Here is a 72,089-nt window from a genome sequence, read left to right as displayed (position 1 = left end):
CAGACCCACTCCAGTACAATAACTGAACATCATATGAAACCGTTAGCATCTAACTGATCATTTTGAAGCTACCTGATGTTTTTCTGATGTCCTTTGTTAACAGCTCTTCTTACTTCCTAGGTACAGTGAAGGTTAACAGACTAGAGGCCTACAGGATTCTGTTTTTTGTAGATGAAAGACCAGCACTTGGTATAAAATCTAATTACATTCAGATATGCCAAAATGACTTTTTAAACAGTAACAGTTTGTGTATCCATTCAGTAACACACATTCCATAAATGCGTTGTGCGTCTATTTAAGTTAAGAGTCAATATCTGGGACCAGAAGGTTGCTGGTTCCGTGGCCAATATAGTAATTATATCACTACTGGTGCCTTGAATAAGGGCCTTAACCCCAGATAAATGGCTGAATATATATATTTGTGTCTCATTGGAGAGCAAGGTGGGATATGGGAGGACATTAGGTCTCATTCACCAATATTTTCTTAAGAATTCTCTTAAAATTGTTCCTGCGAAATTTGTTTATTACAACCTACGTCGGATTCATGACGTGTTCTTAAGTAGCAGAATTGTTCGCACCTTTGTTCTTAAAAATGGTGAATCCCACGTCTTCGTAACTGAAAGTGTGTGCCAGTTTGTCCTAATTAGCATAGGGAAACACCCTGCAATTTCCAATAAAAGGGCATGAGACTGTAGGACCGTGTGCAAGGAATGGCGAAGAGGCGCGCAGGCTGCTTGGCACAAAGAGGAAAAAAAAGTAATGTTGAAGTAGAAGTATTAATACAGTAAAATCCAGTTATAGTGGACTCGCTTATAACGGAATCTCATCTATAACGGAAGAGGTCCGCTGGTCCCGGTGTTCTGTCATAAAATCCTGCTAATCGAGACGTGCTATCGAGCCTTTCTGCGTATGTGCAGTCCCACCGTCTTGGGATTAGGGTTAGGGTTAGGTTTTAGGGGTTAGGGTAAGAGTTTTAGGGTGTTTTGGGGGGTTAGGGTTAGGGTATAAGAGTTTGGGTTAGGGCTATCGATTAGCACTACGGTAGCATTTTTCGACAAGGCAGCATTAATCGACAGAACATTGGCCGTGCGCCTTTAAGAACATGCAGAAAAAGTATCAGATATAGCGGACTCGCATTTAACGGAGTTTCGCTTATAACGGACAAACAATTTAGTCCCCAGCGCCGCTTTTAGCTGTAGTTTTGTTCGGTTATAACGGACATGCAGCTCCGGCCGACAAGGCGCAAGACGTGCCGGTGATATCCAGTGCAGATACGTAGTCGGGATTATTAATAGTCACGCATCTGCTGAGGTAAAGTTGGATTACTACATGTACAATATAATAATTTAATGGGGTGTGGCATGAGTAAATGGTGTCCTGTAGTTGTGTTCTGGGCATACAGCAACTCTGCATATAACGGACTTTGGATATAACGGACTGTTTTGCCAGGTCCCTTGAAGTCCGTTACAACTGGATTTTACTGTACAGGAGGTAAATGCAAATACACACATGTTATTTAGTAGCGTAACCAGTGGATATAAAGCCCCAAAGAAAGCTGATACATGGAAAGATATCAGCTTCTCTGTGAACGCTGTGTGCCAAATAAATCTAAATGATCTTCAAACATGCGTTCCCTTCTCAGAGCACGACTGGCAAGCTCTTCAAGAAGTAACAGAAATGCCATTTTGATAGCAAGGCCAATGCGCAGAAACAGACCTATTTATAATCCGCATGATCGCCGTTACTAACATGAAAATAATTTTTACACTTTAAAATTATTTTTTATATTTTACTTTTATAAATTATTCAAATACTTTCATTTTTTGAATTGTAGAATGAACAAAACTGCTATAACCGATTATTTTTAACAAACTTTCATTACTCAAATGTTCGTACAAATGGTCTTGAGTGTGCGTAGATTCTGTTCTTAGCTAAGAACAAATTAAGATAAGAAAACATTGGTGAATGTCAGAATCTTCGTAAAAAAAAATGTGTACGAGGGGTTTAAGAACAAATTTGTTTGTAAGAACGGTTGGTGAATGAGGCCCATTGTACTTACTATCGGTAAAGTGGCATTCTGCATGAATTTTTAAAAAGAAATTTAAACCATCAACTGATGCCTCATAGTAATTATATTTTAGTCTTGAATTTTGTTCCTGCAGCTAAAATAACCGGTGATTCATTTTGCTCCACACGGCCACCACAAGCAAAACAGCAGTAAATAGCCAGGTAACACTAAATCAACACCAAATCCGGCAAAAAGCTTTAACGGCAAATCTGTCTTACGCCCCAGTCTTTTCTTCCCTATTTCCCACCTTTGACACTGCATCATGTTCTTATTCTCAGCATCATGATAATCATTATTCTGCAGCTAGACTTTTGTTTCTTCCAATATCTTTTGGCAAATAACTTGCATGCCTCCTGCTTCCACTTAAAAAAAATCTCTTTTAGTTTATAACAATGCCTATTCCAATTCTCACCTCACTATGCCGGCACAAGGAAAATAAACAGCAATGCAAGCTAATAATACATCTAAAAATAATAATTAAGCGGAAAGAGTTTCAGAATAATTGCCTTTCACAGTTCCGTCATCAGAACAGCAATTTGAAGCAGTTTGCGGACTTGAATGAACCCACTATTTCGATACATATTCCAAACGGTGCAGTAGGTGATATGATTTTCTACTTCGACAGGCTACATTAATGTCCACTAACACTGCAGCTTCAATATCCTGCAATTTCACAATCCTAAGCTGGTACTTAGGCACCATAATGATTTCATAACATCATCTTAGACGACATTTGCTTTTTGCATGTTAAACGACCAGGATTTTTCTGTTTCGGTTTTATTATATCACTACTTTTCCTACACTGCTGCGACATATTCATGTCTTCAAATGAGTCTGTGGCTGATTAATTCAGCAGCCAGTGAAGAACATACAACTCAGATGGATCCTATTACACACCGAGCCAAGAAAGCTTGCATGAAGTTTAATGCATTGAAGTTGTGCAGTGGCTCCATTCATGCCAGCAAACTATACACAGTCACTTGACATGACCTTGTATATAATTAGCATAGTCATAATGCCTAATTAAACCTGTCAGCGACATTTAAAAACATATATATCATCAAACTTTATTAATGAAAGAGCCTGGCGATGAAGACAACAGATGTGTTAAATAAAATCACATTCGATTTTTTTTTTTCAGTCATGCAAATAAAAAACTACATTATTAACACTATTTAAAGCAAATTATATACTGTTTTCCTTAAACTTTTTGTTTCTCATATATTCTTTTTAGCAGGTTATTCCTACTGTTAATGCTTTGTAAGCTTTGCAATTACACAGACCTAGTTTTGGAGAGTTTGCAAAAATTCAAACTGTAGGAATTTGCATGGTAGCACATGAACACAAACACTATTGATTTGTCCATTGGAATTTGGGGTACATTGCATATGTATTTACATACATATGTAGACACATTAGGGATGGAGGATTATAATAGTAAGTTGTTCTCAGTCTCTTGAGGCAACAACGGCTGCAGAATCCGCTGAGGAAGGAGACTACACAACTGGAAAGGGCATTTCCTGAAGAAAATGTGTCATTGCTGTGCATTAAAGCTCAAAAGTATTCAGCCAATTCTCATACATTTAACCGTCCTTCATCCCTTCTTTTTAATCCCTATATTTTCTATTTTTAATTGGGAAAAATGTGACAGAAACAGGGATGAATAAGAGGGCTGTGGGTGCAATATCAGGCACACGTCTCCTCAATGTGTGGCACATTTAGGAGGTGGAACAGAGTTTCTAGGTGAAAAACTGTAGGAGGAGATAGCTGCCGAAGTTTTGGGAAGAAGAAAAAAAGTCAAATAATAATAATAAATATCTGAGAGAGCATAGCAATCACAATTATGATGAGAATTCCCGTACAGTAGTGTAAAACTGTTGAGCAAATGTAAAATTCTGTGATCAGAATTTCTTTTAAGGATAGATAGTTCATAGTTAGTACCATGACCGTATTGTTTCCCAGATATCCATCCAAAAAAGCTATTTTGTTTGATCCTGTCATCTTTTGTATATTGTATAATATAATTAAACTCCATCACCTTCATTAAAGCACATTGCATTCAAATGACCTGCTACTACAAAACCTATTACCGACTGTGTTAAACAGGCTTGACCAAAGGCACTAAGGGACTTCTCCACTACAGAGCATAAGTTATAGAATGACCCGTCCATTTCCTTCTGATTATACAAGACTGATGACTCACAAATGCTTTTTAGAAAATAGTTCCTCAAAGTGCACCCTGGGTCACACACATAAGGGATGAACTTTTGTATAAGGTGCTTTTTACATGCTAGCTAAACACGTGAACGATATTTTCTTTACCAGAATTAACTTTAGCAAATGTGAGTACATGCAATAGATAAGAATGTAATTCAGTTTGGTTATGGTAGGTGCCTGGAAGAGAAAGAATTGAAGATGAATATTTTTGCATGTTTTGCTAAGAATTGCTTCCTTTAATTTTGATTTGATGGAGGTAAAAACTGCAGCTACAAGCAGAGCTGTCTGTATATTCACAAAGATAGACCAGGCTATTGATACTCAAACACCAATTGGAAAAATGTGCTCTGCAGTTTGGAAGCTTGTCGTCCATAAAGACACGTACAATGGAAAATGATTGTACACCATCAGGCGCAAATGGTTACTCATTAATGTGTCAATGATACATCAACTCTCAGCTAATGGAATGAGTACACAAAGAACCAAAGAAATTCAGTGCTACAACATCATCCAACCATCCATCTTCCAACCATTTATCCTGAACTTAGGTGAGGTTGGGCTTGGAGCCTATTTCAAGCAGCTGAATTCTGGGGTATATCATGGATAGGATGCCTACAACATTATAGGGCAGGCACTTAGGAATAGGTGCTCAAATAGGTAAGACCTTTGGATGATATGGGTGAACATCCACAGATTGAAGACATGGTGAGGGAATGCTGAGAGGGCTACTTTCCCTGCACCAACAAGTTTGGAAAGAAGCATTGCACGAGACGATGTGAGTGGTTTCTTTATAGCAATGACACGGCCACCTTGTGTTTTTCACTAATGTAACATGCTCACGAACCACAGATAGAGGCGTATACGGTGGTGGAGGTATAGGAACACTGGCCCCAAATGAAAGCTGATTGGCCCCCGGGAGTGCCCCCTCACTGGTCAATCACCAATTCAATACATATCAATAACATCAACACTTTATTTGCCATTTGCACAACTAGAAGTAAGTAGGAATTCTTGTCTTTGCCTACCACGCATTGCGCTCCATAGCTTGGGGGTCACAGTACAGGGTCATCCATCATGTTGCACTCCAGAAGTTAGGGTTTAAGGGCCTTGCCCAAAGGCCCACATATATGTGACTATTCTTCCAAGCCTGTGGGTGGAACTGGCAGTTCTCTAACCCCTGATACAGTATAGAGACCTAGGCCACTGAGCCACTCACCAACCCTTAGTTTTCATTGGATAATGATAAGGTTGCCCCCCCCCCCCCATTCGAATTATAGCCTCTCTTAGCCCCCCCCAAACTTAAAAATTCTGATCACAATTTTTTTTCATTTGCTCAACAGTTTCCCGCAATCCTGGGTTTCTCATTGTAGTCTTGTAGTCTCCTTCTGGCCGTTACTGCCTGAGACCATTCCTCAGCAGATTCCTCAGCCGTTGTTGCCCAAGAGGCTGAGAACCACTTATAATTACAATCCTCCACCTTTTCTGCATTCAGGCTGCCACCTCCTGAATGCGCATTGTGCACAGAGCAGGTTCTTCTGTTCTTTTTTATTTTATTCTTCCAATTCTCCATAAGTGCATTTAAAGATTATAATATTTAGCACTTCGCTCAAGAGCATTTTCAGTGGCATATTTCATATCTTCAGTCTTGACTAAAGGAGAAATACTTAATGGGCTGCAGTATTTTTCTGTGTCCATTGTTCATTTAAATTCTTCTTGTTCTTATTGTATGAAATCGTATCATTCTGCATAGAATTATGGGTGTTGCACCAGATCTGCGATGTATAGCTTGTGTCCACCAATGAGGAGCCCTGTAATAAAGAGTTACTGCTGGAAACACATGATAACATTTAGCAAATTCACATTACATTGTCTTTCATAGACGCAAGCTACTTAGCATAACCTTAGTAGTATGTAAGGCACTTGTCCAGCTATAAATAAACTATAGTAGGAACCACTTGAATATCTTTTATCATAATCCGTCTATTAACCATACCTGACTGTGGAAAAATGTTTGAGAGGTGATTATACCTTACAACTTATACATTTAAATGAAAAACTCATTTTAAATTAAAGCAAATTTAGTACATTTCCAAGGATGCTGGATCCAAAGGGGAAATGTCTAAGTATGAAATGTTCACTAGACAAAAGTACTGCATTAAATTACTGGAACTGAATGCTGTTGACTTACAGCTCCGGTTAGTAATGTCTACTTCACCCACAGTATAGTAGATAGGGTGGTGAGCAATGAAGTGCACTTGAAAGCTGATTGATAGGATATATGTTCAAGGGACAGGTAAGGCTTTTGTCCTGTAGTGAAACCAGCTGCCAGTCCCATTTCCCAGACTGCTGCTTGTCTAGCAGGTATTTCTGCATAGATTTCAGATCATCGTGTCTAGCAGGTATTTCTGCATAGATTTCAGATCATTGTGTCTAGCAGGTATTTCTGCATAGATTTCAGATCATCGTGTGCAAAGTCAGCTATTGAAGACCGAGAAATTCAGTCTTCAGAAACCTTCAAGATTCAAGAGGTTTATTCGTCACGTACACAGCTGTGCACGTACAACATGTAGTGAAATGTAACCCTGTTCACTCTGAATAGCTGTGCATGATAAGAGAATAATAAAATATAGAAAAATAATTTAAAATATATGAGTTATTCAGCTGTACATAATTTATACATGAGTGATAAGGTAAAAGTGATTGTGCTGTTTAATATAAGTGCAGTGTGCAAGAGACCTGAGAAATGTACCAACAATTTGGACAGTATGAAAGCAGTACTCATAGGATTATGGGCTCTCGTGCACAGTCAGTGTTACAGTGGCTGAAGAGTCACTGTAGAGTCTAGTGGAAGATCTAGGAGCACTAAGACTTGTCCTGGTTTAAAAGCTCCTCCTTGACCTTTCCGTTCTGGTCATAAGGCTGCGGAAGCGTTTGCCTGAGTTCAGCAGGCAAAACAGAGAGTTATTGGGGTGGGAGGGGTCCTTGAAGATTTTTGTTGCTCTGGTCCTACAGCGGCTGGTGTAAATGTCTTGTAGGGAGGGCAAGGCAGATCTGGTGCAGTGCTCAGCTGCTCTAACCACCCTCTGCAGGGCTTTCCGCACCTGGACAGAGCAGTTACCAAACCACGATGTGATGCTCATGGTCAGTATGCTCTCTACAGCAGCCGATTAGGAGCCCTTTAGGACAGCAGAGACCTTAAACCTCCCCAGCTGCCTTGGATGGTAGAGCTGCTGCCTCGCCTTGCTGACCAGAGCACGTGTGTGTGGACCAGGTTGGTTTTGTTCAACACTGCAGGGCCCGACTTGTTCGGTTCCTGGCAGGCAAAGTCTGATTCTGCTTCTCCATATTCTGCACCTCCATAATATCCAACCACTCCAACCCTTCACATCAAGTCCATTATCGACCTAGCTCTGCAGATTCATTCATATCTCATAAAGTAAAAGACTCAGGGGCCAATGGTCATATTTCACCTGGTCTATTGAATCTCCTTCTTAACTTGACTTCCAGATTACCACACACACTCTCCAGCTAATACACAGTGCTGAGGTGTGAGTTCTTCGGAGCTTGAATGCATGGGTAGACAGCCACTTTATCCACAAGATCTCTTAAATCCCAAACACGTTCCAGTTTGCTATGATCCTCTACATCAGGGTGCCCGACGAGTCCAGGTCTGAAAGGTTGAAAATTAAATTCTCATCCTTGGCCCCTGTGTGGGGGCAGAACTTTCCCCAGGGATGCAGGAGCGCCAAATTTCTTTCGCTATTCATAAAGGAACTCAGAAGTTATTTCTGTAGAGGGACCCCAACCCTGAACTGCTAGCTGCATTTTAATTCCTTTTAACCAATCTTGACTGTACAAAAATGTGTGACTTTCATCTTTTTCATAGCACACTGTGTTTTATTCTCTGTGATTATTTTAGTTTTTTTCCATTTCAGCTTTGAATTTCACATTGTAAGTAGCAATGCTGCACTGGATTAGCCACACTTACTAATTACTGTTTACTTCGTTTTGCTCTCTGCCACAATACACACTACCAGCCAAGCCGCCTACAAAGAAGAGTGATAGAGTGTCGCATCGCATGACCTGGCCTTCTGACCTGAACACAGTAGAAATGGTTTGACCAGAGTGAAGAAAATGCAGCCAATGAGAGCTCAGCATATGTGGTACTCACATTTGAGTGGTACTGTATCTATGTCTTGGTGGCTTAGCAGTGCCTTACACCTCCATCTTGGAGGTTTGACTCCCACCTCTGCTCTGTGTGCGTGTCTGCATGCTCAGCCAGGGTTGTACAGGTTTCCTGCAGGTATTCCTGATTCCTCCCACAGTCTAGGTGACCACTCATCCGGATGTCCTCCTGATTCCTCCCACAGTCTAGATGACCACTCATCCGGATGTCCTCCTGATTCCTCCCACAGTCTAGGTGACCACTCATCCGGATGTCCTCCAGATTCCTCCCACAGTCTAGGTGACCACTCATCCGGATGTCCTCCTGATTCCTCCCACAGTCTAGGTGACCACTCATCTGGATGTCATCCGGATAGTCTGGTTTTCCAGCCCTCTGTCCAGACTGCTGTTGGGTATCCTCCTTTTGACCCCCACGTCCCCCCCCCCCCCACCTGCCGCCCTGTCAACAACTAGTGCCACCCTCCCCCACCCTCAAGCATATAAAAACATGAAAATCCTGCACACACATAGTACAGAAACCGAGAACGGCTGTGCTTGCCATTATTTTTTTATGCAGTAGTCTTGAGATAACAAGATAATCGTCACGATCGATACACTGTTCTCGGCTTTCGTAGTATGGACCTCCTTTTAAAGTCATGCCAGTGGTCACCCAACCCACAGTCCAAACATGCAGTTGGATTAAGTGACAGCTGGCATCCCATCCAAGGGGTCCTCAGCCTTGTGCTTCATGCAGCCTGAGAGTGATAGATGGATATGTATATGCAAGCAATCAATACCATTCTATATATAAATTATTGTACCATTCATTATAAGATTCTTTTATGAAATACAAATTAGCAGGAACAAAAATGCTACAGCATAAACCTAGTGTTCTATTTAATCTAAACAGCTAGAGAAAATATTAGAGTGAATTATGGTACGCTGTGCAGAATTCCCCTTGAGAGAAAACAGGGATCAAGGCTGCATCAGTAATAAAACCATAATAGATTTTTTGCATAGTTTTCTGGTACCTAAAAAGAGAATACTGAAAAGGATGCTAATTATGCCAATTGCGCCAGTTTTTCTAACGGGCACCCACACAAGCAATCTTAGACGCATGATGTCACAGTGAGTTCAGTGTGAACTGGGCTTAAATATCCTAATGAACGAGACATTTTAACATGTACAGGCAGGCATGCATTCCATTCGCCCGTTTGCCTGACAGGTATTGTGGGTAAGGCGTGCACAAAGTTTAAGCATATGGAATGTGCTGGTACTATTCTGTAGTTAGTATTATAAGGCTAGATGAGAAAATACATCAATGTTTGTTGACAGTAAGGTAGAAAGTCATTCCTGGTGGTTCTCTATATACAGTACATTGTTTTCAAAATCAATTAATGACATTGGCACCAATAAAATGACTCTGTCCGCAGGATGTGAACAGCATCTGTCCTACTCCATGAGGAAGGTGTGGAGGATCTTCACTGTGCCAAAAGCGAGCTAAGGGATCACCAGAAAGCACATGAGGAACCAACGGGCAAACAAAAGGATGGTGGAAGCGGAGTGAGGAGTGAAAGGGTGGGACCGTCCTCCAAGTACTTTTGTCTGGAAATGCAGGCGCTTAGAACCAGCACACTACTGTTTCTCCAAAGCCTGTGTTTCTGAAGTCTTATCCATTTCCAGGGGTGTATATAGGGGTGGGGCCACAAGGGCACAGGGCACAGCTGAAAGCTGATTGGCCCCTGTAATGCCCCTCCCCTGCATTCACCAATTCAAAGCATATCATTGGCTGATGATAAGGTTGGCTCCTCTGTATGAATTAGGGACCCTCTTTTACTCCCCCACCGAAAAAAAAAAATCCTAGAATCACCCCCCTGGTTTCCATTAGATAGCTTGGAGACTCACAGTTTGTATTTATTATACCTAGCAGGTCCCAAGGCTGGAGGGAGCAGAAGTGCAGTTAGTGGGGAGATAGCAGTTAGCAGAGGGTTGGGGGTGGGGGCATGGAAAATCTAGGGGTGCGGGTGATATAACCAACATGGGGCATGCTGGGATATGTGCAGAGATGAAATGAGATGGAGGAGAGAGGCCGAGACGACACAAGCAGAGACCCTGCATTTTTCACAGAAAAGCAGATAATTTGCTGATAATTTAACCCAGGACATCATAAGAGCAAAGTGCTTTTTTCAACCATCCGGCATCCCTGAGGTATACAAAAGGATAAATTGATTGTCTAATTTTCTTTCGAAAACATGCGTAATATGATGCATATCAGCATAGCATTCCCATTACTCTTAATGTAAAATACATTTCTTTAACTTTCAGGACAGCAGTTCTGAGAGCGATGGTCCACTTAACATTTTGTTTTAACAGAGAAGAGACAAAAGAGTAATACACTGGTATTTATCAATATATCCCCTTTAATCGAATAAATTTGCATCCTCTTGTAACTTTTCTGGGCTGTTTCCATTTTCCATGAGTTCCCTGTAAAACTTCTATCCAACTGATTTTAACTGATTCCATCCTGCAGGAGACAAACGCTCATTAAGACCGACCACCGAGCATCATTGATATTTTACTGATATTTTAAAAGGGGAACTTGACTTAAAATAAGTTTACAAATTACCATCCAACAGAAAATGCACCAGGAATTCTGTCAAAATAAGTGAAATTTAGCATAATGCTTTGCATCACTCAGAAATGCCAAACCGTCATTAGCCATAGAGATTAGACCACATGCAAGGAACACACAAACACATCTGCTGAACACAGCGTGGATCATTAGACTCTGCTGAACAAGGCGTTTCACCAGGGAACTCGTTTAGGTTAAATCAAAGATTGCAGATGATTTTTGGAGGACTGATCGCCAACAGAGTCATTTCCATCCAAGATGAAGCTCACATACTGTGGTGCCCAAGGCCCAGCTGACAGATGCCAGGGATGCTTCCTGCGCTCGTCTCTTTGGCCAAACTGAGACAAATTGCTTCTTGGCACAACATCTCGCATTTCATTTTTAAGTGGAGCAGGTGTTTACAGACCTGAAGATTCAGACCTCATTTCTTATCTGCAGGGAAGAAAAGCTTGTGTAAGCTGAGCGTTTCAAATTTAGATTAATGAATACAAGGTTAAAAAAAATATGCAAGCATTATTTCATAAAAATTATAGCTTTTTTTTCTTGTCATTATTTTTTTTAATAGATTGTGAGCTGGATATTGTTGGTTAGGAAATGGAATTTCTTTTTGTTCAAAGTTCAGGCAAACTGGTGACTTTTGAGTCCCTTATTGTTGGAGAACGATTGTGTGTATGGCGCCTCATCTAGAAATTACTCTGAATTGCAATTTATGCTTCTTAACATACCCACAACCTTAATTAAAAAAGTTAAACTGAGAAGCTGTTATTGAAAATAGATTAAATACATGTCATGATAAGAATGGTAAATTATGGCTGTAGATTAAACAATCTTCACTATCAAAAAATTACAAAAATACATTAATAATCTTTACTTTCAGTTTTAAGTGAAAAGTAAAGCCGTAACACATTTCTTAATTATTTAATATTAAAATGAATAATGTGAAATATAATGTGTTCTAACCAAGTTTAATGAGGTGGATTTAGTAGTGCTATGTTTTCTTTAGTTTAAGTGTTTGTGTCACTCACAATATGTGTCAATCATTCTAAGCACAAATACATCATCATCATCATCATCATTATTATCATTATTATTATTATTATTATTATTATTATTATTATTATATTTAAGCCAAATACAACACAGTTATTTTACTTATTATTATATTATTGTTGTAGTTGTTGTAATAATAATAATAATAATAATAATAATAATAATATGGAGAAGCTCATTCCCCATCCTTATGTGTGCATTTATTCGCGCTGTTGTGATCATGATGATTTTAACTTCCACTTCATGGTTTCCTGAATAACAAGGGCCGGATCTCAAAGGAAGCCAAAGTGCCCCCCATTGCGGAGATGGAAAGGAGGTCAACTCCATAAATAAGGAGGAAAGCGGAGTTCAGGGAGGGGTAGAGGAGGTACACGGAGAGGACTGCACGAGCCTCCACACACCTGGTCGAGTCCGATTATTCAGATCAGTTTATTTCTATTTAGGACCTTTCACAACAACGCTGTTCCAATCCAACAATGGTAATCCATTATTACATTATTTTTCCAGAAGTCAAGCGACATCATGTGGCTTCTCTTGTTTGACTTCTCCAGTGCATCGTCATTCATCCAACCTTCCCCCTGAAGGACAAGCTCAAGGAAATGCAATCTGAGGACACCACAGTTCCCTGGATCACAGATTACCTCATCATCCAGCCACCTTCGATTCGATTCGATCATCAGGGGAATATAAAGGGGCGGGGCCACAGGGGCACTGGCTACAGATGTAAGCTGATTGGCTGCCAGAATACTCCATCCCCTGTCACTCACCAATTCAAAGCATATCATTGGCTAATCATAAGGTCGGCCATTCTGTATGAATTATGGCCCCTCTCATGCCACATGCCTTAAAAAGAAATCCTCGAATCACCACTGCACGTCCCCTCTCCTGATTACGCTCCACCGCAGACTGGATACAACTCACTCCATCATCAGAAGATTCCAGGCAATTCTCTGATTATGGGATGTATCAGTGAAGGAAGAGGAGGGGAGTACAGAAGTACAGAAGGAGGCGGCACATCCTGTTCAGAGGTTTAAGAAAAACCACCTGCAGCTCAATGTCAGAAAGATTTTAGGCATAGCAGGGTGTCGCTGTCACTGTTCAAGGAGAGAGTGTCGAGAGGGCGCAGTGCCATTAGTGCCTTGGCATTTAAATCGATGACAGGCTGGACTGGCATGACAACACAGAGGAAGTCTAAAAAAGGACGGCGCAGTCTGTTTTTCTTGAGGACACTGAAGACTTTCAGTGCATGCAGCAAACTGCTATACATGTTTTACTAGTCCATTGAAGCCAATGTCATGTTCTTAGCTGCTGTTTCTTTGGGGGGGGGGAGGGGGGTAACATCAAGGTAAAGGACACTGGACAGTCTGGATTCCTAGCAAGCTATGAAGGAGAGAAGAATGTCCAAACTGTACTCTTACTTACAAACTGTAAGCCTGCCTGGCTAAGAGGGCACTATCCCAGCTCCCCACATTATACTTTATCCAAAGCTAGGTGTGTGTGCGTGTGCGTGTGTGTGTGTATGTGTGTGTGTGTGTGTCTATATGAGCACCTGGGGGTTAAGGGCCTTTCTAAGGGGCCCAATGCTGACATCACTCTGCTGACCCTGCGGTTTGAACAAGGGACCATCCAATAACCTGAGCCGCACCCCTCTACAACTCATCACTGTAAAATTCCATCAGTTCCTTGTTTGCATGCATCATTTTCCCCACTTTACTGTATGTTCCGTACTGCACACTTTATTTGTATTGTTTGCGCAACAAAAAATTGTATCATCAAATAATATGTAATATCCTCCAAGTCATAAACCATAGATACTTGGATGAAGACCTGCATCAAAAAATCTTATTCGGTCCAGTGAAGCAGGGACCTCGAAGCTGGTATTCCCCCAGACCACCAAACGATGGGTTGTCTGGGGGAAGAAATTGCTAATTTCCAAAAACTAACTACACATTTTCAAAGCACGCCTCATTTTTTTTTAACAACCCCTGACATGAATCCTGATCGCATCCGGGGGAAAAAAATGCAAATGGTTAAACTGATAAAATCTGGCCCGCCGATCGAGCCTCTCAACCACCCCCCAGCCCCCCAAGCTGACAAGTTATACCGGTCCATGAAATTTTTGCACATCATATGTCAGTCTGCTATCATGAAACGGTTGGCACCCCCTACCAGACTGTCAAGTCAGATGTGTCAGAAAGTCTCACTTTTTGCATAGAACGGAACACAAAAAAAGGTTTAAATAGTACTGTATACAGACGTTCCTCTACTTATGAATGAGCCGTTTGTAACTTGAAATGTTCGTAAGTTGTTATTCAACATCATCTTAAGCGTATCCACAAGTACAAAGAACTGGGATGCTGGGAGTTCGCACGCTGCGCTGCTACACAGCGGGAGTAATGGCCAGAAGTCGTACTAGGCGGAACTGGTATGCAGAAAAAAAAAATTATGTTGCAGACAGGAAACGGGAGCCCTCTTCATTCATATGTCTGAAAGTATGCAAGTTGAAAGTTCATAAGTAGAGGAGCGTCTGTATTATAAATGTCAATTATAAACCGGGACAATTTACAAATGAGACTGTAGCCGAATACCCCAACAGAAAACTTTTCAAGTACTTCTGCAGTAAAAACCAACTTACCTAGTAAGATTATTAACGGGGGGGGGGGGGGGTGAGATGGATGAAGTGGTATTAGATTGCTAATCCACTGCACTCCACGCAAGTTTATGTTTTTGAATGTTACAGTAATTCATTTTGAATGTGACCTTTCATACATAAATAAACTGCAATCACGTGTTGTCAACCTGATAGACTTCATAGTTTCTCCAACCAACTTTAGTCCTGAAGGTCCTACAGTTGTACCGCTTTATAGTCCATCATCACGCGTTACCGGAAGTCTAACCCTAACCCACAGTGCTTTGCAGACCCCCTATTTAGAGAATCCCACCCCTCACATCCACTCAGCCCTGCTCCCTTCCAGCTAGATCTGCAGCATCTCCAACCGGGCAGCAAAAACCAGGCACAATTTGCGAGATAACAGGCCAGTTAGAGATATATACACGGCCAATTACACAGGAGGCCTGAACAATGTATCTTTAATGTAGCATAACACACAAGCTCACTGCACATAATTCCCAAGCCTCGGATATTAAATAACTTCAGCCGGCCCCCGTGACACGCACCTCTCACACCCCTCTCTCCCTCCCACCTGCCCCCCTCCCCCCCGATATGACGATATGACATTCCAACTGACAGTGTTCAGAGATTGAAATGACTATAGGGCGATCTCCTAACAAATCATTACGGGAACCCCCCCCCCCTAATCCTCCTCATCTCAAGCTAGGCAAAATCTACAGCTGGGCACAAGAATGCATTTCATGAAAAAAAAAAAACTGAAGAAATAATTGGGGAAACGCTTTTGCCAGGAGTATTTCCAACTGCCTCTCCAGAAAATCCATAAATTCTTTTGTCTATCTGTGTATGTTCGCTATATTTTAATTCACTTAACTCACAACAGTTGTTCGTTCTGCGTCCTTAACAGTTTAATGTCCTATAATATGACTGTCTGTTAATGAGCATATTAGGTAACTTCCACTTTAAGTCTCTTTAAATACGATAAAAGATTAACACCAGAGCCACTGGAATATAAACAGTAGGCCTGGAAACTGTATGGCGTAAATCACCCGGACTCAACACTAATGTTTACAGCTGTTAAAAATCTGTAAAATATCAGACAGGAATGTTTTATAGTAAATAGGGAACTGCACTACATACAGTATAGTTTCTGGGGATATAATTGTCTTTTCCACCTATTTTTTCTGTAAGAATAATTAGGACCATGGAAAGCAAATTTACGAATAAACCAGACTTTAGTAAAGTTTGCCTTTGTTTACCATTTGTTAAATAAAGTCGACAAAGTAAAGACAATTTACTATTAGTATGCCGATAGTAAGTGTTCCTTAGCTATATCAATTCAATTATTGCAAGAAAAATGCAGACGCCATTAGCTGAATGGTGTAGCAGCTCGTTGGAGACGTTTAATTTGCACACAAAGTTGGCTTTAAACATTTGACTTGAGGTTGTGTTAAATCACATTTTAAATTATCTGAAACTGCATTTGGCATAAAAGCCCAGGCTTGTAGTAGATGCAAAACCAGCCAGCACATCTTTGAAAACTGCAGTTATTAAAATTTAATAATAACAAAAATGGAACGTGGAGAATGGACTTTATTTTAAGTGTCCCGAATCATTTTCATAATGTGAAAAGAGAGGCAGGGACCTATATAGAAATACACATAGAAAACAAAGGCAAGCAAAGATGAGTCAAAGCTGGAAATGAGGGACATTTTATACATATTAATGTTTAGATAAACAACCCTCTGCACTAACTTGCTATATTTCTTACTGTTTTTAAGCTCAGAGATCTCAAAGCCTTGACAAAATATAAAAACTAAAACCAAAAATCTCAGCACCAATTCACTCCATTAATCACCTCTTAACCAAACCCACTTAATAAACTGGCAAAAAGGTGAAGACTGATGCTACATGATGCATATACTCCGTGTGGTAATTAATGAGCACTCCACACATCCTATTTTTAAATGTACACAAGGAGTCTGCTCAAAATCTCACCTAAAATGATGCTCTACTAAGAAATTAACCTACGTTCCTTCAGGAGAAAGAGCAGACAACAGATAATTATAGTATTTTGCATTCTCAGTGCAATACTTTACAGAATATTTCACAACTCTTAAATTCTATTTAGCCTCTTAACAATTATTTATATTAATAGCTGCACAGTTTTAACTAAAACATCTCTGGGGTCTTGAAAACACTGACTGAGATGCTTTTATCCAGATAAATTGCCGCATTATCCATTTACACAGCAGGGTGTTTTACTGGAGTAATTCAGTTTAAGTACATTGGTCAAGGGTACTACAACATACCGTCATACTGGGATTAAGATGGGAAAGTATGTTTTTTGCCTTGTCTGACTAATCTCAGAGTCAGTGTCCTGGATGGGCATGTCTTCAGCCTGTGAAGAGCCATGGGGGGGTGTTATAAATGACGTACCTGCGTAAATTCCAGGTGATCCTAGATGGTGGCCCTATTACAGGCAGATCAGCAATGGGTGAAATTAGAGCTCACTGAGGTGGAGAATCCCACAGTCACTCAGGCACCTTATCTCTTTACTTCGCTTCTCTTATTAAGGCTGTGGCTCCGAGTGGCAGATAGCTCACGTCTATTGAAAACCAGTGGCTCCTCTTTCTCTAATTAGAGCCCTTCTCTGTCCAATATCTGAATTGCCAAAAAAAATCATGTTGGAATAGGTTATATTATCTGTACAAGACAGATATCCATAGCACCCTGTCCAGACAGTGTCAGTGCCGGTGGGGGGGAGGGCTAGCCACCACAAATGATCGCCTGTGCCCCCCAACAATAATCAGGCAAAGGAACTTAAAAAAAAAACAATAAGAATTATCGCGTAAGCACAGGTGATGTGTCTTTTGCTTTCTGTGGTCCTGTCTCCACCCCCCCAGTGGAAACCTTATATAAAATTTTGGGGCCATCAGACTTGGTCTGGTGCCGACACTCTGTCCAGCTTGAATGCCCTAAAGCCCCTGGACCCTGTATTTGATAGAAGATACAAAATATATGCAAAATATATGGCACCTTCTTTTGTCAAAGCAGTGCTTTAGGTACTTAGGGCACCTACTGTACTGTAAGTACAAAACAGACAATTTTTGAATGTCAGACACGTTTCTCTGTTTTCTAAGAATTATTTCATTCCTGGAAAGGCAGTGATTCACATGGAAGTCTCATGCCGCTGCGGAGAGCTGGTAGCGGTTGGATCCGAGGCTATCCCTATACGTACGTATTACCCTCTTTCTTTATGTCTTTGTCTGCTCTGTGTGGGCATCGTTACTCAGTTTATGGATTACATAGTCCCACGGGAAGCAATCAAAATCTGCACAAATACTGGCCAGGCGCGCCCCCTTCCCCGGGCATAACGATGAAAACTGAGTCACGGTCTCATGTACTCAAGTGAAAGGCGGGAATACACTGCATAACCCCAGACAGCTGAAAGGCTGGGCTTCTACGCCATCTTGAGATTAAAGGAACAGCTTGATACAGCAGTCGTGGGGTATTTAAGCCGAAAAAAAAGGATTCCTGAATCGGTGCTCCTTCATCAAATGAACAGTGAGTCACATGCAAATGATTCAGTGTCCAACGAGAAACAGGAAAGTCCTGTCTCAGCCTTAAATCCTGGTCTCTCTCACCTCCCAGTTTGCTCACAAATTTGCAGAACGGACAGTTTTAACCGCCGATACACGTGCATGAAACCGCACACTAATGAATGACCAAGAAGCTTTCAAATAAAGGGAGACTGAAGTCCCAATACACTGATTAGTATCACAGCTTCCCCATAAAACTTTGTCTATAAGATCTGCACCAAAACATTTCTTACCTTAATTTATTTTCATGCTGCTCATCTCAAAGCAGAATAAAGTGCTTATTTTCTAAATGAACTGCGAATATTCTCAGTACAACCCGGTTTCCAAAAAGCTGGGATGCTGTGTAAAATGCGAATAAAACAGAATGCAATGAATCGCGAATCATATAAACCCATATTTAATTGAAAGTCGAACCAGAAATTTGATTGTTTTATGACAAATATATGCTGAGCTTGAATTTGATGTTAGCAACACATTTGTTTACCACTGTGTCGCATCACCTCTTCTTTTAAAAACACTCTGTGGATGTTTGGGAACTGAGGAGACCAGTTGCTGCAGTTTTGAAAGTGAAATGTTGTCCCATTCTTGCCTGATATAGGATTTCAGCTGCTCTCCTTTGAAATGTTTCCAGTGGGTGACAGGTCTGGACTGCAGGCAAGCCCGTGTAGCACCCAGACTCTTCTATATGGAGCCATGCTGTTGCAATACGCACAGAATGCGGTTTGGCATTGTGTTGCTGAAATATACAGTACAAGGCCTTCTCTGAAGGAGACGTCGTGTGGCTGGCAGCATATGTTGCTCCAAAACCTGTATATACCATTCAGCATTAATGGTGCCTCCCCAGATGTGCCAGCTACCCAAGCTAATGCACCCCCACACCATCATAGATGCTGACGTTTGAACTGTCTGCTGATAACAATATGGACGGTCCCTCTCTTCTTTAGCCCAGAGGATGCCGCGTCCTTGATTTCCAAGAAGAATCTGAAATTTTGATTTCATTATTATTGGTTTTTGGCTTTTTCCCTTGCGTACAGAGATTTCTCCGGATTCTCTGAATCTTTTAATCATAATTATGTATTTTATATGTAATTTTTATGTATTTATTATGTAATTTATAGATGAAATTCCGAAATTTGTTGTAATATTACATTGAGGAACATTATTCTTCAATTATTGCACTATTTGCTCACACAGTCTTTCACAGAGTGGTGAACCTCTCCCCATCTTCACTGCACAGAGTAGTGAGCCTCTCCCCATCTTCACTGCACAGAGTAGTGAGCCTCTCCCCATCTTCACTGCACAGAGACTCTGCCTCTCTGGGAGGCTCTTTTCATGCCCAATCATCTTACTGACCTACTGCCAATTAAGCTAATTAGTTGTGAGATATTGAACCAGGTGTTTTGTTGTAGCATTACACAGTATTTCCAGTCTTTTCTTGTCCCTGTCCTAACTTTTTTGAACCATGTTGCAGCCATCAAATTCAATAAAACAATTACATTTCTCGGCTTCAACATTTCATATGTTTTCTTTATTCTATTTCCAATTAAATATGGGTTTTATGATTTTGCAAATCATTGCATTCTGTTTTAATTTACATTTGACACAGTGTCCCAGCTATTTTGGAAATGGGATTGTATGTATTATAAATTATCCAAACTGTATCATTAATATTGTGCAATGAATGAAGACCATAGACAAAACCATTGCATTTATCTGTTACTGCCCTTAAAAAAATCCTTAAGCCTGAATGTGAAATATTTCTCTGGATAAATCACATATTTAAAAAGTCAGTATATCCTAAGCATTTTCTGCCCAACAGCAAGAAAAAATACATACATGTTTATGTTTGTTTTTAATATTAATGTTATGCAATGATCTTCTCAAGAAAACATAATTTAGATCTAAAATCACAACTCAGCAATTACAAAATATAAAACAAGTATATAGAAACATACCTATATTGTTTTCATTATTTAGATCATGTGTAAACAGTGGCACATTCTGAAATTTATAATTTTCCATCCATCCATCCACCCATCCATCCATCCATTCATCTTCGACCTTTATGCCCTATGCAGGGTGTCAGGGGTCTGGAGCCTATCCTGGAAGCTAAAGACTCAAGGCTGGGAATAATGGAGGCTGGGTCGCCAACCAATCCCAGTATTACATAATAATTATTATAAATGCATGATGTCATTTACCTCAAAATTTAAAAAAAAGAAATTCTTCTATGGCCAAGGGCAGCCTTCTGCAAATAATATCCTACACTGACAGGAGCAGACCCAGCTAGATATGTGATGTAACACTTTCCTTTATATAAAGTGTATTGTCATGCAGAAACAGTTCATACTATTTTGAACTAAATCAGAATCAAAGCAGGAACAAAACATTTTGCAAACACTGGAACTTGTTCCTTACAGCGAAGATGAGTCGACTCTTCATATCTGCTCCAATTTGACACAGTGTTGTACCGAATGTCTGAATTCAAATAAAAGTCTCAAAAAAAAAAGTCAAGCTTGTCGTCAGGCTCACCTGAGGTTAAGACTTGGAAAAAAATTGCTTTGATCCCTTCTTTGAGCCAGTACTAAGCTAATGCATGAAATAGTTTTATTTTCTCTGAAGAACATGGATCTAAAATGATTTAAACTCTGACAGCTATGCAGCCTGAATGAGAGGGAAGGTAAACTCCAAAATTGCAGAAATGAGGATTTCTCTCCAGTTCCATATGCCCGGTGCGTAGAAGGGCAGTGGATCAACCCTGTGTTCAGGGTGCCCAAGCTATTCCTGCTGATGATGGAAGCCACAATTGCAGGCAGAGTGACTAAACAGAACTCACAGTCCTGATGTAAGGTTATTTTCATGTGCACAAAATACTATTATATGGTTTTAATTAATCAGAACTCCAGAACCCCTGCGACTTTAATGCATAAATTTTGCACTGCCTTGCATCTATCTAGAACATCTCCAGGCATTTTTTTATCTTCTATTGCAAGATTTCTGTCTTTTCCCTCTCCGGATACTGACATACTCCCTTCTAACACACCAATAACTTTTAAGTACACAGCTGTGTAGTAGTTTTCCATTACAATTGCTCAGTGTGATTTCAGTGCTTAACTACTATAATCAGGATTGTATTATTCAGAAGTTTCACGGCATATCAGTGGCATTTATTTAGTGGCTTGTTTATGCCCATTTAACTGGTGATATGTTTGCGTGTATATTTAACAAAGCAGTGAAAACCAAAGCAAAAGACCTTCCTGGACATCACCTAAACGCCAACGTCTCCAACTCTCAAGTGAGCTCCTGCTTGTATTATATTCTCCGACATATTAATCGTAATGGTCCTTTGTAATGCTACATGTGTTTTTTTTTTTCAGCAGGAGAACCCAACATAAATATTCATGGTCAAGCCATGCTAATAGGAGATTAGTATGCCAGCTTTTGCAAAGAACACATGTAATTATCTCAGTTACACAGTCCTAATGAAGCTAATAGTCTTGTTTCAGAATGTCCCCTTCTTACACCGCTTTCCAGTGCAATGTAGGTGAGCTGTCAATGACCTCATTATCAAGAATCATTAGTATTCTATTTTCCGTCAGTGACCACCAATTTAAAATGTGCTCTAGTCTGGCCCTGATTTCTTTGGTGTCACTCCAAACGCTTTGGCCTGACTTGGTACCCTATGTTATTTCTAAGTGAAACCTGCTGTCCACATGCCGTGGATTCTGGAGCCCAATGCACTTCTAAGTTTGAGCGTGTCTGCACCAGCATAATGAATTTAGCTGTTAAAAATTAGTTTGACTGTGTACAGTAGGCTAAGTGAATTGGATTGTTTTTAATTAGTTTTTAGATTGATTTGTAATAAGTGTGGACAAAAATGCAATAGCATTACAATTAAAAACATATATATTCATGGCCCTGTGTGACATGCAGGGGGTGGAGTAAGGGGGGGGAGTGGGGGGTTGGATAGGTCAATTACATGCCCAAAATTAATTTTTTTTACATAATTGGATTAGTCTGGGTTGGAGGCCCAATATGATATTCTTTCATGGGGCCCAAAATCTCTAGCATTGCTCCTGGTCACATGGTTATGTGTAATTATTCTAATTAATAAAATCACTGCAATTGTTTTTTCCCCCTATGGTCACTTATGATAAAATAGTCCCATTTTATCATTTAATGTGCATCTTTGCATCTCTGGAGAACAGCTGTGAAGGTGTTAAAAGGTTTGATTGTTAAACTCAGGCCCTGCACACCTGAAGCCAGTAAGCTTTGGACTTGTGGATGTCACCCAAAAAAGATACGTTTCGACGTTTGAGGCCTGCAAGCTCCAGACTTTCTGGTCCATGATCCTTTACGCTGTTCACGTTTTACGTTTTCCAGTTTTGGCTCACCCATCTGTGCTATTGCACTTCAACTAAAAAAAAAAAGACTATTCTCTATGCTGCTCTAATTAACAATGAGCAAGTTTATTCAGTTGATGTTCACACCTACTGGCACTGAAAATTAACCATGCCTTTGAAATCCAAAATAAAAGAATACGAAAACAAAGGAAAATCAGTCACACAGCTTTAATCCATATGTGATTTGCTTACAAGAGGCATTTATCCCTGTTAAAGATAACAGCAGTTTAATATTTTGAAAACACCTTCTGGTGTCCCTGGGCGTAACGGTTCATACTCGCTCATATCTGATCCTGTTGCCTCCCAGTATGAATTTCACAGTTTACATACCTCATTTCTGCCGGCTTTGAGTCAAAGCCAGACGAATCCCATTCAAAATTCAACAGCTGTAATAAATACATATATATATTATAAACTGTCACCTAAAAGTGTAACATCCTGTTGCATTCTGTTTTATATTAATGGCAAGTGGAAGTGACACTGCAGGTTCCTTGTTTAGTGCAGTGTATGTCCTTCACGTGAAAATTCACAGCTGTAATTTCACAGGAAAAAACAAGCACTAGTTGGGAAAGAGCACGGCTTTAACGAGGTAGATGAATGAACGATGGAAGTAGGACACGGCCATTATAGGTCCAGTCTGCCTTTAAAATGTCAGATTATTACAATTTTGGTGAAAGATAGACGCCAGTTAAAATGAGGAGTTTTGAATATGACATGAAACAAACTTTTTTGGCCTCTGATTTTGCTTAGTCATTAACAGCATTCATCAAGTGGAACCTAGCATTGCTCCTTAAAGTATACAATCATTATGGCAGGAAATTACGTTTACCTCAGAACAGAAGACTTTCTAAGTAAACATCAGGTTGCCTAGTGAAGGTCGTTGAGGTCCAGAAACCTGCAGGTATAAGTAAGTCAATTTAAAGTAGTGTTTGTTTCACACTTAAAATAGCACATGAGGTAACCCACTGTTCAAAGAATGTTTCTAATATAGCAATTAAGTTAGAGTAAACAAAGATCCATTCAGAATCAGTGTCAGTTCATAACCCCAGATCGACAACATAAAGGACAGCAGCTCCGGGAAGGAACTTATCTGCTTATCAAACCCTGGTGGGTTGTTTACATACAGTTTTTTGCTGCAATCTTCATCATAAATTACTTAATTAGTTCATTTGCTCATGTGTGAATTTCCTACTAAATGTATGTCCCAAATGCAGCAAAATAGTTACACCCTTAAAACTGAATCCAGGGGAAAACAAACAAACAAATGACGGTCAAAAAATGTTCAACTTTTACAATTTTTCTACACTGCTTTGGCATATTTCTCAAAGGGCAATTAGCATTTGCAAAATGAGTGTAATCCCCACACCGTGAAGTCAGTTGTACCAAGCAGAACATAATTTCTCATTGTTTCACACAAATTGCAAATGTTTCAGGCCATGTAGGTAAATGGTGAAGCACAATTATCCTTATTCGGCCTAATTATCAGTTGCTTAAGTTTTGCCGGTCAGAGCGCATTATGTAGTTTCCCAGTGAAATAATTTTACAGTAATAACGACATAGGTACATGCTCATTGTGTAGGACAACACGTGCAAAGCAGTTCCCCAAACTTTCTGAATGATTCAGTTGGTTGTGATATCCTCCTGAGACCCCACCCATTCATTTATGTCCATTGTAATGGACATTTTGTTTTTGCATCTATCTTTTCACTGATGTAAGGAAACATATTTATTCCTGTTGTACACTAAAGAGGACATGCTGTCAAATTAAAAATAAAAATAAATTGTAAGATGTCTTATTTCCTCCAAAGGCAAATATCCTAAAATTGAAGGACACTTTTTTCCTTGGGTCTCAGGAGGATATAGCTGTTTTATGCAGTGCAGTGTGACTTTTTTGTTTGCTAATGTACTGTGTTGTGAGACCATTTCAGCGAAGATAAAAGGAAGTTACAAGTGCATGCGAGTGCTTTTTCTTGACACTGAAGTTTACATACTGTAATTTAGAACCATGTAGTGTTGAAACTGGTGTCTTTGACATGAATAGCAATCAGTTTGCTAAAGAAAAATGATTAATGTCAGTGAGAAAGTGGAGAATGACTGTCATTCAGAATTTGGGGGCTCAGGGTCAATCTTAGAGTGACATTTTGACAATATAGTTAAGAATCTTGACTCTTATGGTTGAAATGGTAATGAAGGCGCTATTCATTTTAGAGCCATGGACTAATTCATTGATAGAATCATTTGCTTTTGAGAAATGTTAATTGCTTTCAGTGAATTTGCAGCTTAATCATACTGTTGTGCTGTATGCATTTTGAGAAATGCTCTTATAGTTGTGAGAATGTTAAGTATGGTTCATGAAATATGTAAAAGCAATTGAGAAAAACTGTAATCAAGCTTGTCAGTGAAGCTGTGAAGTTGGACGAGATCCATGAAATCAACTCCTTGGACCATTCTACAAAAAGTGCAACTGTGATAAATAAGATGCCATGAAACTTTAAATATGTCTTTAATCCCATCATATATTTAAATAGAATTAAAAGGGAAAATATGCCATACAGTCAAATAGTTTCTTTTTCATTTACAGCCCTAATAAAAAATGTCAGCATTCAGGACCATTTTAATTTCTTGGGATTTACTTTTACTATATGGCAGCAAACAGACTCCACCATATTGGCACCATTTGGGGTCAGCGATGAATGGGATCCAGCCTGGTCAATAACAAACATCTAAGTTACTATATCTACATCATTGTGCTCAAGACTTAGTTTCAGGTTTTCTTTCTTCAGATGCTTAATGCCTTGCATCTTTATTGAATATACAATGAGATCTCTCATCATACAGTTGGACATGAAAGCCACTTTCACATATCTAATGATCACACTGTTCACTGGATGAGTTGCACTGTACATGAAGATACAACTTCAGGAAACATGATTGCAAAACCAAAATAAAATGAAATGACTAATGGAGGTAAATTTTGTCATCCTTTCAATAGGTAACAGTGGTGATTTTCTGAGTAGCTAAAGATAATGTGGAACCAAGACAAAACCATTCCTAGGTTCTTAATTATGCTGCACTCAGACTTTTGGGCTTATGCTAAATTTAAAACTGAGGATAATACTGTCCTTTCGTCTTGATTAAAGAACACTTCAAGAAGCTTCACTAACTCAATTCATGTAAATGTGTGTGTAAGTTGTGAGACCCCAAAAACATGGAGAAAAGTCAATAATATTCTGTGAGATGATGAACGTGTCCCCCAATATTACAGTGCAAAATAAGTGAGCAAAGCTTTCACCAACAGACTTCCACAGACTATCGCCAAAATGAGGGATTACATATTGTTTTAAAGGATCATTGTTCACGTTTTGTGTGCAGTTCATCGACAGACATTTGACCAATTTATTAAATGACACATATTTGACATATGATTAAAAAAAGATGTGATATTAAAATGAATAGTGACAGGAGACTGGCACCACAACAAGTGGTTAAAAAACCATATTCTTGGTATCATACCATGTGTTAAACTTGTGACCTCACATCACTGGCTGTGAAGACGCCCGCCCTCGTCAAGAAATATGAGAAATAGTGATTTTTAACAGCTATAGAAATGCAAAGTCTCATCTCCCAGGTACCCCATTACCGATATTCCCTCAATTAACAGTTAAAGGGTCTTAAATATGCATTTGCCTATTACATTAATATAGAATTGATATCTTTTATCATTGTGCCTGTATTCCAATCTCATGCCAGCAATGCTTAGCCATTCTAATATGCAGATTCTTAATAAATCAAAACAATCTTCCACTTATCCAGTTATATTATCCAGTGACGATATTATCCAGTGAGGATGTCACTGCATGACACCTGCTGGACAGCTTGCCACACAGTAGGGCAACTTACACGCAATTGAATAAAGTGTTCAAGCCACTGAGAGGTTTGTACCTTTTGTGTGCCACGCTGAAATCTGAATGGGAGGCTTTTAAGGGCTTTCAGAAACAAATAAAATGCTCATAATTCACTTTCACTATTTCGCTTTTCATCCATGAAGGCAGTACTTGCCAGCAGAGACACGGAAAAAAAAAACAATTTAAAAACAGATGTAGGGATCAACAAATGCACTAGAGCTGGCACTGAGATTAAAAAAACGCAAGCAGGGGATGTATAGTGCACCCAATTCCCCCTGCAATTATGTCAATGCTTGCCAGGGTCGTTTTTCAAAACAAAGAAGTGTATACAATGATACAACTCCAAGACATTTTTTTAAAGAGCAAACACCCAGTGGATCGCACAGACGAGTCGGCTTTTCAAATACCAAATGTCATCTGGATTCATTCCTTTGCGTCGACATTTTTAATCTATATAAAAATCTAAAATCCAACAACAAAAGCAATGCCCCAAGACCAATGATAATTATATTAAAGCACTCAAGAACATGATTGTTGCAATCCAGCAATTATCATAGACAAATCTGCTGTTTAAATGACTCCACAGATTATTCGCTTGCCAGTGAAGGCTATTGCGTTCCCTCCTACATACATACACTCATTCACACACACACACACACACACACAAAAGAGGCAATGAAATTAAGGAATGGATTCAAAGCATGTTTAAAGCTAGAGGGCACTCATGAGAATTGAAAGCAAATGTTCAATAAAATCAGCCTATTATGATAAAACTCAGATATGCATACTTAAAATACAAAAAAAAAAACACGCACACACACACACAGACACACACCCCCGTATTTGAGAGTTTATGTAATAATAAGCATTCCTGCATTCCATCACACATTAAACAATATATCTATATTGGCACCTACAAATGAGTAAAACAGTGCAGAGATCAGAGAGAAAGTTACACCAACAGATATTACTGAGGCAGTCCTTGAATTTTAATTCACATTTCATCAAGGGCGCCTCCAATTGCACGGACTCACGTATTCCATCTCCCAGCCCCGCGCTTCTTTTCAGTCAGCCCTTGCCCTGCAAGTCTCGCCCACCCTGTATGCGTGTGATGGAATGCCGTCGTTTGACAATGACAGTTCCCGCACAATGCCACACTCAAAATAAATAGCACATAAAGATGGAGAGAACGACGGATAATGAATCTCGAAACATATTACCATGATGTGCCTCACATACCAATTAAGTAAATGCACATAGGCGCAAAAAAAATAAACGTGATGACAAAAATAAAAACTTTATCAGATTGGGTATGATGGACACATTGGAGGAGAACATCTTTCTTCTCTACATTGAGTAACAAGTTAGGGAGGATAATACTGTCCTTTCAGGCTTCGGGATGTTTTCACGCTCATTTCGCAAACCATGTCCCTTCCACATTCTGCATATCTGAAGTGACTGTAAGCTTGGAAAAATAAACACTGAAACCATCCATTTGGACGACTCCGACTGAAGCGGTAATGAATTTCGGTTATGAGACGACGACAACATAACTGTTGTTGAGTCAGTTTTGTTTCTGAGCTGCTCCCCCGTTTAGCTCACTCTCGTTATGTATTTTCTTTATTTATATGCATTTATTGTTTTCTTTTTCTTACAGAGGGAATACGAGGAATCCGGAGAAGGTGGAATATTGCCAGCCACCCACCAGGTTCCCTTTCTCCAGCTTTAGATACACCTTGTCCTCTTTATCCAGGTACAGAAGGACGCCATTGGTGGCAGCTTCACGCGTCACGTCTTTATCGCCCGCAAAGGCAGAGATGACTGGCTTCCCGTTCAGCATGAGGTTCACCTGGAAAATGGAGACAGGCCAATGAACAAGGGCCAGCAAGTTAAAATGAAGTAGGAGGGACCGGAGCCAACTGTTGAAGCAAAACTGCTATCTATTTACTCATTAATTGGTGTATTTTAAGTCTGACATGTTTCATAAGTGCAAGAATTGTTGTTAGAAAGTCTTAAGCTAGCAAACATGGAGTCCAATATAGCTGAGTTTAGTTAATGAGGTTTAATAAAAGTCTATCAACAACTAACCCCATTCAACAGTGGGCCAGGTCCCCTTAATCACATGGGTAAGCAGTAATAACTACATAGTTTCCTAAAAAGACATCCTACAATAATGACTGAAGTGAATTGTGGTAAATATATCCTCAGTTTTTCTCTCTGCTTATAAATCAGTCATGTAAAACTAGAGAAAACTAGTTTTCCTTTGCTAAATTATTATGTTATTACTGTTTGACTCGATTCTATAATGAATTCATCTAGTGTTACTTCACTAATTTAACTAATATGGTATTATCTGCAGTTATAAATACTTACAGTGAGAGAACACTGCAGTCTGATATTGCTTTGATTGCACCAGCTCAAATGTCAAATGTGTACCAACTTAAATAGCCAAAATGAAACGTTTGTATAATTCTGATGCGTGATACACATTTCATTAGATATCTCTGCAAACAAACATTTTACCCTTATTTTCCTGACAACGCAAAAAGTTTTGATTGAACAAAAATCTTTTATCTGCCATACAGTACATATTGTTAAAGTACCAACTATATTTTAAAGTTCTGACTATTTGACTGCTGTATTTCTGTTCTGGATACCCCAACAACCTACCTGTATGGTCTGACTCTGATAGACTTTGATGACATGAAAGTTAAAACTGTAGATCCCTTTGCGGGGTGACAAGAACACTGAATCCAAGGTGAAATAGTTGCCAATGTTGACAAGAACCTGAAAGCAGAACATTTGACAGGTTAAAAAAACAGCAGATCAGAGTCAACCGGCTGGAGAACGTAAGTGAGGACAAATTCTTCAGACCAAGACTTAACGTATCCTGTACTTTAAACAGGAGTATGATTTGGAATCAAGGAACCAACTACGGCTAAAATGGAACTATTTGCGAGTAACTGGGATCACTCCAATCTGAATCTGATTACGAAGCCCTGAAGCTCCATGATGAGTTATACTTTCAGAAAGTATTCATCCCGTAATGAACACTAAGACGGCACGCCTGCCACTTCCATAGCTTGACGTCAGTGGCTCTTTAGCTGCAAATGATCTGATGTGTGATGAAGATAATTAACAGACTAGCTGTTCTCCATCATTTCACCTTTTTGTGAAGAACATGTTGATGTCTAATGTACTGAGTATGTCAGACTAAATTAAGTACAGAGTGATAAAATTTTTTAGACTCTCTAGTGTCTAGTCTTTCTGTGACCCTTTACATTATTGTTTATCTTTCGCCTATGGCGCAACTCTATTTAGTATAATTAATTGCTCCAAAAAGATTCATCAAAACAATCTCTCAGGTGTTAAGCTTTTAATTATAAGCAACCTAAGGTTACCCTGAGACACCTCTTTAAGAGGATCCTACAATGAAGTCATATGAAGCCCAAACACAAAGAGGTCTTGAGTTAATCCTACAACATTGCTACAAACTATGGTTCTTGCTATAAAGCATGCACACACGGAAGATTCCCTTGGAACATTTTCACTTCCTGTTTCACACAGTTTGTATTGCGTCTAAGATCCTCACACTGCTGCACATCGAACAGCAGCAAGAATGCAAAGCTAACTAGCTTTGTTTGCTTTGTAATAAAGAAGTGAACTGCTATGTACGAAGCAGCACGAGTGCGCCAAGGAGAGCACAGAGCAATGCAATATGTTACTGCGATTTCCCGGCTCACACCTCCACCTGATCCATAACCAGGCCTGTACTTCTTTGACCTGATTACTTGAGGTCTTCTAGTTAGTAAGTAGAAACCATGGTTTCCTTTCAGACCCGGAGAGAAAGAATCAAACGTTGAAGATTCTTTAAAGAAAAGACCATTTTAGCGATTTATAGAATTTATTTTTTGTCTATATTGCTAGCTTTTTCCCCAAGCATATTTTTCCCCAAGTGTATTTTTTGAGATGACCAAAATAAAATAACCATTTAACGATTTTGTAGGGCTCTAGTAATCTAGAGCTGTTTCCATGTAGCACAGGCCCCTAAACACACATCATTTACATGCTACATTACAGGAAATTATTGTATTGTTCTAAAAATATATATGATTTAGCACCGGTTTTCCTCAGTATAATGATTATCAAGACTCAATATTATTTTTTCTGTCATAACAGATATGCAGGATTAAAATATACAAGAAACAAAATCAAGATTTAACTTATTTAAATTAAGTCCTTTGTTTAAGTTTTATAACCTTCATTCATCAATGGCAGTTCCTTTTTCTTCCTGAACTATGTGTGAAACCCCACGGGGCAGCAAGAAAACAATAAGGATTGTGATAGATTTCCACCTTTGTTGTAATCAAATCACAGTCAAATACAAAACGTGCTTTTTTATTCAGGGAAATTTAACCCTTTCAGATCCATAACACACCAACTTTGGAAAGCCATGCAGACAAATACCAAAGCAATTATAAAGATCTATACTGTTGTTTTGTTAAGAAAGGAATAAGTTCATTGATAGTTCAGCAGTGAATAATCCAACATTCTTCAGTAAACAAATTCAAAATTTACCGGATGAAAATCTGGCACCTAACAACATACTGAACTGAAATTCATGTGATGAGTAATCATTAAGAGGCATTAATCTTTTCAGCATTAGGTGGATAAAATACTTTATAAATCAACACAGCTATCCTCTTTTATAGTGCAAAAAAATCATGCCAATTCCTACAAATGCATATTTTCTGGGAGGTACCATTTTAAAAGCCTTTTTATCGCTGTATTTCTGTAATACTGAAACAGCGGTTTAATGTAGAGCAGTTTAAGTGTATTTACTCTTTATAACATTTTAATATAATAAGTACATTCAAAACCTTAAACCATATCCAGATTAAATAATATTAGGAACATCATTGTGAACCCACCAGATTGTGGATGATGCACTGTGTTGATTTATATGTCTTGGGATGTTAGCGGTGCTGCTGTTAATTAATTAATTAACCTACAGTTGCAAAATGAAATATGGATACTATTATCATCCCAAGCTATTTTTTTCGTCTTAACTTTAGATATACTGAAATTTTAACCGAATTGTGTGTTTGCGCGTATGGCAAGACTGCACTTTTCCTTCATCGAATTCTAACTAGAGAAATTATGAAGAAATGGTGTATATATTTTAATGTTAAATATGCCGTATAAGAGGTGATTCTGGAAGGTCCGCTAATGTCGATTGACATTCTGCAAGTAGCAGGGTAAATCAGGGAACAGGGCTAACTGCATTTTAGCCGAGAGGTAACTCGTAAATAATTTTACGATTGTTTCCTAAACCTTATTGCACATTATGAAATTGCGTTTTCTACGCAGGGTAAAAAAATCTTTCACATGTAACTGGAGAGATGAACCATTTATTTTGTCATTCATATAAATGTGAATTTATATCATCCACAAAAATATTACCTGCACCGTTCCCATCTACTCGTGGTTTAAAATTAAATTAAGGATGTTAAGTTGCCCCGTGGCATTCAGTTCGCGATTGCGTGCAGGCGGCCCTTCTGTCCAATAACGCTTATTTCGGTGAGATTCCATTACAGTTCCGCAAAAAGTCCTCTAAATCTATAATTGTGGATGCAAATGCTGACAGTGAACCATACATAAAATGCAGAAAGCCCCCAGGCTGGGAGAAGCATAATCTATTTCACAAGTTTTCATTCAAAGTACCAGCTTAATCAAAATATTTAATGTTTATGCGTTTATAAACAATCCGACCGAGCCTTGCATACATATTAAGCAAAATGTCGCTTTTTCTACGCTTTTCAGATGTTATTTTCACCCTGTTTAAATGTCACTTTTTATTGCTCTCTTAAATGTATCTCTTTATGGACGATCATTATATATGACAGGTTGGCGTGGCTCCGAGAGGAGCGCACATAAATAAACCGAAAATTTCAGAAGATCCAGCAAAAGACTTTGCAAGTTTATTCCGATTTATTAGTTTTGGCGCTTTGACTGCATCTGACTGCATCAATTATGCAAAAGCACACAACACTGATGGATCCTTTTGAGTAGATAATAAATGCACAAGTCAGTTCATTTGTTTGGTTTTTCACTGCGTTCTGCAGACAAATGCTTCCTGGTCGCATTCGCTTACTGTCATGTGAAAGATCACGTTAAAATCACAACCGATCACGGATCTCGAAGTCGTCCCATTCCAGGGATGAATTACATTTTTAATGAATCATTGGTCCTTTATGGTTAGTTTTCTCTTGACTGGGGGCCACACATGAAGTAGTATGCTACCATTTAAAAGCTGACTGATTTCAGTAGGCACCGTTAATATTCTATTAAGTAGGTGCGCGGGTTCAATAATTCGGGTCTTCAAAGCAAAACGTAAAATTCTGTTTCTTCGTGTTTTTCAATCATGCGATTGAAAAATCATGCGACCAAATGAATGATCAATTTTAGATTAATAACTTTTGCGGGGGTTGTTCGACAGTTCCTAAAATTGTGACAATTATAGTGTTTAGCGTGTTATTTCTTACTCCATCTTAAAACAGTTTTGCTTTAAGTGGGCCATCTTTAACCTTACCTGGTCGAAGTAAATAATTCTTGTTTTATTGCTCATTTCCGACGGTTCGTGATTGTTGCTCCTGACCGCGGAGAAAGCCACCTTGGAGTTGGCTGCGCGCACCGAAATCCCGAGCGGAGAGGACGACCCCTTGGAGTCCATAGCCGGATTAGAGTCACACACCACCAGGCATTTACCCTCCAGGACAATGGGCTCTGTGTCATTCTGAGCCCCGGCGAGCTTCACGAGGGTGTCCACCGCCATCAGAAGTATAAAACACGCGAATATGGTTTTCTTGAGAACCATCATTGCGAGGTTTTGTAAAAACGATTCCCTCTGTACCAAGTTCCAAGTCTTTTTCACCGGTTCCCCCTTTTTCAAAGCTTCTGGTGCGCTTCTCCTATAGGATTCACCAGTACATGAGTGAGGGTAGAAATCTGCGGTCTAGTCTCGACATCTAAAAGCTTATATGTTAATTATTGATGAAAGAGCACGAGAGGTGACAGAAAACATCCGATAATGCCATTTTCGTTAATTTCCTACCAGTTTTTCCAAGCTCGGCAGATTTATTCAGCCTGCGTCAGTCGCGCTGTTATCTGAACGCAATTAGATAGGAAGTGGATGAAAGGGTTACACCACCAGGCAGGTCTGAAGCTCCACGCTTTTCTAGCCCGGCTCACTGCAGCTTGGGATTGTATAGGCGCTGCTCCTTCAGTACGCCCTCAGTACGATCGGAAACTAATCCGTGTTAACTGTCCCGTTAACTGTAATAAAGGGAAAAAAAATCTGAATGCATGAAAATGAAATAAAACATAAGTATTTAAGATCCTGTAGTCGAATTTGAGGATGCATACGCAAGTTGAAGACAAGTGACACGCAGCGCCAGTCCTAACCCAGCGTCTGTAGCCGGGGGATCTGGCGGCGAAAAAGAGCAAATAAACCAAGGGGGTAGCAGGGACTTAGTTTTATAAGCGTGGAACTATCGGAAGAGTCGACGCTGCCGATTCATATAAATCGGGGTAATGCATCAAATTATGCACAATTATGTCACCGAAGTTCAAAATACACCGAGTTAGTTAATATAGTTGGCGGGTGTTACCACCTGCGTCGAAGTTACAGCTCTTCCATTCAGGTTAGCAGTATGAATTGGATTCTCCCCCGTTTTTAAAGACTTTTCACAGTTCATTGTGATAGAAAATTGACCCAAAACACATCACTCAGCAGTGCCAAAGAGGTAAAAATACGCAGCAAGCCAGCGTTATTCGGCTGCCAAGCAGAATGTGAATAAGCTATTGGGCTAGGAATTTATTTATATAATTACTGAATGCGTTTTTAGAATGACAAAAGACTGCAAACTTATCTGTGACATCAGTAGGGTGCAAGGCAGGGTTACACCCTGAATGGGATGGCGATCGCGGGGAACACACACACATAATGGCACCGTTTGCAATTTATGAACACCAGTTAACTTCATTTCGTGCCTTTGGATCACGGGAGGAAACCAGAGTACATGCAGATAACCCATGCAACTGAAGGGGAACACGCAACACTCACATAAATAGCAGAGGAAGGATTCTAACACCAACCCTGCAGCGGGCAATGGGAGCGGTGCTACCCCCTGAGCTGCCCTGTTAAGACACTAACTGAGTGGAAGTTGTAGACCATTTCAACTGGGGGGGGCAGGCTGTGGCCAGTTGTTCTGTTAGGGGGGCCAGATGCATTTGACCTTAATGTCCTCCAACTCTTACATGAGCTACATGACCAGCATTAAGGAGCAAAAGACGATTTTGAAAACCAATAAGATACTTATGCAATACTTTACAGTCGCATTTTACAGCTTTTACAAATGTGTAACTCACTCTAATATCTCCTTTATACCGTCTTGCTTCCACGAGATTGATTATTTTTTCTGTCGTTAACTTCGCTTTTCTCCAGCTGAAGCGACACGACCCCCCCAGCGCATCCGTGTTAATAGACGGTCAAGAAAATGTGCTTACGTTTGTGTTTCGCCTGTTCCCAGCGCACAAAATGTTAGCCCACATATATCAATGCAAATAATAATGATAGTAATAATAATAATAATGTTTATTTTAGACTCAAGTAGCATATGTATTTGGGGGGGGTACAGGGGGGGGGGGGGCATGCATGTTGTCACTGGGGCCCACCCCACCCCCTCCCCGCAGAACTGCCCCTGTATTCACTGACTTTCATTCTGTAAAACATGTAATAAATGAGATGCTTTTGATGCTGTTATAGCAGCTACAATGAAGCTTCTGTCTTTGCATATCTCATCTTGCTCTCCTATGAGACGCACAGACATGCACCAGGGAGAGTAGAGTGAGGGGTCAGAGCACACGATCAGCCGGGGGGGTACAGGGCCTCACTCCAGGGCCAGCAGTGGTAAGATTACTCTGCTGGTCACGGGATTTGAACCAGCAACCTTCCAGACATGGGCACCGACTCCTAAGTCATGACAAGAGCAACAAAAACTTAGCAATATGACATTTGGTACAATCATAATTTTATTTATTTAGCAAATTCTTTTATCCAGAGTGATGTGCAATTGAGAAATCGGGGCCAGAAAGTCCCTGGAGCAATTGTGGGGGGGGGGAGTAAGGACCTCTCTCAGGGGCCCAATGGTGACATCACTCTGCTGACCACAGGATTCAAATCGGTGACCTTCTGACCACAAGCACAGTGACCTAACCCACCAAGCCAAGCCCCACTTCAGTGTTGCATTTCTATAAATCTACTGTAATATACATAATTTTACAGAATAATGTTAACAATGTCTTGTGGTATATCCATAATAATTTTACAGCGCATACTATGCTTAGATAGGTCACGAGTTATGCGATTGGTTGAAATGTTCATGATCATGACAGCTCGTTATGATACGCTAATGTACTGCGGCGTAGGAATCTAGGCCAGCACCTCCTGGTCATCACTGTGTTAGCGTGATAATACTCGCTGCATATGAGTAATGCTACGATGGCGCACACTATTTAACGCTATTTTATGCTAGACGAAGCAGGAGAGCGACAATCGGTGTGCATGTCTGACGCCCATGCGTTCTGTTATCTGGTATGTCATCCATTTGGTTATAACCTCAGCTAGCAATACTGCAGGTCTGCTGGTGTTATTAGGCAGGATCAATAGTTCTGTATAATTGAATTGAGTATTATTAGAATACATTATGTATTGTGAAAAATGAGTATAATTTGATTAATCAATCACCGATTTTGTAACTGCTTATGGTCAAGGTCACAGTGCATGTCTGGAGTATAGGAGGCCAATAATGTGATTACAGCTATATATATATATATATATATATATATATATATTATAGATTATATGAAGGACATGTCTATAAAAAGGAAATCAAGGTATTACAGTACATATTATAAATGATATCAGAGTGATGCATGTTTTGCAATGCAAGTACTTGTATATGATGGTTATGATTATATTAAGAAACTAAAGCGCATTATGGATGTTGATAGGGGCAGAAGAGAGACATTGAGTGCGTAAGCGTGACGTCTGCGTGATCTGTTAAATAAAGCCACAGACGTTCACGCTGTGTCCCTTTGTCACCGCTGACATGGTGCGGAGGATGGCCTCCATCCGGCCTCTCTATACCACTGCTTCTCAGAAGAGGTCACATCCTGACATTGTGCTGGACTTTTTGGGTACCCGATTATTTGGCAGATGCGTGGTTATGCAGTCAATGAGAAAAAGGACTTTCCATTTTTCTTGGTTTACCATTAATTCAATGACTCGCCTGTTAAATTTTAATCGTGTTTAAGGAAAGAAATGTTTAGACCCCTCAAACCTTTCCTGCACGTGAAAAACTGCATTCACATCCCTGGTCTTGATTCAGTCTTGAATCAGCATCTCTGTCCCATTCGATTTCCACCTCTATTTCCCGGCATTATGATATCCCAGCGGGATACCAACAGCCTGAGGTGAGATTCCCTTCAACAGACTCCAGTCCAAACCATATACAAGCTGTTTGCACAAGTTATCGCACACTGCAGCAATGAGAACCTCTGTCTGCAAAAGCTGCTGAAACAGAAATAAATGTCATAACAGCATCACACAACGCTGAAACACAAAGCTATGAAAACAAAATGCCATCCAGTACATAAAACAGTCACTAACAGGTATGCTATGTTAATTATGTTTTGCTTGCGAGTTATATGACTGCTCAGAGAATGCTGTGTGTCCTTCCCCACAATGCCCTGAGGAAAATCTAGGCCAAAAAGTCTATTCCTGGGTGAGGACAAGGCGAGAGGAGTATCCCTCCACACAATGATTCAACTTTCCATGACCTATATGCTGTTCAGTTCATCATCCAAGAGGCCAACTCTAATCTGACCACTTGAAGACTATTCGTTGCCAGAGAGGTCTCACCTGAAAATCACCTAGTGATTTACAGACTGCTTTATACGTGGGGGGGGGGGAATAAATGCAAATATACTGATTTTAGATGAATTAAAAAAAAATTCTCAGAGACAGAGTTAAAGTGTTTCTCAAAATGCATATTGACTCTACTTGTGTTCCCATGTACCCGTTTTATGTCATCATCTATCTTCAGAAGACCAGTTCCAATACTGGAGAGTTCCAAGAACAGGATTGTAAAAATCCCCGCATGTCACTTTGTTCATGGGAGTTTTACTCGCACAACAATGTTCTGAGGGCGGAATGAAATTCAGAGAGATAACCAATCAGATGTCTTGATCTCGCCTCCTCTAGTTACTTGGACCTGCCTCCTCTGCAATATAATTGGTTATCTCTCTGAACGAATCATTTTTCGGTCTGCCCTCAGAACATTTTTAAGTATACAGTAACTCCCACAAGCTGTCACTCTTGCCCTGCCCCAAATTTCAGAGATACATCGATTGCATCCTCGCCAAATGAGACCAATCCCACCATTGCACCACAAGTTTGTTTTTGGGAGGCAAGTACGGAACACTGGTTATGCCAAGAACACAAGAACAATGCATTCTTGGTATTGAGAAAGACCCTTAGTCTTTGATCTTAATTTTATGAGTAAATACACCAGCTCCATTTTGTTAAAACAGTTGCACATAAATAATATATTACAGCGGAGAAATGAAGCTCCAACCAAAGATCATGAATATTACCAACTGACATTCTGTCCTCTTCAGTTCTGATTTGCATTATTAACGGAGCCTGAAGGAATCAGATTGAGAGCCTAATAAGTATATCACTGAGCAGAGACACTGGGAAATTAGAACTAAGTAAACCATGCAATTTTTTCTCGATTACAAAACTAAGTACTGGCATTGATTCGTGAACAGTAGTTATACAAAAATATTTCAATTTAGTTGACAAGGATCTCTATCGGATAACTTGTTACCTGGTGACACTAAAGCCCTTGTCCTTGTAAGAATTTGATGAGCCATCATTGGAGGTGAGCATCATTAAAAAAGTGATGGATAGAGGGGACGTTTACAGGAAGTATTTTGAACCTGGAACCCGCTGGCTGCCTCTCAGACTAACTCATTTTCAGCTGATGCTGAAGCTGGAAATTAATCTAAAGGGTGATGGTTGGAATTAGTCACGATCACAAAGAAGTATTCGCTGTGACAGATGCCTGACAGGTAGCGAGGCAGCCTGCGCTCATGAAGCCGTGGGAGGGACTAACCGCCCGGTGAGACCATTTAATCTCAGCGCAGTGCAACGAGGACAGCCGAGACTCACAGGAAGCCTCGTGTGGCGTCGACATCTAAACGTCGCTGGCTGGTAGGCAGAGGAACCCATCCCTTCTGCAGTTCTTGGTCCTCCGCAGACCTGACAGGGAAATTGGTCAACTGTAAACCATTGAAAAATAGAACACATCTTCAGTTTTGTTATGGAAAGCAGAGAAAATGCATATAGAAATGACCCTGTCCTCCAACGAAATATGGCCCAGACGCATTGTACTTTCATTCGAGGTTACAGCTTGTTTTGTCTGTGGCTCACTCTGCTTGCAGATTAATTTTGTTAATAATAGGTTGTGCATTTAGTTCCTTAGATGACACTTTTGTTCAAAGACGTCCTTCTATAAAGCTGGATATTTTACTTAAATACCATGGTCAAAGGGACTATAGCAGAAATCTTCCCAAGACTTGAACCGACAGCATTCAGCATACAGATTCTTGACCTTAAATATTCTATTTTTTCACCCAATTAAAACTAGAGTAGCTACCATGAATAAAACCTCTTGGAAATTCATTAAGGTCTAGGGCAGTGGGAGATGGGAAGTGTGCCCCTGGTGGCAACAGTGGCATATGCTAGTCAAAATTGCTGATAGTACATTTACACCATATGGACAAACATTACAAATCCCTTATTACCTCATTTATACCCTGTTTCTAGGTAAGAGATCTTACTTAAAGTGGAAACTGGCGGCGCTTTGATGAGTTCATTTGTGGTTCCTCATGTTTGCTGTATTTGAGCTCCACTCCTTTTTCAAAATAATGAGCATCCTCGTGATGATTCTTCTGACAGTACCCAAGTCTGCAAAATCCCAAAATTCCCAGTCAATACATTGTCTGCATTTCCTTTTTTTTAACAGGAAAACTGAGGATTACCAAATGTGGAAAGAACGAGGAGACCCTGTTTTTAAACATGGCGATTGCAGCATGGAGATATAGATTTAACAGGCTTAACACATGGAGTGACAACAGATAACTTTTCTGAGATTTGGCAGGTGTTGATACTGACATCTGACAAACAGTGACTTGCTGGTAGAGCATAAGAATTCTGCAGTCTTTTTATGTCCCATACAAATCAAAGCTCAAATATGGCACGACAACACAGACGGGCAATGTCATCCTTGTGTAAAAAGATTCTCATTTCATGTGGTTTCTAGATGATTGCCCATTGATTACATATATATGACACTATATACATAGAATTTGTGTGTGTGTGTGTGTGTCTGTGTGTGTATTGTAGGTGAAATTCCCATCCATCCACCTATCCATCCATCCATCTATCTATCTATCTATCCCAGTGTTCTAATAGTTTTCATTGTGTTTATTTCATTTCTCCCTGCCACCCTGAATACAGGAACAGCAGGTGTAGAAAATGAATGGATGGAGATTTTAATCTTATACTGTTTTCAATTTTCCTTTTAAATCCAGTTTAATTTTAATTGGTTTTCAGTTTGGCTTTTTGTTAGTTTATAACGAGTCATTATTTGGCCCCTGTCACAGTCTCTCAGATCTTTATCTGTCGCAATTTCTTCTACATTCAACATGGCGGCTAAGAGTATAAAAAAAAAAACAAAAAAAACTAACAGTCGGTCCTTAATAAAGATACTTCACACTGTGATATTAAAGTCTGCAGGCTGTAGTAAACACAACTTTATTAGACAGCGTGTGTTAGATGGATGAAACAGCCTCTGTGAAAACCACCCTCTCCCAGTAACACACATCAGATACAAGGGAACAGGTGAGAACAGGCATGGGCCCAATGAAAGGGGGTCTGTACTTCAGCTCTCCACAGGAGGGCTGCTTTCCCTTTTAGTCCTGCAGCCGTCAAAGAGGATGGCTGGCTTGTTCTCAGACATCGCGGACTGATTAAAACAAATGCTGCCGAAATGTTCCTACACAGACGTGGCTTGGGAGCAGGTTTCGGTAAACGAGACGACTTGTGGCCCGAAATCTCTAACAGCTTTGTCAACATTTGTGACTCATGTTGTCATGAATCCATCATAAACTAGCTGCTTTCTTAACAATAAAAACAAACCCCCAGGTAGAAATATGCCTGTACTGTACCATGCAGTCTTAGATCATTTTTTAACAGTGCAAATTATACATATATTGTTTATATGAACCAGTGGTTTCAAACATTTGGTTCACACCTTACATTATCTGCACCTTCATAATGCCTTTATAATACATTCACAGAACATTCATAAGCAGCATGTCAGTATAGCTTGGCCTCCTAACTTGCCTTAGCAAATTTAATATACATTAAATCAAACATTATACAATTATATGATTATAATGTTTCTTTTTAGTCATATAATGTTAGTTATTAATGTATATTAAGCTATTCAGGTTTGTTAGGATGATAAGGCATTACTGTACATGCTGTTTATACTAAGAATGCATTATAAAGGCATTATGAAGGTGCGATGAATGTTCCATGAATGCATTTTAAATGCATTGTGGAAGTGCAATTAATGTAAAATGTAACCAGACATTTCATCCCAGATAGCAAGCACCAAATTAAGTGACCACTTTGACCTCAAGTATGATGTATTTCCGATTCTGTGCACATCCAGGATGGCCTTATCTCTACGAAAATCATTTCACATGCCACTGTTAAGAGCTTCTGTACTGGACAATGGACCACATGCACAGAATGTCTGGTATGTACTGACTTAACAGTAAGGTGTAAAAAAATGAACAACTACATGCTCCAGGTAATGAAACCCACCCTTTTACGGAAAGAACACCAAAAAAAAATGTGAGCCCATCTGTTCAGATAACGATCATCATAATTTAATTACGATTTGTTTCATACCTTACATGGCATAATAATATAAACATCTAATAATCTACAGAATTAATGCTAAATAACCTGGGAAATGCATGTGGCATGCTTGATTAAAAATAATTTTAATTCTGCACCACAGATTATTTTTTATAAGTAGAAAGATTTCATCAAAACTACGTCTTGTTTGTGCAGATGTATAAGCAGGTCTCAGTGTAAAGAAAAAAAAAATCTAAGCATGTTTTCTAGGATCATTATGCCACCCCTTCAAACTAAAGCAAGGCTTTTTTCAGACCTTTAATTAAAATGTCAGACACAGAAGGGTTCTCTCTTCAATCTCTCACAAAATCAATCAATCTCAAACTCTGAGACTCTTTTCAAGCAGTGCAGTGAGTACTTATTATATTCCAAAAGCTGTTTTGGGGGTGGGGATGGTGTGCATTTAGAGATGGAAAACTACAATGAATATTTGTTGTTTATACTGAATTAGAACAGTTCTCGGTAGACTTAGGCCAAAGTTACTGAGAACCTATTGTTAGCTTGAGACTCATGTTAATGTACTGTGGAACGTGGCCTTCACTGAATCTAGACTGGATTTTTTTTTTGTCATTTTCCCAATGACTATCTTCAGCTGGCACACGTACCTAGGGGTCTTGACCTGTCTAGGTGCCAAGTTGGCTGTGATTGTGTGAGTTGATTGTGCTTTGCTGTGCTTAAGTAGGTTGCTTCCTACAGAACACTCTACAGCACCTTCTACCTGCCTAAACATGCCACAAAAAGCTGTTTCCAGCAGTAACACTTACCGTAAAACACTAGATATGTTGCTTTGTCTTCAGGCCTATTAATTTCCAAGTGAGTAAATTCTGGCTTCCTATGTATGAGCCTCTCGTGCGTCGCCCCCGGCGGTGGGGTGAGAGTCTGACGTTAAATCAATTTTTGTTACATCCATTTAGTCTAAGGGAAAAATGTCACAGTGCACTGCAAAAAGCCAATTGAAATGTGTCACGAGGCATGTCCCGATATCTACAGTTTTCATCTGGTACTTGAGTCTCCCTGGTTGATGTTTACATCGGCTTTGCTAAGGGGCAGAAACCGGCACTATTTCAAAGCCACTGAGGCACCCATAGCACCAGAACCCCACTGGCAAACTTCACTGGCCAATTTAACTTTGTTTCGAAATGCAGTTAACCCCTTAAAGCAGATGTATAATTCTGTGTCGAGTCAACCCAGATACGCAGAACCTACACCAGGGGTGTCAAATCTTATCCGCAAAGGGCCGGTGTGTATGCAGGTTTTTGGGATAACCTTTAGGTCAGCTGTTCAAACCCAGGTGTGAGGACTCTTCAGCTAATCAGTCCTCTAATTAGTAATCTAATTAGGGAGTTGCAGCGAAAACCCGCATACACAGCCGCCCTTTGCGGATAAGATTGGACACCCCTGAGCTACACCATGGCCTCTGCAAGTGGTCTATTTATACCAGTGCGCGGTCTGCGTCACTGCGATGTGTTGTTGGTGTATAATATCAGGCTATGGCGTAGCGTATGGCATAGGGTATACAGCTATACCATGGTTACGGCGTAATGACGGGGTAGATTCTACACTAGTGGTGTGGAACCTGTCCCATGGAGGGCCGGTGTGGGTTTCTGGGATGGCCTCTCAATCAGCCAATAATAAAGCAGTGCTTCTCAACCCCAGTCCTGGGGAACCACTGTTATTGGCCGATTGAAAGGTCATCCCAAAATCTCTCACCCACACCGGCTTCCCGTGAATCAGGTTCCTCCTCCCAGCTCAACTTTGCGGGCTTGACTGACTCTGGCAGCAACTTCAGTATTCTGGCTTTCACTCCGCTTCTGCTCCAAATTATTTTATTGCAGCAATTATCTGAATCATAAATGATGTCCCTTGACGTTTAGGTGTAAACCAGGCGGTAATTATCCCGAAAACTGCGTTTCCTGAGCACCATAGCTGTCAGAGTAGAAAAGCTGCCGCGATATTTGAGAAGGTGAAAGGGCACCTCTTACCCTGCCAGAATTCCAGGGGAATCTACTGGGAGTTGGAGTGACAGATTATCAAGGGGACACCAGGAAAAGCATAATATGGAGGCAACGCCTTGTCAGTCACAGAAGACCAAGGAGCACCACAGACACAGATCATCTGGGGCCAAAATCCCTCCCAAGCAAGTCAGTTTAGTTTAGCATTACAAACTACATTGACACATACTGTAAAAATGCTTGACTAAAGACAGCATAGCTCCACGAAATCCAGCTCATTAAACTGTTTGCCAGAAGAATAAACCATTGTTTATATTAAAATCAATCTTTTGAAAACTATTGGAAATTAAGCATGAGAGTAGCTTATTCATAATGCACTGTGCTTAGTATGATAAATATTTAATTTATTTTTAATAACTTCTTCTCAGTTTAATTTTTTAAATTAAGGTCGTGGCAATTTTATGAGACAGGAAGTGTAATGCAGACCAGTTTCTAGACCTTTACACAGACACGCGAATATTCATAAAACTCATATGTCATATGTTCTCATATGTACATAGCATGAACGTATCTACCAAAAAAATTGTTAGAATTGTGTTATAATTGAATGAACATGAAGTAAAAGCAAAAAATGAAAAAAATTTTTTAGTAACATTAAATAAAATGAAAATTCAAAAGTATTAAAATGAAAAGAATTTTTCATCTCAAACGAAGTGTCAGTCTGTTGTTCAGAGTTTATGTAAAACACATAAAAATATACAGTTTAGTGCATATAGATACAGCTCTAGGAAAAACTCTGCAGCAAAATTTCACTCATATATCAATTTACAGGTGTGCATCTGTGAATAATATTGATTTATATATACAGTGATCCCCTGCTATATCGCAGTTCAGCTATCACGCTCCCACTATATCGCGGATTTTTCCCGGATGCGTCACAGTTCTCTACGTATGGCGTACCTTGCTTGTGGTCCAATTATTGTGAGCAAACTTCACGTGTTGTTTTAAGCCCTACGGTGGCTCCCAAGCATCCTGCATCTTCTAAGCTTTCTGTTAGTAGTGAGCCTAAGCGCCAGAGGAAGACCTTGACCATTTTTACACATTCCATTACGTATACAGAGAGACAGAGTTATGTATATATACATATACATTACATATTATTATCATTATTATTATTATGTTACTCATATCCTTAGCCCAACATGTACATATCATATGTGTTTACAAAGTGTGTTTTAATAAGTTTACATGTGTTAAAAGCATGTGGGAGGGGTATTTTAAGGTTTAAACTATATTTAATTTTTTTTTTATTTATATGGTCTTTCTATATCGCGGATTTTCACCTATCGCTGATTAGTCTGGAACGTAACTTCAGCGATAGGCTGGGGATCACTGTACACACATACATATTTTCCACACTGCAGCCTGGTTCTTCCCTGCTTCATATTGATGAAGGGCTTCTTCCTTGCTTTGTGGGTCTCCAGTCTTGCTTCTAGGAGCCTGATACGAACTGTCCTAGCAGTGCACTTCACACTTGGCTTAATGGTTGCCATTCCATTTAAAGGTCACATGATGTCATCCTCCGATTCATGAGAAACTGTCGGATAAATTAACGGTCATCTCTGGCATTAGAAAGTTGCTCCTGAACTCTACCTAGCTGGTGTTTGTTCACTGCTAGTGTCTGCTAATTCATATTTTTTGTACTGCCATCTTTGAGCCTGGAAGCAGCCTGTCTCGCAGTGTAACCTTCTGCCAGCAGAACCAGAATTAAACCAGCATTTAAAAATGCAGATTTTTTTCTCAATTTTTTCCGGAACTGTATGTTCAACATTCTGTTTAGCAGTAGCTTATTTTGCCAAACTCCCATCGCTGCAGATTACAAATTTGCAAATTAATATTTGCTTTGAGAGAAGCAAGCTCCCTTTCTGAACATTCACCCTCTTTGTACTTTCAGTTTCGGTTCATCCTGCCGGTGCTGGTTCCCAGTGCTGCACGCGCGGCCGGACGCCACAACGGCGTCACTGCATGGCCTCGGCGTAAATCTTCCGGAATTCTGCGACGAAGGAGCCCACCCAGCCGAAAAGTTCCTTGGAATCCTGCTCCAGCGGCTCCCCGAACTTCACCTGAGACGAGGGAGAAGCAGCTTAGCGCAGCGCCGAGGAGGTGATGAGCTCTCACCGCCTTCAACGCCTGCCGTCGCATGGAGTACTCGGCGCGCGGTTTGCCGCAAACCCCCTGTAATTTGGTTATTTATTTCAGCAAAGTCCTGTATCACCTGGGATCCCCGACGTCTAACCAGAGGGGAAAATGCGATCTGTCCAATGTCTAATGGCAATGCTTGGTTTAAGATTCCTTTTTAATTAATAATAGCATTAAAAGCCCAAGCACTTACTCAAGTAAGGACTTTTGGAAAGTCATTAAAAGTTGGGGGGGGGTGGGGGGGTACTTGCACTCTTTGTCTCCCCAGCATGGGGGGTGACGTGTCCCGGTTTAAAGTGCTGATCCGAGTTCAACCGAGCCGGGAAGAATCCGCAGTGCAGTGGAAGAGACGAGACAGAGGGCGAACTCGTGGAACCCCCCCCCCCCCTCCCCCTCCCCCCGCCGCATCCTACCTTGCCGATGCCAACGTATCGATTCCATGGGGACAAAAGGGACGATTGTGGGCCACCCTGAAAACGGCTCTTTGGGGGGGGGGGGGGAGCACAGGGATGTGTCAGCGGCCACACTGCGTTTTGCCTGGACAGTAGCAGGACACGAAAAGCCAGCGGGGGGCAGTTTTAAGTGTGGGACAGGGGTGTTACCAGGATGCCATCCTGGGATGGGCATCTAGGTATGTTCGGTGGGCACCAATGCTCAAATTTTCTTAGCGGTCTTGGGCACCCCCTGGCGAGTGATCTGTTGGGTGCACAGACGATCCATCTGGGTGGCACGGGGGCCCATTAGAGTAAACTCCCCACTGGATCGAGGTGCATCCACGCTCTCTGTCAGATCCAGCCGCTCGCCCATGCCACGCCAGCGCAGACATTCCTTGGGATGATTGATCGCTTTCGCCAAAATCAGGACATCTAGAAAATGCAGGTGTCCCACGGGGAAAATGGCCTTTGCTCCCCAGCACTAAAGCTATAACGCACAACACATGCGACGAAGCCCCTGCCGACCCAGATGGTAAGACGTGAATAAATGATATTCCCAACATGTAGGGATGGGTTTTTTTAGCGAGCAGTGGGTGGGCAGTTTTGAAGGAGTCTGACATTCTTTTCTGTCGCTTTGCCCACCTTCCAGCTATTTTAAAAACGACGAAAAAGATACATCTCACAAGGATCGACCGTCCCGTACTTGATAAATTCCATCGTAAGTGCAATCCATCAAAGCAATTAGTATTTCACTGCTCAGCAAGTTTGCCCCTGCATGTGCGCTTATCTTGACATCCCACCACCATTCCGACTTACTAACTCCGATACGACGGAGCCGCCAGACGGTCCCTCTGAGGACGACGGCCAGCAGCTGCATCCTTTTCCGTGACATTAACAGAAGCACAGGTGGCATGTTTTGCAATAACGGAGAAGACGGAGAGAGTATGCTTCCATTTTGGCTCCGAACAGAAAGCAGGCCCCATGGGATCAGAATGGCAGAAGCCCTCGAGTGTACATCAGCCTGAAATACAAGTTCTCCTGCTCCAATTTCACCAGATTAAACTATGAAATAACAGGATAGAGCAGGGCTAAGCATTAAGGCCTGGAAACTATCTATCTTTGCCTGCCAGGCGGTACGACACAGATGCCGAGATGATAAGTCGGGAATTACCAATATATCAGCGTAGAGTTTCTTCATCTCTTCACACTTCTTTGTCATCTGGGAGAGGTCAGAACTGATCCTTTCGATCGCCGTCTAGAGAGCAAGGCACAAGGGATTATTGGCTGGCTCAGTCATTCATTACTGCCTTGGAGTATATAACTGTAGGGCCATTTGGGAGGTAAATGGTGCTCTTGTTTACCATTACGCAACACACAGTGGTCCCATAGATGTATATTTGTTATTTTAGTTATATAAATAACATGCAATGGTCCGTTCCTTAATCCTTAAATCAAGAGAAAGGTAAACAGATTTACCTTCAGATCTTTCATGAACTTTTGATGTTGAGTTCCCTGGTTTTTTCGCTTGTATGTTTTTCTGTATTGAATGACCTTCTGCAGCTCATTCTTCAGAACTAGAAGGTGAGAATCACTGGCACCATCAATCTTCTCTGGCTACTGAAGCAAATCTCCTCCTTAATTTTTTTTTTCCCTTTCCTGGCTTTATCCACCCAAAAGAGGAGCATTAGTGCATGTGTCAACTGTCTTAACGAATAAATCAAGTCATCTGTGTACATAACTGGATCTAAAATTACCATTTTCACAGAGTTTAATATAAGCCAAAAAAAATCTGAACTCAGTCACTTTAAGTCATAGTTACATCTTAAAGTCGAGTCATCATTTATCACTTTACAGAGTTACAGAATATATTGTCAATCATTTAAAGAGTACATATGTGTCTTTAAATGTACATTAATGTTGCATGTCCCAGACAACTAATTATATAAAACTCATGTATTGAATGTCCTGTAATCATAATAGACTTACCATCAACCTCTGCAGTGAGGCCTTTAATTGAAGCTGTGGAAGACCACAAAAAGTTCATTCCCAAGGGGGTCACAAGAGAATGGCAGCAACTTTCAGTTTTGATCAAATTTTGATTAGCTTACCCCCTGGAACAGTTTCAAATTCCGCCAGCTCCTGGAAAAACATTGCCACCTGGGGACCGTGTAACCTGATCTGCTCTACGAGGGCATGCATCAAGGTGAACTTCCTGTCTTTCCCACGGAGCTGCGAGAGCTGCAGAAGAAACGCACCGGGCTTGAGTGTGATCCTGACCCCCACCGCTCAGAGCGGGGCCGTACGACCCCAAGCACGAGGAGCCGTCGGCGCACAGTGCCTTTAGACAGCCTCCGACAGCCCACCGGTAGGGAATCGAAGGGCCAGATCCTGTTTACCGACAGGGGAGACTCCTGTGTAACTGAAGAACGTGGAAGACGGCCATTGACAAATTTTCAATGACTTTCACATCACAACTTACCATTATGACCTTTTGTCAGTTTTAAAAGGAATTACATGTCTTTCTGTCCCGATCGTTTATTTCACCTTTAGCAGATCCTGCCTTGACTGTTTTGGTTAAAGGAAGTACAAAAAACAATCCTGTGTATGATAAATATTGATTTATAGCATCAAATTTCAGCATATTTCCAGAGACTAAAATAAAAAATAATACATTTCACTCTTACAGACTATGTCTGCAGCTTTACAGTACAATGATAATGTGAAAAAAAGAACTAATAAACTCGATGTAACACAAACATTCAGGAAACCTATTACGTTTTTTCCTGAGTACCATTTTTCAGTTTAGATGATAAAAAATGCAAATGCAGATAAAATACTTATTTATTTATGCAGCAAAAACACTTCTACTCAAAGCAAAAATCAGCTCAGAAAGCGGGGTCAGACAGTCCTTGGAGCAACTGTGATAGGGGGTAGCAGCCAAAATAATCAACCAGGGGAATTGAACCAATGACCATCCAAACACAGGCACAGTCCTAACCCGTAGAGCGACACTCCATGCACCAAAAGGTAGCATAATTTAATCTAACTAGCCGTAATGGGTTTTGTAAGTTTGCTCATATACTGTATGTGTTCATACCCGGCTACTTTTATACCAATAAAGAAAATATTAAAAAACCTTATTTGTCAATCATGTTACCATGCTTGAGAGGTGGGCGGGTGGTCAGATACCTCCAGGGTTCGGAACCTGCTTCTGCTCTGTCTGTAATGGGCCATTAGAAGATAGACGGCCACAGTTCTGGTCCAATTAGTTTTTACCCAAAGAACCTTCTGTTTACATTGTAAAGGCATTTTGAATGATAAGATCCTCATTTTTTTATCTGAATTATTTAAACAGAAAACCATTCTGATCAAAGCAGGGTTCTGCCTGATCAAGGCACATTTAAGATAATCAGTCTTTTGATGTTTTAGTCTTTTCTGGAAAGGGCTCATGGAGTTGGAGCCCTTAATAAAACGTCTAGGTAGTAATAACGACACGGCTAACGTCTAAGGAAATCAAGGGTGTACTTGTCGACATTGCTTAATTAGAATGCTGTGAGAGCCCCATCTAATGCGGCAATGGGATTTACTGGCTATTCCGTTTCTCAGCCTCGTGATGTTGATATCCAGGTAGCCTCTGGAGGAAACAGCTAAAACACCTGCACACAGCATGAAATGCAGGAATGGATACAAGCTCATGTCTCCGTTTGTCTGAAATAAACAAATGCAGGCACGCCAGGCAAATGCCACACATCACAAACTTGCTAACTTTTATGCAGATGAGAAATGCCAGATTGGTCTATGTCACAGTCGTTTCACTTCCATTATCTAGCCCAGGGCTGTTTAAATCACGGTACTCGAGGTCCGAGCCCTGCTGGTTTTCCAGCCTTCCTTTACCTGTCAGTCAGGTGTGAAGCCTCTAGTCAATCAGAATCAGTAATTATTAAAATAGCTACCTGGGAGAACTGAAAACACGGCCTGGATTTAGGATCGAGATCCAGACTTGAGGAGCCCTGGTCTAGCGTTTTGTTCAGTGTTCAAAACACTGCATGTATCCCCACCCCTCGAATAATGTGACAGTTTTTCATCATGAGAATAATTCAAAGCTAACCTCTTACGTAAGTTTCAAAGCTGGCGTGTGATTCGCATCCACAGTGAGAGATGCACGATGGGAATTTCCTGAGGCTCCGTTCCTGTTCACCTTATAACTTGTCTGTCACATATGCACTTTTTAATTTCTAAGAAGTGGCCTGCTAACTGCTGACTGGACAGTTTCCGGGGGCTCAAAGAGGAAAACAGAAAGTGGAGGGAATGAAGCTGCACCACTACTGCCACACACTCTGGCCCGTGGCCGTACCCTGTCAATCAGAGGTGAAACAGCAGAGCTCACCTTGGTTAGCGTCAATAGTCGGAATCCTTTGGCTTTCTCTTTCCCTGCATTCTCGTTGAGGTAATTGCCAATGGCAAGAAGGTACTCCAGGACAGTCACAAATGATCTGCAGTTGTACAGCTCTGAGCACATCCTTATCTTCTGGCTGATCAGCTGAAATGCACGGACATGAACATTAGCTCTTCCTGAAGATCTCTGAGGCTAACATTGTGAGCCATTCGGAGCACAAAGTCAACCATGGACACTATATTTTAATATATTTTAATAGGTGAAACCTAAACATCACAAATGATCTACTATTGTACCCCAGCTTTCTATAACCATTGAACACAATGTTTTTCCTGAGACGTCCATCCTTGGTTACCATTGGCAGAGAGTTTAAAAACCTTAGGGTTTCTCCAGCAATAACAACAAGGGTTTCCCCTGGTACACACAGTACTGCAGATACAATTAGTTAACTTAGTCTACTCAAACTTCTAGAGAAGCCTCAGAACCAGTACAATCATTCTTTAAACAAGCATAAAACTGGAAAAAAAAATATTTCTTTTATGCAGTATATGCCACGTGTCACTTATACAAATTATATTTAAAGTCACGCTTGCTAATTTCAGATGTAGGTCCTGAACACCGTAAAAAACTGCATCTGACATTGGGATAAATTCATGAAAAATATTATAAATTAAGTAATTCCGGAAAAGATTATTAATGATGTAATTAATTTCAGCTAATGTTTACTTAATCATTTAGTGGCAAAGCTAAGCAAAATGATAATGCTATCGGCATACATTGACATGTGTTTTCGGTAACAGGTGCAAACAAATTAAAATGTAAACAAGCACATACACATTGGCGGCTGGCCGCGCCAGACAGCGTGAGCGTGACCTGGGCTTTTACCAAGCAAACGTCCAAACAGCATGAAGCAAAAATCAAATAAAATAGGTGAAAACCTCAACTCGTCTTCTGACAGTGATATATTACGGTCTTTGCCAGGTCTCATTGGGTAGGACAGGAATCCCAAGGGTGCAGGAGAAAGTTTAAGGGCTGTGAGAGGCGTTGTGGGATGTATAGGGGAAGGCAGAGTCTCTGGGCCCAACGAATGGTGTGACAGCACTTGGCATTAATGGTAGAGAGGCGTTGGAGAAGGTGGCGGTGTGTCGATCATTAATCCGTTACCGATGCAGGACCTCAGAGCCCTTTGGAGTTCTGCACATGCCTCTTCGATGCATTGACTCTGTACCCATTAGGTTCCCAGACACACGATCCGGCTCCCACGGTCCGCGAGAAACCCTCCCACCTTCACAGTCAAGGAAGCCAGCGCCACCCTCACACAAACAAAGCCCACAAATCCATCAAGAATGGTGGCTCACAGAGCCAGATAATCAGCCCTGTCACAGACACCCCCTCTTAGATTCCTGCCGAGGTTGTCCACCACCATACGTGCTAGACAGTGAAAAAAAATCCTCTTTAATGTTCCCTGGCTCATGACGTCAGGAAGGACCAAGCTTTCAAGTATTAATGGGAAAAGTCCTGAGTGCCCCTCATACTTGTGGTGAATACCAGACATTATGTTTTAGCTGTCTAACATTATGCTTGAGAATATTTCCCAAACTCTATAAAATAACAAGAATCTGGGGCACAATTTTTTGAACGTTCTCTCAATCTGAAAGATCGTCCTCCGTTAATTCAACGGCTCAGTTTACCTGCAACTGCACAAATGAAACTAATCTGTTTAAATTTCGTATAATGAATTCAAGCATCATTTCATCCTCCTCATTTTTAGACACAATTCTACTTCTATATCATTCACACATTGTTTTCTTCCATTTTCAAAATGCCCATAATTAGTTTTAAACATCACTGCGCCAGGAAGACAATACAGACAGAGGTCAGTTAGAATGACTGTGGACTAGGTATAAAGGAATTCTGCTGTGCATGATCAAAATAGTCTGCAATGATTTGTTGCCCTAAAGATTATAATAAACTTCAAATTAAAGTAGACACGAAAAACAGTGATTTTGCATATATTACTCAGTAACTGTCTGCTATAACAATGAACAACTGAAATAATCCAATTTAAATGGGAAGGAACATACCTGGACTGGAGATGAAAACCACAAAAAAATAGCATTATATGAAGGTGTCATACAGAAGACATTCATCAGGTTTTATGTGACTAGTTAATAGTCCCTGGGTAATCAAGCACTAAATATCACGCGTGGAGGTACAATTACTTCCGAGATGCTGAATCGATTCACAAAATGGCTCAAGAGAGACGCTGAGCCATTGAACGAATCACACGTAAACCAAAGATAACCTTTCATTAATCAATGCCCTTTAACACTCCATGTCTGTTGACAGTTTCCAAACGCTTCTTCAGACTCTTTTGTATGTATGTGTTATGAAAAGTTAACCAACTTCTTCTTTCTTATTTCAGCTCATAAAGTCCTTATTTGCTTCTATTCAATTCATCAGACCTGCTCAAGCTTTGTTTTGTCTCCTGTACATGCAATTATCATTTCATCCCTGAAGGTTACCATGGGAAACTGGTTGAGGATTTCTCTTCTACCAGAGGTAACCCAGTTTCCTGCCAATCAAAATATAGTCAGCCCTGCACATCTGCAGGTTACGCATCCGCGGATTCAACCAACTGCGGATCAAAAATATACGAAGAAAAAAAATAAAAATTCCAGAAAGTTCCAAACAGCAAAACTTGAATTGAATTCACTATGTGGATGATGTGATGTATAGTCATAGTCTGCTGCAGTCTCCTGTCACTGGAAGGAAAATTAATGAATTTATATTTTCTCTATGTATAATAATATTTTCCATATGTACCTGTATTTTAAATATTCTGTGTTTTATTGTTCTCTTGGTTCTTCTCAGGTCATTAAAACAAAAGCATGATTTAAAGTATATGGCAGGATGTGTGGTGGTTATATGCAAATATTGTGGACTTAAATGTCGACAGATTTTGGTAACTGCGGTAGGTCCTGGAACCAATGTCCCGTGGGTATTGGGGGCTGATTGTAGATCTTATTGCAGTCAGTAACGTTTAACAGTGAACAGTGAACAGTGAACAGTGCCCCAGCCTGTTTTTCCTGACACTCTGATCACATCTTTTGCACAGATCAGCGCACTTGGACCAGTGAAATCCCCTGTGAGTTTGGCCATATGATTGTATCAACTGCTTTGTCAAGCTTTTCAATTTTTCCTGAGGCACTCTTACACACAAACACACCCCCCCCCCTCCCCAGCAGCCTGTCTCATGACTCCTTGGGGATTCTGATGGTTGTTTTTAGGTCCAAAGGCATTAGTGCAAATATACCAAATGGGTGGCATGTGGCTCTGCTGGTGAAGCCGCTGTGCCTGTGATTGGAATGGTGGTGCTTCATGCCTATGGCTCAGCACACGACTGTGGTTCTTAAACAAGGCCCTTAGCCTCCAGCACCAGGGCCACTGCATGCGGGCTGACCCTGCGCTGTGACCCCCGGCACACCAGGGGGCGCTGCATGCAGGCTGACCCTGTGCTGTGACCCCCGGCACACCAGGGGGCGCTGCATGCAGGCTGACCCTGCGCTGTGACCCCCGGCACACCAGGGGGCGCTGCATGCAGGCTGACCCTGCGCTGTGACCCCCGGCACACCAGGGGGCGCTGCATGCTGGCTGACACTGCATTGTAACCCCCCCCCCCAGCACCAGAGGGCGCTGCATGCGGGCTGACACTGCATTGTAACCCCCCCCCCAGCACCAGAGGGCGCTGCATGCGGGCTGACACTGCATTGTAACCCCCCCCCCAGCACCAGAGGGCGCTGCATGCGAGCTGACCCTGCGCTGTGACCCCCGGCACACCAGGGGGCGCTGCATGCTGGCTGACCCTGCGCTGTGACCCCCGGCACACCAGGGGGTGCTGCATGCTGGCTGACACTGCATTGTAACCCCCCCCCAGCACCAGAGGGCGCTGCATGCGGGCTGACACTGCATTGTAACCCCCCCCCCCAGCACCAGAGGGCGCTGCATGCGGGCTGACACTGCATTGTAACCCCCCCCCAGCACCAGAGGGCGCTGCATGCGGGCTGACACTGCATTGTAACCCCCCCCCCCCCCAGCACCAGAGGGCGCTGCATGCGGGCTAACCCTGCATTGTCACCCCCACAACAACAGAGGGAGCTACATGCAGACTGACCCGGCATTGTCACCCCCACAGCACCAGGGGGCTGACCCAGGCTAACCCTGCGCTGTGACCCCCGGCACACCAGGGGGTGCTGCATGTGGGCTAACCCTGCGCTGTGACCCCCGGCACACCAGGGGGCGCTGCATGTGGGCTGACCCCTTGCTGTGACCCCCAAACTTCACTCACCTGCATATGAGTCTGTGTGTAGTCATGGAGAGCAAGACGGGGTAGGCAAAATGAGAATTTCCCCCCAGGGGATGAATGAAGTATCACTATTCTATTCCATAAGATCCCAGCACATGGTAGTTATCACTCATTTGCTTTTTAAACTCTCTATACTTAAAACTCAATTAATTTTAATCGATCAATGGAATCTTAAACCAATCAGTTTTTTCTAATATCATCCTTGTGATTTTGGTACCGCCCAGGTTGCCCATTAGGGGCCCGGACACTAGGGGGCACCCATGAGAAAATCTGCAGTTGGCTACTTTCAGAATGTGTATTATCCACCTGAGGACTGACATTATTATGCGTACAGAGACCTGTAATTGTAATTGTAATTGTACATGAGTGTGTGAGCATGGATAATGGTAGCTTTGGTTTAGGGGAGGCAGCTATACCATTGTGCGGTCTTGGGTACCAGCCTTTGTTATAGCATCCAAAGAGACAAAATAACAATTGGACAATCGGTTCCAGCTCACAAACAGCAGAGACGCAGATCTGGTGCCACGTCGGGACCAACCCAAGACATGTTGCTGACACCAAATGAAACTGAAACCTCCAACATGCCCAGGATAGCCCCATATCACACAAACCCCAATTATCACAAAAAGTTGCATTTCCTGTGACTCTTATGACCCCCAGCATCAAGCAAAATGTGTGTTTGCATGACCCTACCCCTCCAGACGATTTGTTTCCTGATGAGAATCCTTCACTATGCAATATTCTCGTTCTGCATGGCTGAGCAGTTTAGTCCTTCAGGTTTCCAGTGACCTCACATACATCTTCTCCCTCCGCTAAAATCAACTGACGGCATTTATTTTTGTTTGTCTCAGTGTTTGAGTCTAACAAGCTTGTACGATAGACTGAGCAAAATTCAGAAACTTCATGAAGCACTTACGCATTCCTCCCTGCCCAAGGACCCTAATCACAGGAGCGGCCCAACATCAGCAACGGCGTCAATGCTCAAGCCCGCACACCAGGGGGCGTCAACCCCGCAGCCACACCTTCTCTATTTCGGGTGCCATCTTATCTGATGTCCTACTTTTGCATTTCCCAATTTGGCATGCATCATCCTGCTCTAATGGAGCAATCAGGCCATGTAGGGAATGTGGTGAGAATGCACACATGGGGGTGTGAAGAGATTGGCGGGCGGGAGGAGAGTGTGTGTGTAACAGCTCGCATTGGCCACCAGGGGGCACTCACCGGATGCAGGTCCTCCATGCTGACAGGAAGCTCCCGTAGCAGTAGCAGAAGGTCTAGGATACCACTGAGGTATGGAATGTTGCACATCTTGGGGTCGGTGGGTGGGAAGATGGTAGAACTGTTAGTGTGACTGGTGCGACAACGTGGAGGAAAACAGTGGTGCACATTGGACTCTAGTAGGAGACGGGGGGCGGGGGGAGACCCCGTTTTGCTGCCATGCCGTAGCTGCTTAAGAGCCAAGAGGTTTGTTATGCAACAACGGCGCTGCAAGTGCTACCTGCCGGACTGGGAGCTGGGGGCCGTATAATGGGAGCCCCCCCCCCTCCCCCCAACTCTCGCCAAAAAAATTTAAAAATCCACCAGCATCAGCATGAATTTTTACCTGCATAAACTTAGCAGTGATTGTACATCAGAAATAAACAGTGCTCTGAAATGTGTCCCTCCCCCAGGAGTGGGAATCACTGCTATGTAGGAAGGAATAGGGGATTAAACAGCAGGGAGGTGTCGTATAATTCCCTGCAAAATCCTGTCCTGTTAAGGAAAGGTTGTGGATTCCCTCACATGTGAATCGACCGGCAAATGCCCTGGGAGGCGGGGTTTACCTCCAGCATGTACTGGTCCACCATGTGGAGCTCAGAGGGAGACCCCTTGTAGGACTTAAACATCTCAATGTCATCCGAAGTCGGCACGTACCTGAGAAAAACAAGGCCAAGGAGATGCCGGTAATTACCTGTGGATGGGGTGTAGAGAGCCCAGGGCCATCTCAGCCCTTTCTGGGGCCCTAAGCAAAATGCAAACATGGGCCCATTGCTCTAACACACACACACACACACACACACATTTGTATTCACACCTTTGTGGGGACTCTCCATTCATTTCTATGGTCAAAACCCTAATCCCAACAACGACAACCTTAACCCCTACCCAGCCCTAACCTCATCCATAAGTAACCAGACAAAATACAAGTCTTTTTTATCACAGATTTTTATAAAAAAGTTTCCCCTTTTCAGGACTAAAAAAATGCCCCCACAATGTCAAAATAACAGGCTTTAATCATATTGTAGGGACATTTGGTCCCCGCAATGTAATAAATACATGCCCCCCCCCCCGACACACACACACACACACAGACCACAGGCTGACCAGATGTGGATGCCCCCTGGTGGCCGCCGGGCCCTAAAGCAGCCACTTAGTTCGCTTATGCCTTGGACTGGCCCCGAAAAGACCTTTAATCAATACAGGCAATGACTCATCACGTCAATCAAAACATTAGGTCCAAAATTCCTCTGGATCCTTAGAGCTAAAGGACTCCTATTACCATTATCATATCACTATCGAGCTGAACCGTAAAAGCTGAATTCCCTTTTACATCAAAAGGTAGGTAATAGATAGACACAAAAACTGTCAGCATAGCACAAATACCCATGATCAAAGGAGTTATTTCCCTGCTCTGTTCTGGTGCGAGCGCTTGATGCCTCAGCTGTAGCTAAACCTACAGAAATACAGCAAGACTTTGCTCGGAAAAAGATCCACCTAAGCTGCAGATATTATACACATATTACTGGACAGTAAGTACTGTGGATCTAAAGAACAGATCAAGTCCAAAGATTCTCCTGGCGCTTATTTAACCACAATCAATCCAGCAAAAATACCCAGCTGTATGTAAAGAGTAAAAACTGTACTTTGTATTTGCTTTGTTATCTTAGAAATGGAAAGTAAATGTGAGAGCTCTGCTCAGAATCAGCCCGGAGTCACCTCTGCCCCACTCGCGGTAAATCAGAGCGCGCTATGCAGATCCCCAGCGCTTCAGCGGGATTTCTGAGGGTGATTAAAGCTAAATGACTTCTGACGACTCGCTCCGGATCTGTTAAATAGCAGCCGTCGTCAGAGCTCGGGTGCTGCCCGTAGCTGCGCTTGAGATCAACTCTCTCTCACAAAATGGACTCAACACACGGCGTGTTCAGTCTGCCGCTGCTCCAAGGAGGAGCCGCTGAGTATTTCAGGAGCCAGGGGGGACAGCACACAGCTGCCAGACATTAATATTAAAGGGGCAGTGACAGGGGCTCTTTCTGTTAGGATTGCTCTGTTAAAGCTCCTCGAATGCCCCTTGGTATTTGACAAACACGTGTAATAAACAGCCCCGCGCACCTTCTCACAGAATGATCCACAGCGACTCCTGTAATAAATCTGTCTGTCTCCCAGGAGCAAGGCAAAGGGGCGGGGCCTCAGGGGCACTGTCCCTAGCTGAAAGCTGATTGGCCCCTGGAGGGCCCCATCCCTTGTCACTCACAGATTCAAAACATATCATTGGCTAATGATAAGGTTGGCCCCTCTGTATGAATCATGGCCCCACTTATCTCCTCAAACATTTCATTATAAAATTTTCCCCATAAAGCCTCTCCAATAAAAGGATCAGGCATGACTTTGGATTATCGGTGCCTCTCTGATCTGCCGGCCGTCTTTGGCCCTTCCGACATGCACTTCCCCTCAGTCTCAGCTGGATTTGCCTCTAATCTCTTCTTGCTGCTGACTACATTGTTTACCATTCAGCCTTTTTCTATTACTATTCGATCTGTTATTGTAGCACATGGGATAGCAGCTATAATGCACCTTTAAACGTGATAACAAGGTGCTCACTAGATCATGCCACACTCTCCGGTCACCCATATGTAACACAGATGTATATGTACTGGCATCAGAATCGAACGGCTATGTACGGCCGGTTGCGGCGTCCTACCTCCGAAGCGAGGCGACTTGCTCATCGCTGAGGCCGCCGTCCTCCTCGTGAACAATGCACAACTTCTCCTTCAGCTCCCCTGGTTTCACTGGGAAGCTCTTGAGGAAAATATCTGGAGGGGGGGGGAGAAAATATGGAGACAAAATCAACATATTCGCCAGCATGTTTGGGTTAGGAGAGGAAAAAAAAAGTTCTCATCTTTCTAAAAATATATATTAAAAAGATGAGAGTCTGCCTTTTCTTAATGATCTACCTGCCTCTGTGCTGCCCTGGGGCTGCAACTCTACTCAGCTAACTGATTCTCAAACACAGACTGATGTAGAATTCAGATTTACTATTTTTCAGCATTACTGAAGGTCAGGGAAACATCTCAGGAAGTTGCAGCCTTGCTTAAGCAAAAATCTCTGGACGAAACTCCAAGGCCAGCGATGGGTACGAGACTGTAATGGCTCCATCTTTGTATTTATGCTATGACACGACGCTGTTGGGTCTTACCCAGATCTAGCAAATTGGCAGGACCCTCTTCGCCTAATCCTTTCAACACAAGAGGCTGACGCCTAGCAGGTCTTGCAGTAAAAAAACAAAAAACAAATAAATCAGCCACCCATGAGTCAATATGGTCTGCAAAGCCGCAGAGACCAGGCCAAAGAATATATCATGTTATTTAAAATCCTTCCAACGCCATCGCACAAAGTCTCCAAGGAACAGGGTCAGGATCTTCTTATTGTTTCCTCTCTGTCCACGTTTTCGCAGTTTTCACATGGGGCCTGATAGAGTCCCAATATTTTTTTTATGGAAAACAGGTAGTTCAAGCGCAAGAGATACACCTACAGTTGAACCAGATCCAATCAAATGCAAGTACACATTTTATTCATTTATCCAAAGCAAGTTACTGTAGAGGGAAGGGTGACAATTCACATGCTCCCTGGGATTTGAACCAACAACCTTAGCTTAGTGTTAGTGCTGCACTCTACTTGGGGAGCTACAAAAACCAACGGTGGTAGCTCTAAACACCACAAACATTCTCCATGCAATCAAGCAGCAGTTCTGGATCCTTGTTATTTTGCAATATGTGGAGCAGATGGCAGGCCAGAGCTTTACTAAATACTGAAGTACAGAAAGACTGTAATGCATCTTTTTGCATATCCTATCTTGGTCTCCTTTGAGACATACGCACATACAGTTGAGAGTGCAAGTTCAGCCATTTTTCTGGCATCTCCGATGCATTTCAGGAGGTTAGGGGCCTAGCTGAAGGACCCAATGGAGATGTGACTATTCTGCCCAGGATGGGATTAGCCAGCAACCTTTCCATCACAGGCGCAGAGGCCTGACCCACTGAGCCACAAACCACCTCGCAGAGCAAAGCGAAGTCTGTGCCCAAGCAGAGCCGCATTGCTGATAACCGGGACCGAGTGTGTCTGTGTGGAGTTTGTATGAGTCATACAGGCTTCCTATGGGATCGTCTCACAGTCTAAAGACATGCAGCAATGCTGGCAATGTGTGTGTGTGTGTGTGTATAATGGACTGGTATCCCATCCAGAGTGTGCTCCTGCCCCCCCCCCACCCAGTAAAATGGATGGATAACACAAATTAAATGTATCTTATCAAAAAAACTACATCGAATTTCGTATGAATGTCTGAGGGAAAGTAAATCTGTCGCGGGATATTTAAAGCAATTCAGAAATGCAGCGCGCTCGAAAATTGCTCTAACCTATTTACAAAAGCCACAAAGACATAAATAATCTAGACCCCCCCAGGTTGATGTAGAGCTCTTACTGACACTTGGAAAAAAAAGACAATTTGTATTAATTTTTGAGTATGTGATTGCACCTTACAGTGGTATTAAGCAGACCTGGAATGGAATCACCCTGGGGTAGATTTCATTGCAGTCCACTGAGGTGGATGGCAGGTAGCCAATTGGATCTTAAAGAAAGCACGGTGAAACACTTTTAGGCAATATCTATATATCTCACATATGTGTGATTTTAATCAAAACATCTGTTCTGTTTTTTTTTTTATTTTATTATTATTTTTTTTAATCAGGCTTCAAGGTTCCCTAATGGGGAAAACCTTGCATCAAAAATTTCTTTACTCCTCAGACTGAGAGCACATTTAGGAATCTGCAAGAAAAACTGGATCAGGGTTCTTTTGAGCCATAATTGGGCACCCTTGTGTGCAGATGGAACATTTGGGTACATTAGTAGAAGATTTATAACTCAAACTGCAGGTTCCCCACGACTCTAAAAGCACATCAATGGCACGGAAAGTGTCCCTGTCTCACACAAGACCAGTTCATCCCGTCCCAGTGGGGCTCCGTGTCACACGTCCAGCCAATCAAATCTGTTTTGTAGACCAATGCTTTGATTTATTTGGTGTGATGCTCTGCAAGTGCTAATTGACCTCTGGGTGGAGGATTAGAGTTAGGAAGGAGGCGGGACTGCTACCGCTACCAGGCGCTAAGGAAGGCAGCGGGAACTCGGGCGACCGGACCATCTACCCTGAAAGGATGCAGCTCACCTAATTGCATCTGCTGACCCCAAGCTTGTGTTTCCAGCAGGAGACAAACAACCAAGGAGGAAAACAATCACATCCACGCTTTGCCATTCAAGGCTTTCCTGCATGCGGGGCCCACTCCGTCCGGCCAGTGCCAAGATGGCAAGGACTGGCCCCATACTTGGGATCCCAGTAGGAATTGGCCACCATTTAGACACATAAATCATAAATGAGAGGAAAAGCTGCAGGTGAAAGGAAACGCCGTACACCCCACGAATGGCCTGAATGATTCCAGATTACGATTCTATACACCATTCTTCATTCTTTGTTCTGAACATGTTAATTTGGGGAAGAAGGTTTAGCGTGCTCAACGAGACGACCACCGAATGAAGCTGTTGGGGATAAAGAGGCATGATACGTCCGTACCGTCTGCTGGGTCCCCAACTCTGCAGATATTCCAGTTTATGGCCCTTTTGCACCACGCCACACAGCTGTCGCGTTTGGGGACGCCTGAGGTCGCCCTCTGGCTATACACAGCAGCCCCGGCAGCTTGTTAAATCAGAGCTTTCCCCGAAGCTTTGACAACTACAGGAAATAGCTGAGCGTAAACTCTGCCGCGGCGTCTCTACACGCCGTCCAACGGGGATTCGCTTTCTGTCGCTTTCTGACACTTCGCAAGATTTATCCCAGTGGACCCACAGAAAAAAAAAAAACACAAAACTTTAACTTTTGAATTTGCGCAAGCTGGTAGGTGATGTCCCTAATGCATTATTTAGATGTTACAGAAGTTGTGGTAATATGTTTTAAGGGTTATTTAGCGTAGATGTTCCTGGTCATCGTTTCCATTGTTCCTTCGGTGTTTCACCCACAGCTGTCACGGCAACAGACCGACTTCATTTTACCTCCATACGGCTTAGGTGTGAAAATTATTGTGATATCCTGCCACCTGGTGGTGCAGACGGGATCTACTCGTGTTTACAGCCCCCCTTAACAACACTTTGGTGCAGCACTTCATATTTCTGGGACGGATTAATGATCTCCTTGCGAGTTATGCCATATTCCCCAGAATAAATAAGTGACAAGAAATGCAAATTTATGCATGTAGTCAATCAGAAAAACTTTGCATCATGTACAAAAAACAAAAACCCTTGACTGTCAAGAAGCACAGGATTACTGATTATTGACTATTGACAGATGTGCCCAGATGCATCTCTTTTTTGATCTTTATCAGTAGTTAACTGTAGCAAAAAAATAAAAAGCCAGCCGTATACTAGCATCGCTAAGCCTTCTAATGCAAGGCGGCATTATTCACAGCCCGGAAGCCGGCCCTTATAGCGCACGGTGATTTGATCACTGTTCCATTATCACTTCTATCCGCTATGTGCTTCTACCGACGGCACATCCAGGAAAGATGGAATGAATCCAGCACAACAAAGCCTCCATTGTCAAGGCAACTGTTTATTTATTCTGCTCCTGCGGGCATTTTGCTCTAATTATTCTTGTCATTCACAGTTTTGCCCAAATTGGTTTCCAGCAAAGTCTTTTACTCAGCTATCTAGGGGCTCAGTCGACTTGCCCAGAGGACAGGAAGCTTCTGCGAGGGGGTGTTGCATCCAGCCACCCACAGACATCCCATGATTCCCTAGCAGCTATCTGCCAGCTAAGACACCTTCACCAACTTAATCCCTCCCTCTAGGAGGAACCATGCCCAGTCCCACTCAGCTAATGAAACAGCCCCGGCACAGACCTGGCTGGGGATTTACTAGGCGAGTATCTCTGCATGCCCACCACCCCCCCCCACCCAGAACATGTACCATTTAAAGCACGTCCTGCTGCAGACGGGGACGTGCTTAGCATCAGAATCGGATGAGATCACAGACACAGAGATGGCGTATAAATCATGAGCAGAATGCACTGCTTACGCTAAAGGGCCGTGGACTGTTACCCCACGCTCACTTCAAGTTGGTGTCACAGTAGCAAACCTGTTTCATGGTCAAAATACATCAAAGTGTCACGTTAACCAGCAGTATTTCAGGCAATAACAGCAAAAGTGACATTATTAAGAAATTTAATTATATATACACTCACCTAAAGGATTATTAGGAACACCATACTAATACGGTGTTTGACCCCCTTTCACCTTCAGAACTGCCTTAATTCTACGTGGCATTGATTCAACAAGGTGCTGAAAGCATTCTTTAGAAATGTTGGCCCATATTGATAGGATAGCATCTTGCAGTTGATGGAGATTTGTGGGATGCACATCCAGGGCACGAAGCTCCCGTTCCACCACATCCCAAAGATGCTCTATTGGGTTGAGATCTGGTGACTGTGGGGGCCATTGTAGTACAGTGAACTCATTGTCATGTTCAAGAAACCAATTTGAAATGATTCGAGCTTTGTGACATGGTGCATTATCCTGCTGGAAGTAGCCATCAGAGGATGGGTACATGGTGGTCATAAAGGGATGGACATGGTCAGAAACAATGCTCAGGTAGGCCGTGGCATTTAAACGATGCCCAATTGGCACTAAGGGGCCTAAAGTGTGCCAAGAAAACATCCCCCACACCATTACACCACCACCACCAGCCTGCACAGTGGTAACAAGGCATGATGGATCCATGTTCTCATTCTGTTTACGCCAAATTCTGACTCTACCATTTGAATGTCTCAACAGAAATCGAGACTCATCAGACCAGACAACATTTTTCCAGTCTTCAACTGTCCAATTTTGGTGAGCTCGTGCAAATTGTAGCCTCTTTTTCCTATTTGTAGTGGAGATGAGTGGTACCCGGTGGGGTCTTCTGCTGTTGTAGCCCATCCGCCTCAAGGTTGTGCGTGTTCTGGCTTCACAAATGCTTTGCTGCATACCTCGGTTGTAACGAGTGGTTATTTCAGTCAAAGTTGCTCTTCTATCAGCTTGAATCAGTCGGCCCATTCTCCTCTGACCTCTAGCATCAACAAGGCATTTTTGCCCACAGGACTGCCACATACTGGATGTTTTTCCCTTTGCACACCATTCTTTGTAAACCCTAGAAATGGTTGTGCGTGAAAATCCCAGTAACTGAGCAGATTGTGAAATACTCAGACCGGCCCGTCTGGCACCAACAACCATGCCACGCTCAAAATTGCTTAAATCACCTTTCTTTCCCATTCTGACATTCAGTTTGGAGTTCAGGAGATTGTCTTGACCAGGACCACACCCCTAAATGCATTGAGGCAACTGCCATGTGGTTGGTTGATTAGATAATTGCATTAATGAGAAATTGAACAGGTGTTCCTAATAATCCTTTAGGTGAGTGTATATGTCTGTGTATGTGTGTGTGTGTGTGCGAGCGGGTTTACCTATCCTTATGGGGACATAATGTCCCCATAACGTGATAAATATCCTGCAGGAAACCGGTCCCCATAAGGGAAAACTCTATTTTATAAAAATTGGTGACTGCTATGAAAAACACTAAAAATGCAAAAACTCTTGTATTTTGTTAGGTTACTTATGGTTATGGTTAGGGCAGGGTAGAGGTTAAGGTTGTCATAGTTAGCGTTAGCATTTTTCCCATTGAAATGAATGAGCGGTCCCCATAAGGATATATTTACCCTACATGTGCGCGTGTGTGTGTGTATATATCTCAAATAGATAGCAAATAAATAGCAAAATCTATGTTCTCACAGAATACAAAACACAAACATTATATTTTGGGAGGGATATCATTTGAATAGAGAGCTGAATTTCTGCTGAAGGAGGCGGCTGTAAACTTACTGAAGTTGTGGGCTACTTTCTGGTTTAGCATGATCTGCAGATTGCTGTTGGACTCTAGCCCTCCGGCATACACAAAATCCTGGGTGCCAAATTGCTCGTAGAGCCGGGATGTGTCAATCTGCACATTTCCCAGGTCGCGGCGAGTCCAAAGGGACTTCCCGAGCTATATGGAACACAAAAAAAGTGTCAGCTGGTACAGAGGTCGGTGCCACTGATGGACAGCCCATCAGACTATCAGACAGCAAAAACAAAAATCACACGCGGTACATGCAAGGTCAAATGAAAGATCAGCATGAAATGGATGGAAGTATCATCAAAATTTGCATGAATATTTAATAATTTAGAAATCTTTAGTTTCCTAACAATTTACCTTTAATACACTAAAATGTTCATTTTATAAGTCATAGAAGGGGACATTTATTACTTTGTCCTGGTTGATCTGGTCCCAGTGAAAAGCTTTGGTCCTCTTGGATATTGGCTTGGAGCTGGATTTGCTAGGAAAGGGGGGAGGAGCGGGGGCTGTGGGTGGGGGTGGTGCTGACATGGGGAAAACGGGCACAAGCACTGGGGGCTTTGGGGAAGCACACAGCTTGGGACTCGGAGGCGCCGGTGGCAGAGTCAGCGTGTCCGTGCTCTTCTCCTCATCGGAGGAGCCCACAGACTCGGCCTCCTCCACCAGGAGGGCGAAGGACTTCCTGAGTCCGTCCATCTCAGAAACCTCAGGTCTCTTCGCCTCCATGATGGTCTCGTAAATGGTCTGATCCTCAGACTGGGAACAGCGTCTCCAGGCCACACACTGCCGATCGATGTCTTGCACCCACTTGTCTCGTTCGATCATGACGGCATCTGCACTCTTCATCTCATCCATTACAGGAACCCGGAACCTGTGGACCAGCCCATAACATGTGACACATGTTCACCCCAACCAATGAAGCAGTGTTCCCCTCATTGTTTCTTGTAGTTGCACTTTGGACCAGGGTGGACGTTATGGCATTGCACTGAATTGAACTGAGACTTTATTTGCCGTTTGAACAGGTACAGAAATACAAGTAAATTGCAACTCTTGGATCACTCAGTCACGATTTTAAAACAATGAACCAAGACTATGACATATAGAAAGTTACATTCAGGTTACATTCAGGTACTAAAATTGTAAAGGTAACACTTTACTTAAACCACTCATGTGTAATGCATTTTAATGCATTATAATGCCTTTATAATACATTATAATGCATTTATAAAGCATTAAAAACATGGCTATAACTATTTATAAAAAGACACGTTATAGCCATGTTTATTATGCATTATGAATGCTCTATGAATCTTTCATCTATAATGCACTATAAATACCTTCGCAGTGCATGTTCTGACATGTTATACTGACGTGTTATGCTACTCGTTTACGGCTCAGTGAGTCATTGGGCTGGGTCTGTCATCGGAAGGTTGGCATGGTGATTACATCATCGAGCTCCTGAGCAGGGTCCTTGATTCCCAATAGCTCCAGGGACTATCAGACCCTGTCTTCTCAGTTTTATTTGGCTTTGGATAAAAAAAAAGTCTGCTAAATAAATAAGAGTGTGTGTAAAGTTGACTATTGTGCACAGACTGTTCTTATGTGATAAGTCTATGGCCTGGAATAGTACAGTACAATACCAGGTAAGGCCTGTTGAACTTGAACATCCAGTCAGTCAAGTCATGACACAACCCTGATGCCAACTGTGGACTGGTCTCTATGGCCTAACCTGGTATTAAGATCATCATGTCCATTCCTTGTTGTTTGGTAATTTAGAACCCAGAATTCCAACGCATTCTTGATGATTTTCATTTCCGTATGTAAGAATGCACTATTGATGCAGTCAGACTACTCACAGATACTCGTTAACCCTTGTGAGCACAGAGAAGGTGTCGCAGCTGCGCGGCTTCTCCACTCTGGCATTGCCGTCCGAGAAGTGGATGATGAAGGGCAGGGGTGGGGAGGTGCAGCCGTCGCCGCTGGCGGCCATTTGCTGTCCCGTGGGCAGCAGGGTCAGCTGGGACTCGTAAAGTTGGGCCGTGTACCTGGCAGATAAGAGAGGCCCTGATCTCCCTGATCGAAACGCTCATCAGCACAGAAAACAAAAGCAGAACCTGCAGGAGGCCTTGCTGATTGATGCAGAACAATTATACGTTCAATCGTGTTCTCATTTCCACTATCCTTCTTCTGCTATCCTGGCACATCACGTGAGAGACACTACCGCTCTCCTGGAGTTATAAGACCACAGAATCATGTTATATCTGCAGAAACGGAACAAAGAAGATCTGAGCGTTTAATGAAAAGCCCTTGACTCTATGGACCAGCGTGAACCATAATTCTCAGTTCCCCTTAACGTGGCGCAATCATCAAATAATGTATTTATGAACTGACAATGTTATCAGCTACTATTTAAACCAACCATAAAATGTGAGATTTCAGAGGGGGAAGAAAAGCTAATAGGTCCATACTTCACCCATCTGAATGAGGCCAAGCCACCTCTTTGCAGATACAGCTGCCCCTGGTGAAGGCTTCTGGGTGGAGACAGTTGCTCTGCGGTCTGTAGCTGTCCACCAATGTCATTTATGTTCCCTTGTATGATCCTGTTTACTAGCTGCATGATCTGAAACACAGAAAACCAAAAAAACATCCAGGCTGGTCCAGAGATCTTGCCCACAAGTCTGCCAGGCTAGAAGGAATCAGAGCACCACACACTCCGATCTTCAATGATGTAATGCATTGTTTGTCAACCCAGTCCTAGGAAATCCCCAGACAGTCCATATTTTACTCCCTCCCAACTCCCAGCACAACTGTGCTAGGTATTCAGTGTTCTTGATTGTTTAGTCCAGGAGAGCTGGAAGGGAACAAAAATGTGGACTGTCTGGAAGGGAGCAAAAATGTGGACTGTCTGGAAGGGAGCAAAAATGTGGACTGTCTGGAAGGGAGCAAAAATGTGGACTTTCTAGGGGTCTGCAAGAACTAGGCTGAGAAACACTGATGTAATATAACATCTTTTGTATCCCTAAGAACTTTATTATTGAGAGGAAACTAAAGTAATTATTAGCCAAGGGAAATACACAGACAGGTTGTTCTGCAGGCCATTTGTCTGAAGGTAATAAATTCACGGACAGACATGGTGTTACCGGGACACAACACTACCTTGTACTTGTCCTCCAGCGAAGACGCCTCCAGCTCGTATTCTGGTCGGCCACGGAACAAGACAGAGAACTTGGCTCCCGGACCGTCATTGCAGCCCTTCACCTCGAAGAATGGTATCTGACGCTTCACGATGCCCTTCTCAATGCTGCACACCATCTTAGTGTTAAAGTCAATCTAGGCGACAGGAAGGCCCAATCAGACTCATAACTAAGACACCTAATTCACAACTATAACTAAACGTAGCTTTGCCGATTTGGGATTATATAAATGATCTTGTCCTATAGCCGCTGTTCACAAAATGCAAACTGCTACATGAATATGCCTGATTTGCAATCTGTTTCATTTTAATCATCTGAATTTTATATGACAACTAAATTAGGCTCATTACAGGCAAAAACTCCAAAGCATGTGGTTTGTGGCTGGTGGGGAATACTGATACGGGTACTATGCTGTTCTTTTGAGAATGATCCAACATACAAGATGTGTAGGATCTATCAAAACTGTCAGTATGTTGTGCTTTCACAAGTCGTCTTTCACAATAGACTGGGCGATATCTGAGTGATTATGAAAATATACACAACAGACTTTTTAAAATATGGCACTTAATAGGTCATTTAACCTTCAGATTTGGATTTTATTGTATAACTTGAGTCCCGGGCACTAGGATCAAAGCCGGAGGATCAAACAAAGTTACGCCTTGTGAGTGAATCCACCCCCAGCAATCACCTGCAATATGCGTTTCTGCCAGCGATAACGGTTGAACTTGTACACACTGAAGTTCTCCTGTGAACCCTGCAAAGACCAGTGGAAAACAATTAGGACACATAGCTCATAAACTAAAATATATCCCAGGGCAGGGGGCCTTATTAATTATTCACCTTTAACAAAGTAGGGCTTTACTAGCAAGAAGCCAAGAATCCATTTTTTTATTATCTATTATTTTCATATCAGCATTTTTCCAGGTATATAACGAATAGCCAGAGAAACCTCAAGTAAATTAACGCTCAGTGTTTTTCAGACCTTGACCTAAAAATAGTCTTGCAGGAGCTATAAGGCACAAGAAGGAAATGTTTCCAGTAATACCGGACTGACTTCCTCCTTCAGATCATGTTACATCATGTTACCCGTCTACCTTGAATGACCAGATGAATACATTCTTTAAAAGAAAACAAAGGAAAAAAAACAAAGCTGCAGTGTGCAGCACATGTTCGAGATATAATTAGGGTCTTACCCAAATGTTCTCAGCTTGCTTCAGCGCGTCCTCAATGCTTAACTCGCCGCTCTTCACTTTGTTCATGATCTTGAGCTGCATCTCATTGCTGAGCTGAGAATGGTCAAGGCAAGAGGGTCAATCGGGAAAAACATTCCTCAGCGCATAAACGTGGAAAGACGTTCAGCGTTCGAGATGCTGATGGAGGGACAAATAATTATAAAATTGCCTCTGAGCCATTGCAAAATAAATTAAGCAAACAAGAAGCACCCTAAGGACCCCCCCCCACCCCACCCCACCCCACCCCTCTCTTCTCCTCTCACTTCCTCAGTGTGGCATGTAATAAACAGACACTTTGGTCCAAATGAAAAGCTTGTGGTCAGACAGGCGGAGTTCCAAGAGCGGCTGGGGATAGGGGGCCCACTCAGGGGGCCACCGGTGATAGGACTACACTGCTGCCCGTAGGATTTGAACCCACAACCATCAAGACATGGAAGTTACAGTACCAAAGAACACAACACCTCATTACATGCTTTTGGGTCAGACAGGGATATTCTCTAAGAGCTGTGTTTAACTGTCACAGCATCACAGTCTCCTATTCTAAGGTATAGAGACTTTGCCAGGCTGGAAGAAATCAGAACAGTCCATCAATTCATTCAATTCAAGATTCAAAGTGTTTATTATCATATGTACAGAAAAGTAGTATTTCTCAGTACAATGAAATTCTTACTTTGCTGTCCACTCACAAATGCCAGGTTAAATAAAATTACAAGTACAAAAGAGCATACTTGAGAAAAATAGTGCAAAAAGAGCTTAAAGTGCAAAGTGACCTCATCCTCATCATCATCCTCTCATAATCTATATATTTTACTCTGTATTTTATTTTGCCAAGGGATATGAGCTTTTGATGAGGAACCAGTTTAATGTGCTGTGTGATGAATTCACAAATGGACAAAGAAGATTGCTTACTCCACTGACTTATAGTTTATACATTAATATCGTAGCCGTCCTAAAATCTGGCGGCCTCGCCTGTTACCTTAACTGTCCTCCGTGACTGTCGGCTGTGCGCTGGAATGTCCCTGATACTCTGCCCTGATTTTTTAGTGATACGATTCCTCTTGGTTTCCAAAAATATTTTGTTTTTTTTATGTTTGTAATTTTTCGTTAATAACAAATATGCCATGTTTACGTTTTAAGTAACATATTTAGCATGAGTCATAGCCTATATTAAAACTTAAAAGCAAAAGCACATTTAACCAGTGCAAATAATTACATCAAATAAAAAAGCAAAATGAGGAAAAAGAGGACTACATATATAGTATTCCCTTTTTACACTGTTTAATAAAACTGGATTCAGTGATTCCCTACCTGCGGCACTCCGAGAGCCGATTTGCTGTCCATCATTTTGGGGTTTTCATTGATTCAGCTTTCGGCCTGATCTTGTCCACTCTTTAATTCGCAATGGACTAGACACTTGATTTTTCTTCTGGATACGATCCGTTTCCCGCGACGTGCACTTAAAAATACAAGGAGTCGTTTATTTAACCCTGTTGCCGAAGCACAACTTGTCTGACTTCCTTCTTCTTGTGAATAGACAGAAGCGAGCATAAGGGGAAGACAGTACCTGGCTCAGTAAAGCGCAGCCAATGTGCCACATCAGATTTTAGTGATCTCTAGGCGTGACATGGTAATAATGAGCTTAAAAGCATTTACACGTGACGCATCGCTCAATAACATCAACTTTAAGATAAAGAAATACGTTGACTTTATTTGTATTTATGATTTACTTCCCCATATGATGATTTGTATTAGCAAAACTATTAGAATACGCCAGTAATGCCGTTTACCGTTTCGGCTTGTTAAATGTATGTATTTAATGTCCGCGTTGTTAAAAAAAAATACAAAATATTCCAAGAAATTAACGAAGATTTTCGTCATGTACTGCTACATTTTCCCCAGTAGAGGGAAATCTTTCCCAAAGAACCGTGACAGATACTATGGACGGCCTCTGATGTTCTTAATGCGCGCGCGTGCTCTGTGTTTACTGGGATAGACCCTTGCCCCCCCCCTGCACTCCTGAACCAGATAAGTAGTTTTAAGATGAACATGCACAATACGAACAAATTCATATAATTAAAGAAAAGGGGCATTTGAAGCAAATTAAATAGCGTATTTGCAAGTAAAGGATTTAACTAAAACAAGAAAAAACACTGTAATTACAGGGTTTTTTTTTCAGTCTCTTTAGTACATTTCTCAATTCAGAATTTAAATTCTCAAAACTACTTATCCAGCCTCCACATTACTGAGTCACTTGTGCACATCATATAAACAATGTCTCGTTCTTTTGAATAAATTGCAAAT

General features: G+C 41.7%; 2 protein-coding genes across 2 annotated transcripts; both read right to left on the bottom strand.

Annotated features, from left to right (window-relative positions):
• Positions 1-25,263: 25,263 nt before the first annotated feature.
• Positions 25,264-34,086, bottom strand: cbln4 (cerebellin 4 precursor). The gene is made up of 3 exons (XM_023834921.1): positions 33,263-34,086; positions 29,341-29,457; positions 25,264-28,519 (listed from the first exon to the last, which is right to left on the bottom strand). Exons 1-3 carry the CDS (start codon positions 33,548-33,550, stop codon positions 28,322-28,324), a joined length of 603 nt encoding a protein of 200 aa, XP_023690689.1. The 5' UTR covers positions 33,551-34,086; the 3' UTR covers positions 25,264-28,321.
• A 9,776-nt stretch (positions 34,087-43,862) lies between these two features.
• LOC111855693 (uncharacterized) lies at positions 43,863-71,459 on the bottom strand. Its single transcript, XM_023834929.2, has 18 exons — positions 71,353-71,459; positions 71,097-71,244; positions 69,750-69,842; positions 69,245-69,310; positions 68,519-68,692; positions 67,831-67,982; positions 67,219-67,407; positions 65,774-66,233; positions 65,350-65,512; positions 59,097-59,208; positions 56,962-57,052; positions 56,360-56,446; positions 50,764-50,916; positions 48,485-48,614; positions 48,363-48,395; positions 47,853-47,950; positions 47,548-47,631; positions 43,863-45,866 (listed from the first exon to the last, which is right to left on the bottom strand). Exons 2-18 carry the CDS (start codon positions 71,130-71,132, stop codon positions 45,762-45,764), a joined length of 2,226 nt encoding a protein of 741 aa, XP_023690697.1. The 5' UTR covers positions 71,133-71,244; positions 71,353-71,459; the 3' UTR covers positions 43,863-45,761.
• Between the last annotated feature and the right edge of the window lie 630 nt (positions 71,460-72,089).

The sequence above is a fragment of the Paramormyrops kingsleyae genome, chromosome 6 (assembly GCF_048594095.1).
Source record: "Paramormyrops kingsleyae isolate MSU_618 chromosome 6, PKINGS_0.4, whole genome shotgun sequence".
In the NCBI taxonomy this organism is placed as follows: domain Eukaryota; kingdom Metazoa; phylum Chordata; class Actinopteri; order Osteoglossiformes; family Mormyridae; genus Paramormyrops; species Paramormyrops kingsleyae.
This window is presented reverse-complemented; position numbering and strand designations above follow the sequence as displayed.

Excerpts from the sequence above, each read along its gene's own strand:
- cbln4 (XM_023834921.1), bottom strand. The coding sequence starts at position 33,550 with ATGATGGTTCTCAAGAAAACCATATTCGCGTGTTTTATACTTCTGATG. Across the intron at positions 29,458-33,262 it reads GAATTATTTACTTCGACCAG|GTTCTTGTCAACATTGGCAA; the intron begins GTAAGGTTAAAG and ends TTCTGCTTTCAG. Across the intron at positions 28,520-29,340 it reads ATCAGAGTCAGACCATACAG|GTGAACCTCATGCTGAACGG; the intron begins GTAGGTTGTTGG and ends TCCATTTTCCAG.
- LOC111855693 (XM_023834929.2), bottom strand. The coding sequence starts at position 71,132 with ATGATGGACAGCAAATCGGCTCTCGGAGTGCCGCAG. Across the intron at positions 68,693-69,244 it reads GGCAGAAACGCATATTGCAG|ATTGACTTTAACACTAAGAT; the intron begins GTGATTGCTGGG and ends CCTGTCGCCTAG. Across the intron at positions 56,447-56,961 it reads TGGACCAGTACATGCTGGAG|ATGTGCAACATTCCATACCT; the intron begins GTAAACCCCGCC and ends ACCGACCCCAAG.